Below are 72,089 nucleotides of genomic sequence, written 5' to 3' on the forward strand. Positions count from 1 at the left end.
GCTATTTTCGACAAAAATGGGGGTTGTGTGCCATTGATCATCGACCAGAGGCTCATACACCTCACCCCACATATGTTTCCTTGCCATATATCACATTCTTGGATTTCTGGTGGAGACCATTTCTTGGTCAAAAATCCGTAGGTCTTAGCCTTCGGTATTATTGAAAATGGTCATTCATGGCTATTTTCGGCAAAATGGGGGTTGTGTGGCCATTGATCGTCGACCAGAGGCTCATACACCTCACCCCACATATGTTTCCTTGCCATAGATCACATTCTTGGATTTCTGGTGGAGACCATTTCTTGGTTAAAAATCCGTACGTGTTAGCCTTTGGTATTTTTGAAAATGGTCATTCATGGCTATTTTCGACAAAAATGGGGGTTGTGTGGCCATTGATCATCGACTAGAGGCTCATACACCTCACCCCACATATGTTTCCTTGCCATAGATCACATTCTTGGATTTCTGGTGGAGACCATTTCTTGGTCAAAAATCCGTAGGTGTTAGCCCTCGGTATTATTGAAAATGGTCGTTCATGGCTATTTTCGACAAAAATGGGGGTTGTGTGGCCATTGATCATCGACCAGACGCTCATACACCTCACCCCACATATGTTTCCTTGCCATAGATCACATTCTTGGATTTCTGGTGGAGACCATTTCTTGGTCTAAAATTCGTAGGTGTTAGCCTCTAGTATTATTGAAAATGGTCGTCGACCAGAGGCTCATACACCTCACCCCACATATGTTTCCTTGCCATAGATCACATTCTTGGATTTCTGGTGGAGACCATTTCTTGGTCAAAAATCCATAGGTGTTAGCCTTCAGTGTCATTGAAAATAGTCATTCATGGCTATTTTCGACAAAAATGGGGGTTGTGTGGCCATTGATCATCGACCAGAGGCTCATACACCTCACCCCACATATGTTTCCTTGCCATAGATCACATTCTTGGATTTCTGGTGGAGACCATTTCTTGGTCAAAAATCCGTACGTGTTAGCCTCTAGTATTATTGAAAATGGTCGCTCATGGCTATTTTCAAGGTCGCTCATGGCTATTTTCATAAAAAATAGGGGTTGTGTGGCCATTGATCATCGACCAGAGGCTCATACACCTCACCCCACATATGTTTCCTTGCCATAGATCACATTCTTGGATTTCTGGTGGAGACCATTTCTTGGTCAAAAATCCGGTAGGTGTTAGCCTTCGTTATTATTGTAAATGGTCATTCATGGCTATTTTCGACAAAAATGGGGGTTGTGTGGCCATTGATCATCGACCAGACGCTCATACACCTCACCCCACATATGTTTCCTTGTCGTAGATCACATTCTTGGATTTCTGGTGGAGACCATTTCTTGGTCAAAAATCCGTAGGTGTTAGCCTTCGGTATTATTGAAAATGGTCGTTCATGGCTATTTTCGACAAAAATGGGGGTTGTGTGGCCATTGATCATCGACCAGAGGCTCGTACACCTCACCCCACATATGTTTCCTTGCCATAGATCACATTCTTGGATTTCTGGTGGAGACCATTTCTTGGTCGAAAACTCGTACGTGTTAGCCTTCGGTATTATTGAAAATGGTCGTTCATGGCTATTTTCGACAAAAATGGGGGTTGTGTTGCCATTGATCATCGACCAGAGGCTCGTACACTTCACCCCACATATGTTTTCTTGCCATAGATCATAATCTTGGATTTCTCGTGGAGACCATTTGTTGGTCAAAAATTCATAGGTGTTAGCCTTCAGTGTCATTGAAAATGGTCATTCGTGGCTATTTTTGACAAAAAATGGGGGTTGTGTCGCCATTGATCATCGACCAGAGGATCGTACACCTCACCCCACATAAGTTTCCTTGCCATATATCACATTCTTGGATTTCTGGTGGAGACCATTTCTTGGTCAAAAATCCGTAGGTGTTAGCCTTCGGTATTATTGAAAATGGTCGTTCATGCCTACTTTCGACAAAAATGAGGGTTGTGTGGCAATTGATAATCGACCAAAGGCTCATACACCTCACCCACATGTGTTTCCTTGCCATAGACCACATTCTTGGATTTCTGGTGGTGACCATTTCTTGGTCAAAAATCCGTAGGTGTTAGCCTTCGGTATTAATGAAAATAGTCGTTCATGGCTATTTTCGACAAAAAAGGGGGTTGTGTGGCCATTTAACATCGACCAGAGGCTCGTACACCTCACCCCACATATGTTTAATTGCCATAGATCACAATCTTGGATTTCTCGTGGAGACCATTTCTTGGTCAAAAATCCGTACGTGTTAGCCTTCGGTATTATTGAAAATGGTCGTTCATGGCTGTTTTCGACAAAAATGGGGGTTGTGTGGCCATTGATCATCGACCAGAGGCTCATACACCTCACCCCACATACGTTTCCTTGCCATAGAGCACACTCTTGGATTTCTGGTGGAGACCATTTCTTGGGCAAAATCCATACGTGTTAGCCTTCAGTATTATTGAAAATGGTCGTTGATCACTATTTTCGACAAAAAATGGGGGTTGTGTGGCCACTGATCATCGACCAGAGGCTCGTACACCTCACCCCAATATGTTTCCTTGCCATAGATCATATTCTTGGATTTCTGGTGGAGACGATTTCTTGGTAAAAAATCCGTAGGTGTTAGCCTTCGGAAGTATTGAAAATGGTCGTTCATGGCTATTTTCGACAAAAATGGGGGTTGTGTGGCCATTGATCATCGATCTGAGGCTCGTACACCTCACCCCACATATGTTTCCTTGCCATAGATCACATTCTTGGATTTCTGGTGGAGATCTTCTCTTGGTCAAAAATCCGTAGTTGTTAGCCTTCGGTATTATTGTAAATGGTCGTTCATGGCTATTTTCGACACAAATGGGGTTGTGTGGCCATTGATCTTCGACCAGAGGCTCATACACCTCACCCCACGTATGTTTTCTTGCCATAGATCACATTCTTGGATCTTTGGTGGAGACCATTTCTTGGTCAAAAATCCATACGTGTTAGCCTTCAGTATTATTGAAAATGGTCGTTGATCACTATTTTCGACAAAAATGGGGGTTGTGTGGCCATTTATCATTGACTAGAGGCTCGTACACTTCACCCCACATACGTTTTCTTGCTATAGATCACATTCTTGGATTTCTGGTGGAGACCATTTCTTGGTCAAAAATCCGTAGGTGTTAGCCTTCGGTATTATTGAAAATGGTCGTTCATAGCTATTTTCGACAAAAATGGGGGTTGTGTGGCCATTGATCATCGACCAAAGGCTCATACACCTCACCCCACATATGTTTCCTTGCCATAGACCACATTCTTGGATTTCTGGTGGAGACCATTTCTGGTCAAAAATCCATAGGTGTTAGCCATTAGTGTCATTGAAAATTGCTGCTCCTGGCTATTTTCGACAAAAATGGGGTTGTGTGACCATTGATCATCGACCAGAGGCTCATACACCTCACCCCACATATGTTTCCTTGCCATAGATCACATTCTTGGATTTCTGGTGGAGACCATTTCTTGGTCAAAAATCTGTAGGTGTTAGCCTTCGGTATTATTGAAAATGGTCGTTCATGGCTATTTTCATAAAAAATGGGGGTTGTGTGGCCATTTATCATCGACCAGAGGCTCATACACCTCACCCCACATATGTTTCCTTGCCATAGATTACATTCTTGGATTTCTGGTGGAAACCAATTCTTGGTTAAAAACTCGTACGTGTTAGCCTTCGATATTATTGAAAATGGTCGTTCATGGCTATTTTCGACAAAAATGGGGGTTGTGTGGCCATTGATCATCGACCAAAGGCTCATACACCTCACCCCACATATGTTTCCTTGCCATAGATCACATTCTTGGATTTATGGTGGAGACCATTTCTTGGTCAAAAATCCGTAGGTGTTAGCCTTCGATATTATTGAAAATGGTCGTTCATGGCTATTTTCGACAAAAATGGGGGTTGTGTGGCCATTGATCATCGACCAGAGGCTCGTACACCTCACCCCACATATGTTTCCTTGCCATAGATCACATTCTTGGATTTCTGGTGGAGACCATTTCTTGGTCTAAAATCCGTAGGTGTTAGCCTCTAGTATTATTGAAAATGGTCGCTCATGGCTATTTTCATAAAAAATGGGGGTTGTGTGGCCATTTATCATCGACTAGAGGCTCATAAACCTCACCCCACATATGTTTCCTTGCCATAGATCACATTCTTGGATTTCTGGTGGAGACCATTTCTTGGTCAAAAATCCGTAGGTGTTAGCCTTCGATATTATTGAAAATGGTCGTTCATGGCTATTTTCGACAAAAATGGGGGTTGTGTGGCCATTGATCATCGATCTGAGGCTCGTACACCTCACCCCACATATGTTTCCTTGCCATAGATCACATTCTTGGATTTCTGGTGGAGATCTTCTCTTGGTCAAAAATCCGTAGTTGTTAGCCTTCGGTATTATTGTAAATGGTCGTTCATGGCTATTTTCGACACAAATGGGGTTGTGTGGCCATTGATCTTCGACCAGAGGCTCATACACCTCACCCCACGTATGTTTTCTTGCCATAGATCACATTCTTGGATTTTTGGTGGAGACCATTTCTTGGTCAAAAATCCATACGTGTTAGCCTTCAGTATTATTGAAAATGGTCGTTGATCACTATTTTCGACAAAAATGGGGGTTGTGTGGCCATTTATCATTGACTAGAGGCTCGTACACTTCACCCCACATACGTTTTCTTGCTATAGATCACATTCTTGGATTTCTGGTGGAGACCATTTCTTGGTCAAAAATCCGTAGGTGTTAGCCTTCGGTATTATTGAAAATGGTCGTTCATAGCTATTTTCGACAAAAATGGGGGTTGTGTGGCCATTGATCATCGACCAAAGGCTCATACACCTCACCCCACATATGTTTCCTTGCCATAGACCACATTCTTGGATTTCTGGTGGAGACCATTTCTGGTCAAAAATCCATAGGTGTTAGCCATCAGTGTCATTGAAAATTGCTGCTCCTGGCTATTTTCGACAAAAATGGGGTTGTGTGACCATTGATCATCGACCAGAGGCTCATACACCTCACCCCACATATGTTTCCTTGCTATAGATCACATTCTTGGATTTCTGGTGGAGACCATTTCTTGGTCAAAAATCTGTAGGTGTTAGCCTTCGGTATTATTGAAAATGGTCGTTCATGGCTATTTTCATAAAAAATGGGGGTTGTGTGGCCATTTATCATCGACCAGAGGCTCATACACCTCACCCCACATATGTTTCCTTGCCATAGATTACATTCTTGGATTTCTGGTGGAAACCAATTCTTGGTTAAAAACTCGTACGTGTTAGCCTTCGATATTATTGAAAATGGTCGTTCATGGCTATTTTCGACAAAAATGGGGGTTGTGTGGCCATTGATCATCGACCAAAGGCTCATACACCTCACCCCACATATGTTTCCTTGCCATAGATCACATTCTTGGATTTATGGTGGAGACCATTTCTTGGTCAAAAATCCGTAGGTGTTAGCCTTCGATATTATTGAAAATGGTCGTTCATGGCTATTTTCGACAAAAATGGGGGTTGTGTGGCCATTGATCATCGACCAGAGGCTCGTACACCTCACCCCACATATGTTTCCTTGCCTTAGATCACATTCTTGGATTTCTGGTGGAGACCATTTCTTGGTCTAAAATCCGTAGGTGTTAGCCTCTAGTATTATTGAAAATGGTCGCTCATGGCTATTTTCATAAAAAATGGGGGTTGTGTGGCCATTTATCATCGACTAGAGGCTCATAAACCTCACCCCACATATGTTTCCTTGCCATAGATCACATTCTTGGATTTCTGGTGGAGACCATTTCTTGGTCAAAAATCCGTAGGTGTTAGCCTTCGATATTATTGAAAATGGTCGTTCATGGCTATTTTCGACAAAAATGGGGGTTGTGTGGCCATTGATCATCGACCAGAGGCTCATACACCTCACCCCACATATGTTTCCTTGCCATAGATCACATTCTTGGATTTCTGGTGGAGACCATTTCTTGGTCAAAAATCCGTACGTGTTAGCCTTCGGTATTATTGAAAATGGTTATTCATGGCTATTTTCGGCAAAAATGGGGGTTGTGTGGCCATTGATCATCGACCAGAGGCTCAAACACCTCACCCCACATATGTTTCCTTGTCGTAGATCACACTCTTGGATTTCTGGTGGAGACCATTTCTTGGTCAAAAATCCGTAGGTGTTAGCCTTCGATATTATTGAAAATGGTCGTTCATGGCTATTTTCGACAAAAATGGGGGTTGTGTGGCCATAGATCATCGACCAGAGGCTCATACACCTCACCCCACATATGTTTCCTTGCCATAGATCACATTCTTGGATTTCTGGTGGAGACCATTTCTTGGTCAAAAATCCGTAGGTCTTAGCCTCTAGTATTATTGAAAATGGTCGCTCATGGCTATTTTCAAGGTCGCTCATGGCTATTTTCATAAAAAATGGGGGTTGTGTGGCCATTTATCATCGACTAGAGGCTCATAAACCTCACCCCACATATGTTTCCTTGCCATAGATTACATTCTTGGATTTCTGGTGGAAACCATTTCTTGGTTAAAAACTCGTACGTGTTAGCCTTTGGTATTATTGAAAATGGTCATTCATGGCTATTTTCGGCAAAATGGGGGTTGTGTGGCCATTGATCGTCGACCAGAGGCTCATACACCTCACCCCACATATGTTTCCTTGTCATAGATCACATTCTTGGATTTCTGGTGGAGACCATTTCTTGGTCAAAAATCCGTAGGTCTTAGCCTCTAATATTATTGAAAATGGTCGCTCATGGCTATTTTCGGCAAAATGGGGGTTGTGTGGCCATTGATCATCGACCAGAGGCTCGTACACCTCACCCCACATATGTTTCCTTGCCATAGATCACATTCTTGGATTTCTGGTGGAGACCATTTCTTGGTCAAAAATCCGTAGGTGTTAGCCTTCGGTATTATTGAAAATGGTCGTTCATGGCTATTTTCGACAAAAATGGGGGTTGTGTGGCCATTGATCATCGACCAGACGCTCATACACCTCACCCCACATATGTTTCCTTGTCGTAGATCACATTCTTGGATTTCTGGTGGAGACCATTTCTTGGTAAAAAAATCCGTAGGTGTTAGCCTTCGATATTATTGAAAATGGTCGTTCATGGCTATTTTCGACAAAAATGGGGGTTGTGTGGCCATTGATCATCGACCAGACGCTCATACACCTCACCCCACATATGTTTCCTTGCCATAGATCACATTCTTGGATTTCTGGTGGAGACCATTTCTTGGTCTAAAATCCGTAGGTGTTAGCCTCTAGTATTATTGAAAATGGTCGCTCATGGCTATTTTCAAGGTCGCTCATGGCTATTTTCATAAAAAATGGGGGTTGTGTGGCCATTTATCATCGACTAGAGGCTCATAAACCTCACCCCACATATGTTTCCTTGCCATAGATTACATTCTTGGATTTCTGGTGGAAACCATTTCTTGGTTAAAAACTCGTACGTGTTAGCCTTCGGTATTATTGAAAATGGTCATTCATGGCTATTTTCGGCAAAATGGGGGTTGTGTGGCCATTGATCATCGACCAGAGGCTCGTACACCTCACCCCACATATGTTTCCTTGCCATAGATCACATTCTTGGATTTCTGGTGGAGACCATTTCTTGGGCAAAAATCCGAATGTGTTAGCCTTTGGTATTTTTGAAAATGGTCATTCATGGCTATTTTCAACAAAAATGGGGGTTGTGTGGCCATTGATCTTCGACCAGAGGCTCATACACCTCACCCCACATATGTTTCCTTGTCATAGATCACATTCTTGGATTTCTGGTGGAGACCATTTCTTGGTCAAAAATCCGTAGGTCTTAGCCTCTAATATTATTGAAAATGGTCGCTCATGGCTATTTTCGACAAAAATGGGGGTTGTGTGGCCATTGATCATCGACCAGAGGCTCATACACCTCACCCCACATATGTTTCCTTGCCATAGATCACATTCTTGGATTTCTGGTGGAGACCATTTCTTGGTTAAAAACTCGTACGTGTTAGCCTTCGGTATTATTGAAAATGGTCATTCATGGCTATTTTCGGCAAAATGGGGGTTGTGTGGCCATTGATCATCGACCAGAGGCTCATACACCTCACTACACATATGTTTCCTTGCCATATATCACATTCTTGGATTTATGGTGGAGACCATTTCTTGGTCAAAATTCCGTAGGTGTTAGCCGTCAGTGTCATTGAAAATGGTCGTTCATGGCTATTTTCGACAAAAATTAGGGTTGTGTGGCCATTGATCATCGACCAGGGGCTCGTACACCTCACCCCACACCCATTTTTTATGAAAATATCCATGAGCGACCTTGAAAATAGCCATGAGCGACCATTTTCAATAATATTAGAGGCTAAGACCTACGGATTTTTGACCAAGAAATGGTCTCCACCAGAAATCCAAGAATGTGATCTATGGCAAGGAAACATATGTGGGGTGAGGTGTATGAGCCTCTGGTCGATGATCAATGGCCACACAACCTCCATTTTGCCGAAAATAGCCATGAATGACCATTTTCAAAAATACCAAAGGCTAACACGTACGGATTTTTGACCAAGAAATGGTCTCCACCAGAAATCCAAGAATGTGATCTATGGCAAGGAAACATATGTGGGGTGAGGTGTACAAGCCTCTGGTTGGTGATCAATGGCCACACAACCCCCATTTGTGTCGAAAATAGCCATGAATGACCATTTTCAATAATACCGAAGGCTAACACCTACGGATTTTTGACCAAGAAATGGTCTCTACCATAAATCCAAGAATGTGATATATGGCAAGGAAACATATGTGTAGTGAGTCCAGACGCTCATACACCTCACCCCACATATGTTTCCTTGCCATAGATCACATTCTTGGATTTCTGGTGGAGACCATTTCTTGTTCAAAAATCCGTAGGTGTTAGCCTTCGGTATTATTGAAAATGGTCGTTCATGGCTATTTTCGACAAAAATGGGGGTTGTGTGGCCATTGATCATCGACCAGAGGCTCATACACCTCACCCCACATATGTTTCCTTGCCATAGATCACATTCTTGGATTTCTGGTGGAGACCATTTCTTGGTCAAAAATCCGTAGGTGTTAGCCTTCGGTATTATTGAAAATGGTCGTTCATGGCTATTTTCATAAAAAATGGGGGTTGTGTGGCCATTGATCATCGACCAGAGGCTCATACACCTCACCCCACATATGTTTCCTTGCCATAGATCACATTCTTGGATTTCTGGTGGGGACCATTTCTTGGTCAAAAATCCGTAGGTGTTAGCCTTCGGTATTATTGTAAATGGTCATTCATGGCTATTTTCGACAAAAATGGGGGTTGTGTGGCCATTGATCATCGACCAGAGGCTCATACACCTCACCCCACATATGTTTCCTTGCCATAGATCACATTCTTGGATTTCTGGTGGAGACCATTTCTTGGTCAAAAATCCGTAGGTCTTAGCCTCTAATATTATTGAAAATGGTCGCTCATGGCTATTTTCATAAAAAAATGGGGGTTGTGTGGCCATTGATCATCGACCAGACGCTCATACACCTCACCCCACATATGTTTCCTTGCCATAGATCACATTCTTGGATTTCTGGTGGAGACCATTTCTTGGTCTAAAATCCGTAGGTGTTAGCCTCTAGTATTATTGAAAATGGTCTCTCATGGCTATTTTCATAAAAAATGGGGGTTGTGTGGCCATTTATCATCGACTAGAGGCTCATAAACCTCACCCCACATATGTTTCCTTGCCATAGATTACATTCTTGGATTTCTGGTGGAAACCATTTCTTGGTTAAAAACTCGTACGTGTTAGCCTTCGGTATTATTGAAAATGGTCATTCATGGCTATTTTCGGCAAAATGGGGGTTGTGTGGCCATTGATCGTCGACCAGAGGCTCATACACCTCACCCCACATATGTTTCCTTGTCGTAGATCACATTCTTGGATTTCTGGTGGAGACCATTTCTTGGTCAAAAATCCGTAGGTGTTAGCCTTCGATATTATTGAAAATGGTCGTTCATGGCTATTTTCGACAAAAATGGGGGTTGTGTGGCCATTGATCATCGACCAGAGGCTCATACACCTCACCCCACATATGTTTCCTTGCCATAGATCACATTCTTGGATTTCTGGTGGAGACCATTTCTTGGTCAAAAATCCGTAGGTCTTAGCCTCTAATATTATTGAAAATGGTCGTTCATGGCTATTTTCGACAAAAATGGGGGTTGTGTGGCCATTGATCATCGACCAGAGGCTGATACACCTCACCCCACATATGTTTCCTTGCCATAGATCACATTCTTGGATTTCTGGTGGAGACCATTTCTTGGTCAAAAATCCGTAGGTGTTAGCCTTCGGTATTATTGAAAATGGTCGTTCATGCTATTTTCTACAAAAATAGGCGGGTTGTGTGGCCATTGATCATCGACCAGACGCTCATACACCTCACCCCACATATGTTTCCTTGCCATAGATCACATTCTTGGATTTCTGGTGGAGACCATTCCTTGGTCTAAAATCCGTAGGTGTTAGCCTCTAGTATTATTGAAAATGGTCGCTCATGGCTATTTTCAAGGTCGCTCATGGCTATTTTCATAAAAAATGGGGGTTGTGTGGCCATTTATCATCGACTAGAGGCTCATAAACCTCACCCCACATATGTTTCCTTGCCATAGATTACATTCTTGGATTTTCTGGTGGAAACCATTTCTTGGTTAAAAACTCGTACGTGTTAGCCTTTGGTATTATTGAAAATGGTCATTCATGGCTATTTTCGGCAAAATGGGGGTTGTGTGGCCATTGATCATCGACCAGAGGCTCGTACACCTCACCCCACATATGTTTCCTTGCCATAGATCACATTCTTGGATTTCTGGTGGAGACCATTTCTTGGTCAAAAATCCGTACGTGTTAGCCTTTGGTATTTTTGAAAATGGTCATTCATGGCTATTTTCGACAAAAATGGGGGTTGTCTGGCCATTGATCATCGACTAGAGGCTCATACACCTCACCCCACATATGTTTCCTTGCCATAGATCACATTCTTGGATTTCTGGTGGAGACCATTTCTTGGTCAAAAATCCGTAGGTGTTAGCCTTCGGTATTATTGAAAATGGTCGTTCATGGCTATTTTCGACAAAAATGGGGGTTGTGTGGCCATTGATCATCGACCAGACGCTCATACACCTCACCCCACATATGTTTCCTTGTCATAGATCACATTCTTGGATTTCTGGTGGAGACCATTTCTTGGTCTAAAATCCGTAGGTGTTGGCCTCTAGTATTATTGAAAATGGTCGCTCATGGCTATTTTCATGGTCGTTCATGGCTATTTTCGACAAAAATGGGGGTTGTGTGGCCATTGATCATCGACCAGACGCTCATACACCTCACCCCACATATGTTTCCTTGCCATAGATCACATTCTTGGATTTCTGGTGGAAACCATTTCTTGGTTAAAAACTCGTACGTGTTAGCCTTCGGTATTTTTGAAAATGGTCATTCATGGCTATTTTCGACAAAAATGGGGGTTGTGTGGCCATTGATCATCGACCAGAGGCTCATACACCACACCCCACATATGTTTCCTTGCCATAGATCACATTCTTGGATTTCTGGTGGAGACCATTTCTTGGTCAAAAATCCGTAGGTGTTAGCCTTCGGTATTATTGTAAATGGTCATTCTATGGCAAGGAAACATATGTGGGGTGAGGTGTATGAGCGTCTGGTCGATGATCAATGGCCACACAACCCCCATTTTTGCCGAAAATAGCCATGAGCGACCATTTTCAATAATACTAGAGGCTAAGACCTACGGATTTTTGACCAAGAAATGGTCTCCACCAAAAATCCAAGAATGTGATCTATGGCAAGGAAACATATGTGGGGTGAGGTGTATGAGCCTCTGGTCGATGATCAATGGCCACACAACCCCCATTTTTGTCGAAAATAGCCATGAATGACCATTTTCAATAATACCGAAGGCTAACAGTGACCATTTTCAATAATACTAGAGGCTAAGACCTACGGATTTTTGACCAAGAAATGGTCTCCACCAGAAATCCAAGAATGTGATCTATGGCAAGGAAACATATGTGGGGTGAGGTGTATGAGCCTCTGGTCGATGATCAATGGCCACACAACCCCCATTTTTTATGAAAATAGCCATGAGAGACCTTGAAAATAGCCATGAGCGACCATTTTCAATAATACTAGAGGCTAACACGTACGGATTTTTGACCAAGAAATGGTCTTAGCCTCTAATATTCTTGGATTTCTGGTGGAGACCATTTCTTGGTCAAAAATCCGTAGGTGTTAGCCTTCGATATTATTGAAAATGGTCGTTCATGGCTATTTTCGACAAAAATGGGGGTTGTGTGGCCATTGATCATTGACCAGAGGCTCGTACACCTCACTACACATATGTTTCCTTGCCATAGATCACATTCTTGGATTTCTGGTGGAGACGATTTCTTGGTCAAAAATCCGTAGGTGTTAGCCTTCTGTATTATTGAAAATGGTCGTTCATGGCTATTTTCGACAAAAATGGGGGTTGTGTGGCCATTGATCATCGACCAGACGCTCATACACCTCACCCCACATATGTTTCCTTGTCGTAAATCACATTCTTGGATTTCTAGTGGAGACCATTTCTTGGTCAAAAATCCGTAGGTCTTAGCCTCTAATATTATTGAAAATGGTCGCTCATGGCTATTTTCATAAAAAATGGGGGTTGTGTGGCCATTTATCATCGACTAGAGGCTCATAAATCTCACCCCACATATGTTTCCTTGCCATAGATCACATTCTTGGATTTCTGGTGGAGATCATTTCTTGGTCAAAAATCCGTAGGTGTTAGCCTTCGGTATTATTGTAAATGGTCATTCATGGCTATTTTCGGCAAAATGGACCATTTCTTTGTCAAAAATCCGTAGGTGTTAGCCTTCGGTATTATTGAAAGTGGTCGTTCATGGCTATTTTTGACAAAAATGGGGGTTGTGTGGCCATTGATCATCGACTAGAGGCTCATACACCTCACCCCACATATGTTTCCTTGCCATAGATCACATTCTTGGATTTCTGGTGGAGACCATTTCTTGGTCAAAAATCCGTAGGTGTTAGCCTTCGGTATTATTGTAAATGGTCATTCATGGCTATTTTCGGCAAAATGGGGGTTCTGTGGCCATTGATCATCGACCAGAGGCTCGTACACCTCACCCCACATATGTTTCCTTGCCATAGATCACATTCTTGGATTTCTGGTGGAGACCATTTCTTGGTCAAAAATCCATTGGTGTTAGCCTTTGGTATTTTTGAAAATGGTCGTTCATGGCTATTTTCGGCAAAATGGGGGTTGTGCGGCCATTGATCGTCGACTAGAGGCTCATACACCTCACCCCACATATGTTTCCTTGCCATAGATCACATTCTTGGATTTATGGTGGAGACCATTTCTTGGTCAAAAATTTGTAGGTGTTAGCCTTCAGTGTCATTGAAAATGGTCGTTCATGGCTATTTTCGACAAAAATTAGGGTTGTGTGGCCATTGATCGTCGACCAGAGGCTCATACACCTCACCCCACATATGTTTCCTTGCCATAGATCGCATTCTTGGATTTCTGGTGGAGACCATTTCTTGGTCAAAAATCCGTAGGTGTTAGCCTTCGGTATTATTGAAAATGGTCGTTCATGGCTATTTTCGACAAAAATGGGGGTTGTGTGGCCATTGATCATCGACCAGAGGCTCATACACCTCACCCCACATATGTTTCCTTGCCATAGATCACATTCTTGGATTTCTGGTGGAGACCATTTCTTGGTCAAAAATTCGTAGGTCTTAGCCTTCGGTATTATTGAAAATGGTCATTCATGGCTATTTTCGGCAAAATGGGGGTTGTGTGGCCATTGATCATCGACCATAGGCTCATACACCTCACCCCACATATGTTTCCTTGCCATAGATCACATTCTTGGATTTCTGGTGGAGACCATTTCTTGGTCAAAAATCCGTAGGTGTTAGCCTTCGGTATTATTGTAAATGGTCATTCATGGCTATTTTCGACAAAAATGGGGGTTGTGTGGCCATTAATCATCGACCAGAGGCTCATAAAAAATGGGGGTTGTGTGGCCATTTATCATCGACTAGAGGCTCATAAACCTCACCCCACATATGTTTCCTTGCCATAGATCACATTCTTGGATTTCTGGTGGAGACCATTTCTTGGACAAAAATCCGTAGGTCTTAGCCTCTAGTATTATTGAAAATGGTCGCTGTTAGCCTTCGGTATTATTGAAAATGGTCATTCATGGCTATTTTCGACAAAAATGGGGGTTGTGTGGCCATTGATCATCGACTAGAGGCTCATACACCTCACTACACATATGTTTCCTTGCCATAGATCACATTCTTGGATTTCTGGTGGAGACCATTTCTTGGTCTAAAATCCGTAGGTGTTAGCCTCTAGTATTATTGAAAATGGTCGCTCATGGCTATTTTCAAGGTCGCTCATGGCTATTTTCATAAAAAATGGGGGTTGTGTGGCCATTTATCATCGACTAGAGGCTCATAAACCTCACCCCACATATGTTTCCTTGCCATAGATTACATTCTTGGATTTCTGGTGGAAACCATTTCTTGGTTAAAAACTCGTACGTGTTAGCCTTCGGTATTATTGAAAATGGTCGTTCATGGCTATTTTCAAGGTCGCTCATGGCTATTTTCAAGGTCGCTCATGGCTATTTTCATAAAAAATGGGGGTTGTGTGGCCATTGATCGTCGACTAGAGGCTCACACACCTCACCCCACATATGTTTCCTTGCCATAGATCACATTCTTGGATTTCTGGTGGAGACCATTTCTTGGTCAAAAATCCGAATGTGTTAGCCTCCGGTATTTTTGAAAATGGTCATTCATGGCTATTTTCGACAAAAATGGGGGTTGTGTGGCCATTGATCATCGACAAGACGCTCATACACCTCACCCCACATATGTTTCCTTGCCATAGATCACATTCTTGGATTTATGGTGGAGACCATTTCTTGGTCAAAAATCCGTAGGTGTTAGCCTTCAGTGTCATTGAAAATGGTCGTTCATGGCTATTTTCGACAAAAATTAGGGTTGTGTGGCCATTGATCGTCGACCAGAGGCTCATACACCTCACCCCACCTATGTTTCCTTGCCATAGATCACACCATAGATTACATTCTTGGATTTCTGGTGGAAACCATTTCTTGGTTAAAAACTCGTACGTGCTAGCCTTCGGTATTATTGAAAATGGTCATTCATGGCTATTTTCGACAAAAATGGGGGTTGTGTGGCCATTGATCATCGACTAGAGGCTCATACACCTCACCCCACATATCTTTCCTTGCCATAGATCACATTCTTGGATTTCTGGTGGAGACCATTTCTTGGTCAAAAATCCGTAGGTGTTAGCCTTCGGTATTATTGTAAATGGTCATTCTATGGCAAGGAAACATATGTGGGGTGAGGTGTATGAGCGTTTGGTCGATGATCAATGGCCACACAACCCCCATTTTTGCCGAAAATAGCCATGAGCGACCATTTTCAATAATACTAGAGGCTAAGACCTACGGATTTTTGACCAAGAAATGGTCCCCACCAGAAATCCAAGAATGTGATCTATGGCAAGAAAACATATGTGGGGTGAGGTGTATGAGCCTCTGGTCGATGATCAATGGCCACACAACCCCCATTTTTGTCGAAAATAGCCATGAATGACCATTTACAATAATACCGAAGGCTAACACCTACGGATTTTTGACCAAGAAATGGTCTCCACCAGAAATCCAAGAATGTGATCTATGGCAAGGTAACATATGTGGGGTGAGGTGTATGAGCGTCTGGTCGATGATCAATGGCCACACAACCCCCATTTCTTGGTTAAAAATCCGTAGGTGTTAGCCTTCGGTATTATTGAAAATGGTCGTTCATGGCTATTTTCGACAAAAATGGGGGTTGTGTGGCCATTGATCATCGACCAGAGGCTCATACACCTCACCCCACATATGTTTCCTTGCCATAGATCACATTCTTGGATTTCTGGTGGAGACCATTTCTTGGTCAAAAATCCGTAGGTCTTAGCCTTCGGTATTATTGAAAATGGTCATTCATGGCTATTTTCGGCAAAATGGGGGTTGTGTGGCCATTGATCATCGACCATAGGCTCATACACCTCACCCCACATATGTTTCCTTGCCATAGATCACATTCTTGGATTTCTGGTGGAGACCATTTCTTGGTCAAAAATCCGTAGGTGTTAGCCTTCGGTATTATTGTAAATGGTCATTCATGGCTATTTTCGACAAAAATGGGGGTTGTGTGGCCATTGATCATCGACCAGAGGCTCATAAAAAATGGGGGTTGTGTGGCCATTTATCATCGACTAGAGGCTCATAAACCTCACCCCACATATGTTTCCTTGCCATAGATCACATTCTTGGATTTCTGGTGGAGACCATTTCTTGGTCAAAAATCCGTAGGTCTTAGCCTCTAGTATTATTGAAAATGGTCGCTCTTAGCCTTCGGTATTATTGAAAATGGTCATTCATGGCTATTTTCGACAAAAATGGGGGTTGTGTGGCCATTGATCATCGACTAGAGGCTCATACACCTCACTACACATATGTTTCCTTGCCATAGATCACATTCTTGGATTTCTGGTGGAGACCATTTTTTGGTCTAAAATCCGTAGGTGTTAGCCTCTAGTATTATTGAAAATGGTCGCTCATGGCTATTTTCAAGGCCGCTCATGGCTATTTTCATAAAAAAATGGGGGTTGTGTGGCCATTTATCATCGACCAGAGGCTCATACACCTCACCCCACATATGTTTCCTTGCCATAGATCACATTCTTGGATTTCTGGTGGAGACCATTTCTTGGTCAAAAATCCGTAGGTGTTAGCCTTTGATATTATTGAAAACGGTCATTCATGGCTATTTTCGGCAAAATGGGAGTTGTGTGGCCATTGATCATCGACTAGAGGCTCATACACCTCACCCCACATATGTTTCCTTGTCGTAGATCACATTCTTGGATTTCTGGTGGAGACCATTTCTTGGTCTAAAATCCGTAGGTGTTAGCCTCTAGTATTATTGAAAATGGTCGCTCATGGCTATTTTCGACAAAAATGGGGGTTGTGTTGCCATTGATCATCGACCAGAGGCTCGTACACTTCACCCCACATATGTTTTCTTGCCATAGATCATAATCTTGGATTTCTCGTGGAGACCATTTCTTGGTTAAAAACTCGTACGTGTTAGCCTTCGGTATTATTGTAAATGGTCATTCATGGCTATTTTCGGCAAAATGGGGGTTGTGTGGCCATTGATCATCGACCAAAGGCTCATACACCTCACCCCACATATGTTTCCTTGCCATAGATCACATTCTTGGATTTCTGGTGGAGACCATTTCTTGCTCAAAAATCCGTAGGTGTTAGCCTTCGGTATTATTGAAAATGGTCATTCATGACTATTTTCGACAAAAATGGGGGTTGTGTGGCCATTGATCATCGACCAGACGCTCATACACCTCACCCCACATATGTTTCCTTGCCATAGATCACATTCTTGGATTTCTGGTGGAGACCATTGAAAGGGAATTAGGCTTACACCTAGTTCCTATATAATTTTGGTGGTTGAATTGCCCAACACAAATCTTTGTACTAACTAGTTTGTTCTAGTGTATAAGTTATACAGGTGCAAAAGGTTCACACTTAGCCAATTAAAAGACCAAGTGTTGGGTTCAACAAAAGAGCAAAGGAGCAACCGAAGGCTCCTCTGGTCTGGCGCACCGGACTGTCCGGTGCACCACCAGACAGTGTCCGGTGCACCAGAGGACTTCAACGCGAACTCGTCGCCTTCGGGAATTCTCCAGAGCCGGCACGCTATAATTCACCGGACTATCCGGTGTACACCGGACGGTGTCCGGTGCTCCAACGGGACGCAGCTCAGGAACTCGCCAGCCTCGGGAAATCAGAGCGGCTGCTCCGCTATAATTCACCGGACATGTCCGGTGTGCACCGGACTGTCCGGTGCATCCACGGAGCAAAGGCTACTTCGGCGCCAACGGCTACCTGCGATGCATTTAATGCGCGCGCAGCGCGCGCAGAAGTCAGAGTCGCCCATGCCGGCGCACCGGACAGTGAACAGTGCATGTCCGGTGCGCCACCGGACATCGAGGCGGGCCCAGAAGTCAGAACTCCAACGGTCAGATTCCAACGGCACTGGTGACGTGGCAGGGGCACCGGACATGTCCGGTGTGCACCGGACTGTCCGGTGCGCCATCGAACAGACAGCCTCCACCAACGGTTATTTTGGTGGTTGGGGCTATAAATACCCCAACCACCCAACCATTCATTGCATCCAAGTTTTCCACTTCCCAACTACTTACAAGAGCTCTAGCATTCAATTCTAGACACACCAAAGAGATCAAATCCTCTCCAAATTCCACACAACGCCCTAGTGACTAGAGAGAGAGATTTGCTTGTGTTCTTTCGAGCTCTTGCGCTTGGATTGCTTTCTTCTTTCTTGATTCCTTCATTGCGATCAAACTCACTTGTAATTGAGGCAAGAGACACAAAACTTGTAGTGGTCCTTGTGGGAACTTTGTGTTCCAAGTGATTGAGAAGAGAAAGCTCACTCGATCCGTGGGATCGTTTGAGAGAGGGAAGGGTTGAAAGAGACCCGACCTTTGTGGCCTCCTCAACGGGGAGTAGGTTTGAGAGTACCGAACCTCGGTAAAACAAATCCACGTGTCACACTCTTCATTTGCTTGCGATTTGTTTTCCACCCTCTCTCGCGGACTCGGTTTCATATTTCTAACGCTAACCCGGCTTGTAGTTGTGTTTATATTTGTAAATTTCAGTTTCGCCCTATTCACCCCCCCTCTAGGCGACTATCAATTGGTATCAAAGCCAGGTTCTTCATTAGAGCCTAACCGCTCGAAGTAATGTCGGGAGATCACGCCAAGAAGGAGATGGAGACCGGCGAAAAGCCCACTACAAGCCACGGGAGCACTTCATCGGAAGAGTCCCGCACTAAGAGGAAGGAGAAGAAGAAGAGCTCCTCCAACAAAGGGAAGGAGAAGAAATCTTCTTCTCACCACAAAGAGAAGAAGGAGAAATCTTCCTCTCACAAGCCGCATCGGAGTGGGGACAAGCACAAGAGGATGAGGAAAGTCGTCTACTACGAGACCGACACTTCATCAACATCCACCTCCGGCTCCGACGCGGCGTCCGTCACTTCTAAACGCCAAGAGCGTAAGAAGTATAGTAAGATTCCCCTAAGCTACCCTCGCATTTCTAAACATACACCTTTACTTTCCGTCCCATTAGGCAAACCACCAACTTTTGATGGTGAATATTACGCTAGGTGGAGCGATTTAATGCGATTTCATCTAACCTCGCTCCACAAAAGTATATGGGATGTTGTTGAGTTTGGTGCACAGGTACCGTCCGTAGGGGATGAAGACTATGATGAGGATGAGGTGGCCCAAATCGAGCACTTCAACTCTCAAGAAACAACAATACTCCTCGCCTCTTTAAGTAGAGAGGAGTATAACAAAGTTCAAGGGTTGAAGAGCGCCAAGGAGGTTTGGGATGTGCTCAAAACCGCGCACGAGGGAGATGAGCTCACAAAGATCACCAAGCGGGAAACGATCGAGGGGGAGCTCGGTCGGTTCCGGCTTCGCAAAGGGGAAGAGCCACAACACATGTACAACCGGCTCAAGACCTTGGTGAACCAAGTGCGCAACCTCGGGAGCAAGAAGTGGGACGACCACGAAGTGGTTAAGGTTATTCTAAGATCTCTCATTTTCCTTAACCCCACTCAAGTTCAATTAATTCGTGGTAATCCTAGATATACTAAAATGACCCCAGAGGAAGTTATCGGGAATTTTGTAAGTTTTGAGTGCATGATCGAAGGCTCGAGGGAGATCAACGAGCTTGATGATCCCTCCACATCCGAAGCTCAACCCGTCGCATTCAAGGCGACAGAGGAAAAGAAGGAGGAGTCTACACCAAGTAGACAACCAATCGACGCCTCCAAGCTCGACAATGAGGAAATGGCGCTCGTCATCAAGAGCTTCCGCCAAATCCTCAAGCAAAGGAGGGGGAAAGACTACAAGTCCCGCTCCAAGAAAGTTTGCTACAAGTGTGGTAAGCCCGGTCACTTTATTGCAAAATGTCCATTATCAAGTGACAGTGACAGGGATAACGACAAGAAGGGCAAGAGGAGAGAAAAGAAGAGGTACTACAAGAAGAAGGGCGGCGATGCCCATGTTTGTCGGGAGTGGGACTCCGACGAGAGCTCAAGCGACTCCTCAGACGACGAGGACGCCGCCAACATCTCCGTCACCAAGGGACTCCTCTTCCCCAACGTCGGCCACAAGTGCCTCATGGCAAAGGACGGCAAACGGAAGAAGGTTAAATCTAACTCCTTCACTAAATATGAGTCTTCTAGTGATGATAATGCTAGTGATGAGGAGGATAACTTGCGATCTCTTTTTGCCAACCTCAACATGCAACAAAAGGAAAAACTTAATGAATTGATTAGTGCCATTCATGAAAAGGATGATCTCTTGGACACTCAAGAGGACTTCCTTATTAAAGAAAATAAGAAGCATGTTAAGGTTAAAAATGCTTATGCTCTAGAAGTAGAAAAATGTCAAAAACTATCTAGTGAGCTAAGCACTTGCCATGAGATGATTGACAACCTTAGAAATGAAAATGCTAGTTTAAATGCTAAGGTTGATTCTCATGTTTGTGATATTTCAATTCCCAATCTTAGAAACAATAATGATGATTTACTTGCTAAGATTGAAGAATTGAATGTATCTCTTGCTAGCCTTAGATTAGAAAATGAAAACTTGATTGCTAAGGCTAAAGATTTTGATGTTTGCAAAGTTACAATTTCCGATCTTAGAGATAAGAATGATATATTACGTGCTAAGATTGTTGAACTTAATTCTTGAAAACCATCTACATCTACCATTGAGCATGTCACTATTTGTACTAGATGTAGAGATATTGATGTTGATGCTATTCATGATCACATGATTTTGATTAAACAACAAAATGATCATATAGCAAAATTAGATGCTAAAATTGTCGAGCATAACTTAGAAAATGAAAAGTTTAAATTTGCTAGAAGTATGCTCTATAATGGGAGACGCCCGGGCATCAAGGATGGCATTGGCTTTCAAAGGGGAGACAATGTCAAACTTAATGCCCCTCCTAAAAGATTGTCCAACTTTGTTAAGGGCAAGGCTCCCATGCCTCAGGATAACGAGGGTTACATTTTATACCCTGCCGGTTATCCCGAGGACAAAATTAGGAGAATTCACTCTAGGAAGTCTCACTCTGGCCCTAATCATGCTTTTATGTATAAGGGTGAGACATCTAGCTCTAGGCAACCAACCCGTGCTAAGTTGCCTAAGAAGAAAACTCCTATTGCATCAAATGATCATGATATTTCTTTTAAAACTTTTGATGCATCTTATGTTTTGACTAACAAATCCGGCAAGGTAGTTGCCAAGTTTGTTGGGGGCAAACACAAGGGGTCAAAGACTTGTGATTGGATACCCAAAGTTCTTGTTTCTAATGCCAAAGGACCCAAAACCGTTTGGGTACCTAAAGTCAAGAACTAAAATTGTTTTGTAGGTTTATGCATCCGGGGGCTCAAGTTGGATACTCGACAGCGGGTGCACAAACCATATGACAGTGGAGAAAAGGATGTTCTCCTCCTATGAGAAAAACCAAGATCCCCAACGAGCTATCACATTCGGGGATGGAAATCAAGGTTTGGTCAAAGGTCTTGGTAAAATTGCTATATCTCCTGACCATTCAATTTCCAATGTTTTTCTTGTAGATTCTTTAGATTACAATTTGCTTTCCGTTTCACAATTATGTCAAATGGGCTACAACTGTCTATTTACTGATGTAGGTGTCACTGTCTTTAGAAGAAGTGATGATTCAATAGCATTTAAGGGTGTGTTAGAGGGTCGGCTATACTTAGTAGATTTTGATAGAGCTGAACTCGACACATGCTTAATTGCTAAGACTAACATGGGTTGGCTCTGGCACCGCCGACTAGCCCATGTTGGGATGAAGAATCTTCATAAGCTTCTAAAGGGAGAACACATTTTAGGACTAACAAATGTTCATTTTGAGAAAGACAGGATTTGTAGTGCATGTCAGGTAGGAAAGCAAGTTGGAGCCCATCATCCACACAAGAACATCATGACGACCGAAAGACCACTGGAGCTCCTACACATGGACCTATTCGGCCTGATTGCTTACATAAGCATCGGCGGGAGTAAGTATTGTCTTGTAATAGTGGATGATTATTCTCGCTTCACTTGGGTATTCTTTTTACAGGAAAAATCTCAAACCCAAGAGACCTTAAAGGGATTCTTGAGATGGGCTCAAAATGAGTTTGGCTTAAGGATCAAGAAAATAAGAAGCGACAACGGGACGGAGTTCAAGAACTCTCAAATCGCAGGCTTTCTTGAGGAAGAGGGCATCAAGCATGAGTTCTCTTCTCCCTACACCCCACAACAAAATGGTGTAGTGGAGAGGAAGAATCGAACTCTATTAGACATGGCAAGGACCATGCTTGATGAGTACAAGACTTCGGATCCGTTTTGGGCCGAGGCGGTCAACACCGCTTGCTACGCCATCAACCGGTTGTATCTACACCGAATCCTCAAGAAGACATCATATGAACTCCTAACCGGTAAAAAGCCCAACATTTCATATTTTAGAGTCTTTGGTAGCAAATGCTTTATTCTTATTAAAAGAGGTAGAAAATCTAAATTTGCTCCTAAGACTGTGGAAGGCTTTTTACTTGGTTATGACTCAAACACAAGGGCATATAGGGTCTTTAACAAGTCCACTGGACTAGTTGAAGTCTCATGTGACGTTGTGTTTGATGAAACTAACGGCTCTCAAGTAGAGCAAGTTGATCTTGATGAGATAGGTGATGAAGAGGCTCCGTGCATCGCGCTAAGGAACATGTCCATTGGGGATGTGTGTCCTAAGGAATCCGAAGAGCTTCCAAAAGCACAAGATCAACCATCCTCCTCCACGCGAGCATCTCCACCAACTCAAAATGAGGATGAGGCTCAAGTTGATGAAGTAGAAGATCAAGCAATTGAGCCACCTCAAGATGATGGCAATGATCAAGGGGGAGATGCAAATGAGGAAGACAAGGAGGAAGAGGAACAAAGGCCGCCACACCCAAGAGTCCACCAAGCAATCCAACGAGATCACCCCGTCGACACCATCCTCGGCGACATTCATAAGGGGGTAACTACTAGATCTCGTGTTGCACATTTTTGTGAACATTACTCGTTTGTTTCCTCTATTGAGCCACACAGGGTAGAGGAAGCACTACAAGATTCGGATTGGGTGGTGGCGATGCAAGAAGAGCTCAACAACTTCACTAGGAATGAGGTATGGCATTTAGTTCCACGTCCTAACCAAAATGTTGTAGGAACCAAATGGGTCTTCCGCAACAAGCAAGACGAGCATGGTGTGGTGATAAGGAACAAAGCTCGACTTGTGGCCAAGGGATACTCCCAAGTCGAAGGTTTGGATTTCGGTGAAACCTATGCACCCGTAGCTAGGCTTGAGTCAATTCGTATATTATTAGCCTATGCTACTTACCATGGCTTTAAGCTTTATCAAATGGACGTGAAAAGTGCCTTCCTCAATGGACCAATCAAGGAAGAGGTCTATGTTGAGCAACCTCCCGGCTTTGAAGACAGTGAGTATCCTAACCATGTCTATAAGCTCTCTAAGGCGCTTTACGGGCTCAAGCAAGCCCCAAGAGCATGGTATGAATGCCTTAGGGATTTCCTTATTGCTAATGGCTTCAAAGTCGGAAAAGCCGATCCTACTCTATTCACTAAAACTCTTGACAATGATTTGTTTGTATGCCAAATTTATGTTGATGATATCATATTTGGGTCTACTAACGAATCTACTTGTAAAGAATTTAGTAGGATCATGACACAAAAGTTCGAGATGTTGATGATGGGGGAGTTGAAGTATTTTCTAGGATTCCAAGTCAAACAACTCCAAGAGGGCACCTTCATCAGCCAAACAAAGTACACTCAAGACATTCTAACCAAGTTTGGGATGAAGGATGCCAAACCCATCAAGACACCCATGGGAACTAATGGGCATCTCGACCTCGACACGGGAGGTAAGTCCGTGGATCAAAAGGTATACCGGTCGATGATAGGTTCATTACTCTATTTATGTGCATCTCGACCGGACATTATGCTTTCCCTTTGCATGTGTGCAAGATTCCAATCCGACCCTAAGGAATCCCACCTTACGACCGTAAAACGAATCTTGAGATATTTGGCTTATACTCCTAAGTTTGGGCTTTGGTACCCTCGGGGATCCACTTTTGATTTAATTGGTTATTCGGATGCCGATTGGGCGGGGTGTAAGATTAATAGAAAGAGCACATCAGGGACTTGCCAGTTCTTGGGAAGATCCTTGGTGTCTTGGGCCTCAAAGAAGCAAAATTCGGTCGCTCTTTCAACCGCCGAAGCCGAGTACATTGCCGCAGGTTATTGTTGCGCGCAATTGCTTTGGATGAGGCAAACCCTGCGGGACTACGGTTACAAATTAACCAAAGTCCCTTTGCTATGTGATAATGAGAGTGCAATCAAAATGGCCGACAATCCCGTCGAGCATAGCCGCACTAAGCACATAGCCATTCGGTATCATTTTCTTAGGGATCACCAACAAAAGGGAGATATTGAGATTGCATACATTAATACTAAAGATCAATTAGCCGATATCTTTACCAAACCACTTGATGAACAAACTTTTACCAAACTTAGGCATGAGCTCAATATTCTTGATTCTAGAAATTTCTATTGCTAACTTGCACACATAGCTCATGAATATACCTTTGATCATGTCTCTTTCATATGCTATGACTAATGTGTTTTCAAGTCTACTTCAAATCAAGTCATAGGTGCATTGAAAGGGCATTGGAGTCTTCGGCGAAGACAAAGGCTTCCACTCCGTCAACTCATCCTTCGCCGTCACTCCGAGCCGCTCTCTATCCTTGGGGGAGAGAGCAAAACAAAAGGACTCCTACTTTGGTATAATCTTCACTCTTCTATTTATGACCAAGGGAGGAGAAAGTTATTTGAAGGGCTCTAATGACTCCGTTTTTGGCGATTCATGCCAAAGGGGGAGGAAGTATTAGCCCAAAGCAAAAGGACAGCACCACCACCTAATTTTAAAATGTAATTTCCAATTGTCAATTTGGTATCTTAATGTGTTCAAAAAGGGGAGAAAGTAGTATTTCAAAATTGTTTCATCAAAACCCTCTTGAACACTAAGAGGAGATTTTATTTAGGGGGAGTTTTGTTTAGTCAAAGGAAAAGCATTTGGAACAGGGGGAGAAAATTTCAAATCTTGAAAATGCTTTGCAAACTCTTATTCATTTACCCTTGACTATTTGCAAAAGAACTTTGAAAAGATTTTGAAAAGATTTTGCAAAAACAAAACATGTGGTGCAAGCGTGGTCCAAAATGTTAAAAATGAAGAAACAATCCATGCATATCTTGTAAGTATTTATATTGGCTCAATTCCAAGCAACCTTTGCACTTATATTATGCAAACTAGTTCAATTATGCACTTCTATATTTGCTTTGGTTTGTGTTGGCATCAATCACCAAAAAGGGGGAGATTGAAAGGGAATTAGGCTTACACCTAGTTCCTATATAATTTTGGGGGTTGAATTGCCCAACACAAATCTTTGGACTAACTAGTTTGTTCTAGTGTATAAGTTATACAGGTGCAAAAGGTTCACACTTAGCCAATAAAAAGACCAAGTGTTGGGTTCAACAAAAGAGCAAAGGAGCAACCGAAGGCTCCTCTGGTCTGGCGCACCGGACTGTCCGGTGCACCACTGGACAGTGTCCGGTGCACCAAAGGACTTCAACGCGAACTCGTCGCCTTCGGGAATTCTCCAGAGCCGGCGCGCTATAATTCACCGGACTGTCCGGTGTACACCGGACAGTGTCCGGTGCTCCAACGGGACGCGGCTCAGGAACTCGCCAGCCTCGGGAAATCAGAGCGGCTGCTCCGCTATAATTCACCGGACATGTCCGGTGTGCACCGGACTGTCCGGTGCATCCACGGAGCAACGACTACTTCAGCGCCAACGGCTACCTACGATGCATTTAATGCGCGCGCAGCGCGCGCAGAAGTCAGAGTCGCCCATGCCGGCGCACCGGACAGTGAACAGTGCATGTCCGGTGCGCCACCGGACATCGAGGCGGGCCCAGAAGTCAGAACTCCAACGGTCAGATTCCAACGGCACTGGTGACGTGGCAGGGGCACCGGACATGTCCGGTGCGCCATCGAACAGACAGCCTCCACCAACGGTTATTTTGGTGGTTGGGGCTATAAATACCCCAACCACCCAACCATTCATTGCATCCAAGTTTTCCACTTCCCAACTACTTACAAGAGCTCTAGCATTCAATTCTAGACACACCAAAGAGATCAAATCCTCTCCAAATTCCACACAACGCCCTAGTGACTAGAGAGAGAGATTTGCTTGTGTTCTTTCGAGCTCTTGCGCTTGGATTGCTTTCTTCTTTCTTGATTCCTTCATTGCGATCAAACTCACTTGTAATTGAGGCAAGAGACACCAAACTTGTGGTGGTCCTTGTGGGTACTTTGTGTTCCAAGTGATTGAGAAGAGAAAGCTCACTCGATCCGTGGTATCGTTTGAGAGAGGGAAGGGTTGAAAGAGACCCGGCCTTTGTGGCCTCCTCAAAGGGGAGTAGGTTTGAGAGAACCGAACCTTGGTAAAACAAATCCGCGTGTCACACTCTTCATTTGCTTGCGATTTGTTTTCCACCCTCTCTCGCGGACTCGGTTTCATATTTCTAACGCTAACCCGGCTTGTAGTTGTGTTTATATTTGTAAATTTCAGTTTCGCCCTATTCACCCCCCCCCCTCTAGGCGACTATCAACCATTTCTTGGTCTAAAATCCGTAGGTGTTAGCCTCTAGTATTATTTAAAATGGTCGCTCATGGCTATTTTCATAAAAAATGGGGGTTGTGTGGCCATTGATCATCGACCAGAGGCTCGTACACTTCACCCCACATATGTTTCCTTGCCATATATTACATTCTTGGATTTCTGGTGGAAACCATTTCTTGGTTAAAAACTCGTACGTGTTAGCCTTCGGTATTATTGAAAATGGTCATTCATGGCTATTTTCGACAAAATGGGGGTTGTGTGGCCATTGATCATCGACTAGAGGCTCATACACCTCACCCCACATATGTTTCCTTGCCATAGATCACATTCTTGGATTTCTGGTGGAGACCATTGATCTTCGACCAGAGGCTCATACACCTCACTACACATATGTTTCCTTGCCATAGATCACATTCTTGGATTTATGGTGGAGAACATTTGATCTATGGCAAGGAAACATATGTGGGGTGAGGTGTACGAGCCTCTGGTCGATGATCAATGGCCACACAACCCCCATTTTGCCGAAAATAGCCATGAATGACCATTTTCAAAAATACCGAAGGCTAACACCTACGGATTTTTGACCAAGAAATGGTCTCCACCAGAAATCCAAGAATGTGATCTATGGCAAGGAAACATATGTGGGGTGAGGTGTATGAGCCTCTGGCCGATGATCAATGGCCACACAACCCCCATTTTTGTCGAAAATAGCCATGAACGACCATTTTCAATAATACCGAAGGCTAACACCTACGGATTTTTGACCAAGAAATGGTCTCCACCAGAAATCCAAGAATGTGATCTATGGCAAGGAAACATATGTGGGGTGAGGTGTATGAGCCTATGGTGGAAGATCAATGTCCACACAACCCCCATTTTGCCGAAAATAGCCATGAACGACCATTTTCAATAATACCGAAGGCTAACACGTACGAGTTTTTAACCAAGAAATGGTCACCACCAAAAATCCAAGAATGTGATCTATGGCAAGGAAACATATGTGGGGTGAGGTGTATGTGCGTCTGGTCGATGATCAATGGCCACACAACCCTCATTTTTGTCGAAAATAGCCATGAATGACCATTTTCAAAAATACTAAAGGCTAACACCTACGGATTTTTGACCAAGAAATGGTCTCTACCAGAAATCCAAGAATGTGATCTATGGCAAGGAAACATATGTGGGGTGAGGTATACGAGCCTCTGGTCGATGATCAATGGCCACACAACCCCCATTTTGCCGAAAATAGCCATGAGTGACCATTTTCAATAATACCGAAGGCTAACACGTACGAGTTTTTAACCAAGAAATGGTTTCCACCAGAAATCCAAGAATGTAATCTATGGTGTGATCTATGGCAAGGAAACATATGTGGGGTGAGGTGTATGAGCCTCTGGTCGACGATCAATGGCCACACAACCCTAATTTTTGTCGAAAATAGCCATGAACGACCATTTTCAATGACACTGAAGGCTAACACCTACGGATTTTTGACCAAGAAATGGTCTCCACCATAAATCCAAGAATGTGATCTATGGCAAGGAAACATATGTGGGGTGAGGTGTATGAGCGTCTGGTCGATGATCAATGGCCACACAACCCCCATTTTTGTCGAAAATAGCCATGAATGACCATTTTCAAAAATACCAAAGGCTAACACGTACGAGTTTTTAACCAAGAAATGGTCTCCACCAGAAATCCAAGAATGTAATCTATGGCAAGGAAACATATGTGGGGTGAGGTGTATGAGCCTCTGGTCGATGATAAATGGCCACACAACCCCCATTTTGCCGAAAATAGCCATGAATGACCATTTTCAATAATACCAAAGGCTAACACCTACGAGTTTTTAACCAAGAAATGGTCTCCACCAAAAATCCAAGAATGTGATCTATGGCAAGGAAACATATGTGGGGTGAGGTGTATGAGCCTCTGGTCGATGATCAATGGCCACACAACCCCCATTTTTGTCGAAAATAGCCATGAACGACCATTTTCAATAATACCGAAGGCTAACACCTACGGATTTTTGACCAAGAAATGGTCTCCACCAGAAATCCAAGAATGTGATCTATGGCAAGGAAACATATGTGGGGTGAGGTGTATGAGCCTCTGGTCGATGATCAATGGCCACACAACCCCCATTTTTGTCGAAAATAGCCATGAACGACCATTTTCAATAATACCGAAGGCTAACACCTACGGATTTTTGACCAAGAAATGGTCTCCACCAGAAATCCAAGAATGTGATCTATGGCAAGGAAACATATGTGTAGTGAGGTGTATGAGCCTCTGGTCGAATATCAATGGCCACACAACCCCCATTTTTGTCGAAAATAGCCATGAACGACCATTTTCAATAATATCGAAGGCTAACAACTACGGATTTTTGCCCAAGAAATGGTCTCCACCAGAAATCCAAGAATGTGATCTACGACAAGGAAACATATGTGGGGTGAGTGTATGAGCCTCTGGTCGATGATCAATGGCCACACAACCCCCATTTTGTCGAAAATTGCCATGAACGACCATTTTCAATAATACCGAAGGCTAACACCTACGGATTTTTGACCAAGAAATGGTCTCCACCAGAAATCCAAGAATGTGATCTATGGCAAGGAAACATATGTGGGGTGAGGTGTATGAGCCTATGGTGGAAGATCAATGGCCACACAACGCCCATTTTGCCGAAAATAGCCATGAACGACCATTTTCAATAATACCGAAGGCTAACACGTACGAGTTTTTAACCAAGAAATGGTCTCCACCAGAAATCCAAGAATGTGATCTATGGCAAGGAAACATATGTGGGGTGCGGTGTATGAGCGTCTGGTCGATGATCAATGGCCACACAACCCCCATTTTTGTCGAAAATAGCCATGAATGACCATTTTCAAAAATACCAAAGGCTAACACCTACGAATTTTTGACCAAGAAATGGACTCCACCAGAAATCCAAGAATGTGATCTATGGCAAGGAAACATATGTGGGGTGAGGTGTACGAGCCTCTGGTCAATGATCAATGGCCACACAACCCCCATTTTGCCGAAAATAGCCATGAATGACCATTTTCAATAATACCGAAGGCTAACACGTACGAGTTTTTAACCAAGAAATGGTTTCCACCAGAAATCCAAGAATGTAATCTATGGTGTGATCTATGGCAAGGAAACATATGTGGGTTGAGGTGTATGAGCCTCTGGTCGACGATCAATGGCCACACAACCCTAATTTTTGTCGAAAATAGCCATGAACGACCATTTTCAATGACACTGAAGGCTAACACCTACAGATTTTTGACCAAGAAATGGTCTCCACCATAAATCCAAGAATGTGATCTATGGCAAGGAAACATATGTGGGGTGAGGTGTATGAGCGTCTGGTCGATGATCAATGGCCACACAACCCCCATTTTTGTCGAAAATAGCCATGAATGACCATTTTCAAAAATACCAAAGGCTAACACGTACGAGTTTTTAACCAAGAAATGGTCTCCACCAGAAATCCAAGAATGTAATCTATGGCAAGGAAACATATGTGGGGTGAGGTGTATGAGCCTCTGGTCGATGATAAATGGCCACAAAACCCCCATTTTGCCGAAAATAGCCATGAATGACCATTTTCAATAATACCGAAGGCTAACACCTACGAGTTTTTAACCAAGAAATGGTCTCCACCAGAAATCCAAGAATGTGATCTATGGCAAGGAAACATATGTGGGGTGAGGTGTATGAGCCTCTGGTCGATGATCAATGGCCACACAACCCCCATTTTTTATGAAAATAGCCATGAGCGACCTTGAAAATAGCCATGAGCGACCATTTTCAATAATACTAGAGGCTAACACGTACGGATTTTTGACCAAGAAAAGGTCTCCACCAGAAATCCAAGAATGTGATCTATGGCAAGGAAACATATGTGGGGTGAGGTGTATGAGCCTCTGGTCGATGATCAATGGCCACACAACCCCCATTTTTGTCGAAAATAGCCATCAATGACCATTTTCAATAATACCGAAGGCTAACACCTACGGATTTTTGACCAAGAAATGGTCTCCACCAAAAATCCAAGAATGTGATCTATGGCAAGGAAACATATGTGGGGTGAGGTGTATGAGCCTCTGGTCGATGATCAATTGTCACACAACCCCCATTTTTGTCGAAAATAGCCATGAACGACCATTTTCAATAATATCGAAGGCTAACACCTACGGAATTTTGACCAAGAAATGGTCTCCACCAGAAATCCAAGAATGTGATCTACGACAAGGAAACATATGTGGGGTGAGGTGTATGAGCCTCTGGTCGCGATCAATGGCCACACAACCCCCATTTTTGTCGAAAATAGCCATGAATGACCATTTTCAATAATATCGAAGGCTAACACCTACGGATTTTTGACCAAGAAATGGTCTCCACCAGAAATCCAAGAATGTGATCTATGGCAAGGAAACATATGTGGGGTGAGGTGTATGAGCCTCTGGTCGACGATCAATGGCCACACAACCCCCATTTTGCCGAAAATAGCCATGAATGACCATTTTCAATAATACCGAAGGCTAACACGTACGAGTTTTTAACCAAGAAATGGTCTCCACCAGAAATCCAAGAATGTAATCTATGACAAGGAAACATATGTGGGGTGAGGTTTATGAGCCTCTAGTCGATGATAAATGGCCACACAACCCCCATTTTTTATGAAAATAGCCATGAGCGACCTTGAAAATAGCCATGAGCGACCATTTCAATAATACTAGAGGCTAACACCTACGGATTTTAGACCAAGAAATGGTCTCCACCAGAAATCCAAGAATGTGATCTATGGCAAGGAAACATATGTGGGGTGAGGTGTATGAGCCTCTAGTCGATGATCAAATGCCACACAACCCCCATTTTTGTCGAAAATAGCCATGAATGACCATTTTCAATAATACCGAAGGCTAACACCTACGGATTTTTGACCAAGAAATGGTCTCCACCAGAAATCTAAGAATGTGATCTATGGCAAGGAAACATATGTGGGGTGAGGTGTACGAGCCTCTGGTCGATGACCAATGGCCACACAACCCCCATTTTGCCGAAAATAGCCATGAATGACCATTTTCAATAATACCGAAGGCTAACACGTACGAGTTTTTAACCAAGAAATGGTTTCCACCAGAAATCCAAGAATGTAATCTATGGCAAGGAAACATATGTGGGGTGAGGTTTATGAGCCTCTAGTCGATGATAAATGGCCACACAACCCCCATTTTTTATGAAAATAGCCATGAGCGACCTTGAAAATAGCCATGAGCGACCATTTTCAATAATACTAGAGGCTAACACCTACGGATTTTAGACCAAGAAATGGTCTCCACCAGAAATCCAAGAATGTGATCTATGGCAAGGAAACATATGTGGGGTGAGGTGTATGAGCATCTGGTCGATGATCAATGGCCACACAACCCCCATTTTTGTCGAAAATAGCCATGAGCGACCATTTTCAATAATACCTAAGGCTAACACCTACGGATTTTAGACCAAGAAATGGTCTCCACCAGAAATCCAAGAATGTGATCTATGGCAAGGAAACATATGTGGGGTGAGGTGTATGAGCGTCTGGTCGATGATCAATGGCCACACAACCCCCATTTTTGTCGAAAATAGCCATGAACGACCATTTTCAATAATACCGAAGGCTAACACCTACGGATTTTTGCCCAAGAAATGGTCTCCACCAGAAATCCAAGAATGTGATCTATGGCAAGGAAACATATGTGGGGTGAGGTGTATGAGCGTCTGGTCGATGATCAATGGCCACACAACCCCCATTTTTGTCGAAAATAGCCATGAACGACCATTTTCAATAATACCGAAGGCTAACACCTACGGATTTTTGACCAAGAAATGGTCTCCACCAGAAATCCAAGAATGTGATCTACGACAAGGAAACATATGTGGGGTGAGGTGTATGAGCCTCTGGTCGACGATCAATGGCCACACAACCCCCATTTTGCCGAAAATAGCCATGACTGACCATTTTCAATAATACCGAAGGCTAACACGTACGAGTTTTTAACCAAGAAAAGGTTTCCACCCGAAATCCAAGAATGTAATCTATGGCAAGGAAACATATGTGGGGTGAGGTGTATGAGCCTCTAGTCGATGATAAATGGCCACACAACCCCCATTTTTGTCGAAAATAGCCATGAACGACCATTTTCAATAATATCGAAGGCTAACACCTACGGATTTTTGACCAAGAAATGGTCTCCACCAGAAATCCAAGAATGTGATCTATGGCAAGGAAACATATGTGGGGTGAGGTGTACGAGCCTTTAGTCGATGATCAATGGCCACACAACCCCCATTTTGCCGAAAATAGCCATGAGCGACCATTTTCAATAATATTAGAGGCTAACACCTACGGATTTTAGACCAAGAAATGGTCTCCACCAGAAATCCAAGAATGTGATCTATGGCAAGGAAACATATGTGGGGTGAGGTGTACGAGCCTCTGGTCGATGATCAATGGCCACACAACCCCCATTTTTGTCGAAAATAGCCATGAACGACCATTTTCAATAATACCGAAGGCTAACACGTACGAGTTTTTAACCAAGAAATGGTTTCCACCAGAAATCCAAGAATGTAATCTATGGCAAGGAAACATATGTGGGGTGAGGTCTATGAGCCTCTAGTCGATGATAAATGGCCACACAACCCCCATTTTTTATGAAAATAGCCATGAGCGACCTTGAAAATAGCCATCAGCGACCATTTTCAATAATATTAGAGGCTAACACCTACGGATTTTAGACCAAGAAATGGTCTCCACCAGAAATCCAAGAATGTGATCTATGGCAAGGAAACATATGTGGGGTGAGGTGTACGAGCCTCTGGTCGATGATCAATGGCCACACAACCCCCATTTTTGTCGAAAATAGCCATGAACGACCATTTTCAATAATACCGAAGGCTAACACGTACGAGTTTTTAACCAAGAAATGGTCTCCACCAGAAATCCAAGAATGTGATCTATGGCAAGGAAACATATGTGAGGTGAGGTGTATGAGCGTCTGGTCGATGATCAATGGCCACACAACCCCCATTTTTGTCGAAAATAGCCATCACTACACCAAAATAGTAAACTTCCTAGAGCCTAAACCCTAGGAAGTTAGGCCTAAACTCTAGGAAGTTAGCTAAACTCTCGGAAGTTAAGCCATCCCGTCGGAAGTTTGGCTCTCGGAAATTTTTTGTCGGAAGTTAGCTTAACTTCCTAGAGCCCTCTAGGAAGTTAGCTAACTTCCTACAGCCAAAGAAGCCTCTCGGGAGTTAGTAGATTCTCGGAAGTTAATAGCTTCACGCCGTCAGCGCCGTCAGCTGACTAACTTCCTACGACTAACTTCCTACGGCTGACTGTAGACCCTAGGAAGTTAGCCAGCTAACTTCCTACGGCTTACTGTAGCCTCTAGGAAGTTAATTTGACTAGCATTACAAATGTTGTTTATTTTTATTTTACACCACATTACACAACATAACAAATATATCAACAGATATATAGCACAACATATTTTCACATAAAACATCTCACACACAATCACATAACAATATTTAAATCCTTAGTCTCATCAATTACATCACGAAAGTCTCATCCATAGTCATAATAATACACATCTCATCGTCCAGTACTAATAAGAGACAATATCTCATACAGTCATAATAAAAGTCTCAATTATCATAACACAATAACATGGAAGCTCACGGTCGCCGATCACCATCGGGTTACAGTGACGAGTGATGGTCGATACCTCCACTAGCGAAGAGGGTTTCGACAAAGTCTAACTCGTCTTCTCGTTCATGCGTCGGCAAGGTAGTTGGAGGGGTCTAATATACATGTACAAATGACATTTACTGAGTTACATCATAATATAGTTAACAACAAGTAAATGATGATGAATTTGCATACCTGATGAATTTGCTGAGTTACATCATTAGAAGCTACACATGGTCGTGCTCCTCTGATTACTATTAAGCTAGTTCTACCTAACAACAAATTCAGCAAGAATTTAAGCAGGTGCATGGTTATAGATCAAGAAAATGAAAGTGTGTAAACTATGTCGTGCAGACGACATACATGGATCCAGAGCTGCCGCAGGAGCGCATGCATAGCTGCAAGAAATGGTCTTAAGCCTTATTAAGAACATAGTTCGTTCACATAAGAACTTTTAGTTAGTCCCCGCTTTTTTGTGGGAAAATTATAGCTAGGCACTCTTTTTTCTTGCATGCACACACTTAGCTTCTAAAAAAACCCAATATATACTACTATTTATCTTCGTCGCATGCGTAGCTGCAATAAATGTTCATGTTGTTACTGCTAAGGGCTAAGTTACAATGAGTGTGCATAGCCTAGCTAGCTAGATAACACACCACAATATAATGCATGCAAGGACTTAATACTACACAGCGCCAAATAAATGTTTTCTGTGATTGGAAAATAATCATGTGTACTAGGATACCTGCACGTACTGCCACAGTCGGTATAGTACTACGGGCTAAGGCTACTCCCAACAGAGACAAAAAACAATTCAAGACGATTATTAACTCAGTTTAGTTAAACATAATCACCTAATAACGAGAATGCATCGATCTGGGCCTCCATGCTCCTGAAGAATTCGTCGGCTTCCTCGATTGGCCTTGTGAGCTCCTGTCTGTAACTCACCAACATGTGACAGTAGATCTACTGCACGCGCGCACAGAAACACACGACATGTAGATCCATTGTCTCAGCTAGATATATGCACGATCAGAAAACCTAGAAATGAATCAGTTACTCATCACGTACTGATATATATAGATATTGTTGGGGACTTGTTCTCAAATGCTAAGAGTTAAGAACAAGGCAACATAAAAAGTGTTAAGTGTTAAAGTCCTTCGTCCTTCGAAGCATTATGTCCCTTCGGGAAATAATGAGTTTCGGACGAAAGTCATAAGAGACATACCTTCGTAAACATAACAAGTAATGACGAAGGATTCATATAAAGCATGAAATATAATATAAGCATCATCATAGAATCATTTCTATTTTATTAACATGGAAAAATAGAAATGATTTCAAATTACAAATGTACCTTCGGTCCTGAGAGAAGATAAAAAGTACAAGCGTGACGCAAAAGCAAATGCCAAGTTCGTGTGAACAGTACGGGGGTACTGTTCATCTATTTATAGACACAGGACGCAGCCTGTTACGAATTACAATTATGCCCTTTACAAAAGTTTACAACATTATCTTAGACCTCTATGGATAAAAAGGTCATTCTATCTTTATGTCGGTTTGCAACGCCGAAGCTCTATAAAAAGGAACCTTCGGCCATTTCCTGGGGACGATTTCAGCCGAAGCTGCTTCTTCACGCAAGACCTTCGGCGCAACGAAGCATGGGCCCAACAGTAGCCCCTTTCGCGGCGCTAGATCGTTTTTCGTAACGAGCTTGAACCGTGAAAAAATCCTCTCAAGCTTCGGGAAGCCGAAGGTCCAAAAAACACCTTCCCTGAGCTCGTTGCCGAGAAACGATCCATTTCCCGAGATCGTGTCGGTCCCACCTTGCAGAGTCACTGTTTGGTCTTTGCGGTCCACTGCGCAGCGAGTACAAGTTACTGCCCGCCTGGTGTAAAAACCCTGCCGCTTCGCCTTCTTACCTGCAGCACTATATAAACAGACGAGTAGGTGTGAAGTTACCACAGCATTTACTGCTATTTGCACTGTTTTGCTGCCAAAATTTTTAACCATCACCGAAGCTTGTTTGTCAGGTTTGAACGAAGCTCCATCTTGAAGCCTGCTTCGGAGAAAAAAGTATTAAAGTTTCACAAGTTCATAATTAAATGGCCAGAGTTCGCTCTACAGCTAGGGTTGAGCGTGAGGGGGACGAAACTGAAGCTTCGGAGACTGTGCCCATCTCCGAAGCGATGCAGCGCTCCGGACTGGTGACTACGGAAGAAATGGCTGCTGCCGGAGCAAACCCGACAGCTGCCGAAGGAGAAGGGAACATTGAAGAAACCGACTCCGAAGATGACTACCGTATTGCCATGCCCAGCAAACCCAGCCACCTAGACTTCGGAAAATCGACTGTTTCAAAGGTTGATCTCGCCAAGATGGTGAAAGCAGGTTTTTTCAGTGAAGATCAGAAGAAGCTACTTCGCTTCGGGGGAGAAGAGACCACCCCGAAGCCAGAGAAGGACGAGGTTGTCATCTTCAAAAGCTTTTTAAAGGCTGGGCTAAGATTCCCTGTTCACGAGATTGTTGCGGAGATATTGAAGAGGTTTGGCATCTACCTTCATCAGTTAACTCCTAACGCTATCGTTAGGCTTAGCGTTTATATTTGGGCCCTCCGAAGCCAAGCAGTGGAGCCTTTTGCTGACAGTTTCTGTCGAGTTCATGAATTGCATTATCAAACAAAGGCCAGAAAAGATGGGCTTCATGAAAACTTCGGTTGCTACAATTTTGCCTACCGGAAAACCGCAAAGTTTCCTGTAATTAGCTACCGAAGCAAATGGCCGGTAGGCTGGAAATCAGAATGGTTCTATGTCAAGGTTGATGAGGACAAGGAGAAGCTTGTGCAAAGTCCACTCGAGCTAACTTTCGGAGAAACCCGACCCCACTGCAACATGACACCAGAGGGTCAAACTCAACGGGCAATGGATGAATTCAGAATCATTGCAGAGCATATTGGTACCAGGGATCTGGTTCAAGAATTCTTAGCATTCAAAGTTTTCCCTACTCTGAAAAAATGGGAAATGCCAAAGTTAAAGGGGGAGAAGAAGGAAGGGGATCTTGTCCGGCTTCCTTACCACTTCAAATTCAAGAAATATTTTAAGAAGCCCTGCCAAGAGTGGCTGGACACAGTTGAGGTGATGTGTAATGAAATTCTTGGAAATTATTCGAAAAAAGAAGATCAACTGATGACAGCAGCCTTCGGTACCCGTCCGAAGCGAAGGCTGAACCGAGTGCTTGATGCACTGGGCTTCGAATATCCTGACTATGCGCAGCTGAACAAGGATGCTGAGGGCCAGAGAAGAAAAAGAGAGGCCGAAGCTTTAAACAAGGATGAAGAACAACCACCAAAAAAGAAGAAAATTGTCAAGAGAAAAATATCAACTCCAAAGCGAAAACTATCCGAAGGAGAGGGGACCCCCACACCACCTTCTACCAGCGACGTGGAGGAAATTCTAAAGGTAATGACTGAACCCATGCCCACGAAGCTAAGTCCATTAGGGCCTCGACTGACGAAGCTTTTTCAAAAGGTGGCGGAGCCGGAAAAAACGAAGATAACCAAAGCAAAAAGGCAAAGAATTATTGCCGTAACAGAAGTTATTGACAAGACGCCACCGAGAGCATCAATTCAGAAAACAGCAGCTGCTGAAGACACAACAAACGTCGAAGTCGCACCTTCGGAGGTCGCGGCTACCGAAGCCGCTACAGCCGAAGATGTGAACTTAGAGACTACCATTGAGAATATCGACAAAATTTTAGAAGACATGGCTGCAGAAGAAGCTGCCGCTGCTGCTAAAAAAGTCATGGCCGCAGTGCCTGAGAAGGGGAAAGAAATAGCCGAAGTCGCTTCGGACGACGAAGCCTACACATTTCAAAATTTAATTGGGCAAAAACTTTCGGAGGACGAAATAGAAGAGCTAAAAGACTATGCCAAATCTTGCGGATACAGGCCAGGAGCTCTTCTATTCGGAGGTGTGGACGATGAAAAATTAGGCTGCATTCGAGACCAAACCGGAGCTAAGGTCATCGGTACTCTGTCAAAGAGTATCGGTTTTCCGAAGCTAGAGATAGATATCAGCCGCTACCGACGACAGCATATCGTCGGCAGCTTATTTTATTCCAATTTCAAGGTAAACAATCTTTTCTCTGTTCCTTATTGCTTTGGATAATGAAAATGTTACTAACGAAAACTGTTTTTGTGCAGAGCATGCTACTGAGCAAAGCTCTGAAGATGCAGCAGGATTTAGAGGACAAAAAACACGAAGCTATAATTGGAAATTTGGAGAGCAAAATAAAAGAACAATCAGTCATCATTGAAAAGAAAGACTTCGAACTTCAATCAACCGAAGGCTTGCTGGCAGAGACCGAAGCTAAAATATCAGAATTGAATTCGAAGCTTATCGGTCAATCAAAACAGTTTGAACAAGAAAAGCTAGAGCTTAATTCTAAACTTGAAGCCGAAGTCCAAGCCAACTCAAATTTGAAGAAATCATTAACAAGCCTTCAGGATAAATGTTTGAATTTTAGCAACAATTGTATCCAACAACTAAAGAAGATCTTTTACTCAGTTGGAGCCAGCAGCGGGAAATTTACCCCTTCGGATGAAGATTTACCAAAAGCCTTCAATCATATCGAAGCTGAAATTGAAGAACTTGACGAAGTTATAGCTGGGCACGGTGACTTCTGTGCCTGGGTAGCTTCTCGGGGTACTGCTGCAGCATTCCTGAAGGCTGGCTGCGAGCATGGAAAGATCGTCAACAGGCCCAACTTCACCCTGTCTCCATCAATCCTGGACGATATACCTGACCTCGCCCGAAGTATCTCAAATAGATTTATAAAAATGATATGGACAAAAGGCGGGCGGGAGAAGGCTGGAGACGAAGCTCGAAGTCATCTTGAACCAGTAAGAAATCCTACTTTGTACTTACCTTCTCCTTCATACTTGATTTTTACTCTGGATACCTGGATTCATGTAGGATGACGAAGCTGAAGGTGATTAAAGAATATGCCGCTGAAGCGGGAGTCTGAAGAAGATTAGTAGTAGTAGGCTAGAAAATTTGTAACAACTTGTTGTAAATACAATTAAACCGTTCTCAAGGAACTTTGTACATACCTTGTAATATATCCTTACCCTTTTATTAAGACGCTTTGATGTGGACGAAATCAATATTTTGAGCCGAAGGCGAAAAACACCTTCCCTTCTTTTCGTACACAACGAAGCATTAAAGACTGCTTCTTCTTTCTGCGGAAGCTTTGCTTTTTTGTACAAAACATAAAAGACTACTTCTTCTTTCTGCCGAAGCTTTTCTTTTTTTGTACACTCCAAAACATAAAAGAATACTTCTCCTTTTTGCCGAAGCAACCACTTAGTAACACAGATGCCATGAATGAATGCTTATGAATGCAAATGCTATGATGTAATGTGATGTGCGAATGAATGTCCAAAACATATAACCGAAGCCACACTCAACCATTATTTCCTTGGAATCAACCACACATCAGCTCTGCATTCCCTTAGGAACGACTTTGGAGCTTCCTCGTCTTTTACTTAGACGGTATAAACTCTGCATTCCCTTAGGAACGTCTTTGGAGTTTCTTCGCCTTTTACTTAGGCGGTATAAGCTCTGCATTCCCTTAGGAACGTCTTTGGAGCTTCTTCGTCTTTTACTTAGACGGTATAAACTCTGCATTCCCTTAGGAACGTCTTTGGAGTTTCTTCGCCTTTTACTTAGGCGGTATAAGCTCTGCATTCCCTTAGGAACGTCTTTGGAGCTTCTTCGTCTTTTACTTAGACGGTATAAACTCTGCATTCCCTTAGGAACGTCTTTGGAGTTTCTTCGCCTTTTACTTAGGCGGTATAAGCTCTGCATTCCCTTAGGAACGTCTTTGGAGCTTCTTCTCTTTTTTCTTTTTCAGTTCCTGCACTCGATGGTGCGTTCTGAGCTGTTACATTTACATTTTTTGGGGGATTTTGCTCTTATAAGACTAAAAAAGGAAATTACACATGATGGCCCCATTAAAAACCTTTCTCCCCCTTCGGAAAGGAAAAGGGTGCCATGAAAAAGAAAAGAAAAAACATAAAAAATTACATCATGTTATACATAGTATCGCCGAAGCTCATCCGCATTCCAAGACCTTGGAATTTCGTTGCCATCCATGTCCTTTAATCTGTACGATCCAGGCCTTGACGAAGATACTACTAAGAATGGTCCTTCCCATTTCAACTGTAGCTTACCCACTGTATCTGGGTTAGCCACTCTCCGAAGCACCAAGTGTCCCGGCTCAATATTTTTTAACCGGACTTTTCTATCTCGCCATTTAACTGTTTCAGCCTGATATTTATTGATATTCTCCACGGCCTGAAGCCTGATCCCTTCTAAAGCATCCTTTTCCACAAGGCAAGCATCTTCGGGACCTGATTCTGCCGAAGCTACTACTCTTATTGATCCAGCTTTGGCTTCTTCCGGGGTTATTGCTTCGTCTCCGAATAATAACTTGAATGGGGTAAAGCCTATAGATCTTGATGCTGTTGTATTGTGGCTCCACACCACTTTGGTTAACTGGTCTGGCCACTTTAAGCTTCAGGGACTTAAGCCTGTGAAGAAAATGAGTTTTCCTCGTGGGAAACAACGAAATTATTACATGAAAACTAACAATGTTCTTTGTTTCACAGAAAATAAAACTGAATAGAAAAGACTGCTATCAAAGGTAGGATATGTGTCAATAAATGTGCTTCGACTCTGGCACAGTGCTGTTGACTGTGCGAGCTTCGGATTGTTCTCTGAAGTCCCTTTGGTGTGGGGCATATTGACTCCCTTCTGGCTGTTGACCCTGTTGCAGTGGAGGTGGAGGCGGAGGCTGCTGCCAGGAAGCTTGAGGTTGACTTGCCGAAGCTACAGAAGCTGCAGGGTGGTTGTCTATGTATTGTGGGATGTAAGGTGGATGATACGAAGCAGTATGCATGACCTGCTTCGGCTGAGCTTGTTGAGATGCAGCTTCGGCTATTTCCTTTTGCTTCTGGATTGTAATATGGCACGTCCTGGTGGTATGGCCCTTGCTTTCTCCACAGAACAAGCAAAACAGCTTCCTTGGTTGATCTCCGAATCTTCCGCCGAAGCCCCTGGCGCCTCTGCCTCTTGGAGCTGGTGGCCGGAAGAAAGTTTGTTGTTGCCCCGAAGCCTGTGAGGAGCACTGCGGTCTGTTCTGCTGACTCCCCTTATCATCATTCTGAGTAGAGTTGTGGATGGACCTGACATGCCTCGGATAGGATCTTCCTCCGAAGCCCCTGGTCATTTCAGAAAATCTGAAGGCCTCCTCCCTTCTTTGGCGAAAGTCATTGTCAGCACGAATGTACTCGTCCATCTTTTGGAGCAGCTTCTCCAGGGTCTGAGGAGGCTTCCTAGCAAAGTATTGAGCAGCAGGTCCAGGACGAAGCCCCTTGATCATGGCTTCGATGACAATTTCATTGGGCACCGTTGGTGCCTGCGCCCTCAAACGCAAGAACCTTCTGACATACGCCTGAAGGTATTCTTCATGATCCTGAGTGCACTGGAACAAGGCTTGAGCAGTGACCGGCTTCGTCTGAAATCCTTGAAAGCTGGTCAATAACATATCCTTCAGCTTCTGCCATGAAGTGATCGTTCCTGGCCGAAGGGAGGAATACCAGGTCTGAGCAACACTCCTGACGGCCATAACGAAAGACTTTGCCATTACTGCAGCATTGCCACCATACGAAGACACTGTTGCTTCGTAACTCATCAAGAACTGCTTCGGGTCCGAATGGCCATCGAACATGGGAAGCTGGGGTGGCTTATAGGACGGAGGCCAAGGTGTAGCCTGCAGATCAGCGGACAGAGGAGAAGCATCGTCGAAAACAAAATTTCCATGATGGAAATTGTCATACCAGTCATCTTCATTGAAGAAGCCCTCCTGATGAAGGTCTTTTTGTTGAGGCCTTCGGTTCTGCTCATCGTGGGTAAGATGACGGACTTCTTCAGAAGCTTCGTCTATCTGCCTCTGCAGCTCAGCTAGCCTGGCCATCTTCTCCTTCTTCCTCTGCACCTGTTGATGTAGCATCTCCATGTCCCTGATCTCTTGGTCTAGTTCATCCTCCTGAATCGTCGGGCTGACAGCCTTCCTCTTCTGGTTTCGGGCCTCCCGAAGAGAGACGGTCTCCTGGTTGGGGTCCAGCGGTTGCAGTGCTGCAGCCCCAGTCGCTGAAGCTTTCTTCGGCGCCATAGCGAGGGTCTATAGCTTCCGAAGGTGTTCAAAAAACTCGAAGTGGAAGTGAGTTCACCGGAGGTGGGCGCCAATGTTGGGGACTTGTTCTCAAATGCTAAGAGTTAAGAACAAGGCAACATAAAAAGTGTTAAGTGTTAAAGTCCTTCGTCCTTCGAAGCATTATGTCCCTTCGGGAAATAATGAGTTTCGGACGAAAGTCATAAGAGACATACCTTCGTAAACATAACAAGTAATGACGAAGGATTCATATAAAGCATGAAATATAATATAAGCATCATCATAGAATCATTTCTATTTTATTAACATGGAAAAATAGAAATGATTTCAAATTACAAATGTACCTTCGTTCCTGAGAGAAGATAAAAAGTACAAGCGTGACGCAAAAGCAAATGCCAAGTTCGTGTGAACAGTACGGGGGTACTGTTCATCTATTTATAGACACAGGACGCAGCCTGTTACGAATTACAATTATGCCCTTTACAAAAGTTTACAACATTATCTTAGACCTCTATGGATAAAAAGGTCATTCTATCTTTATGTCGGTTTGCAACGCCGAAGCTCTATAAAAAGGAACCTTCGGCCATTTCCTGGGGACGATTTCAGCCGAAGCTGCTTCTTCACGCAAGACCTTCGGCGCAACGAAGCATGGGCCCAACAGATATATACGTTGTTATACCATGAACTGGTCGAGCTCTGGGTCTGCTGCTCGTCGTTGTTCTTGTCTGTCGTCTGAATTCATTTCGACGTCATCAGCGAGGGCAGAAAGCCGGCCGACAATCTCTGGCGGCACTCTGACCTCAAGTAACAAAAAACACACAAAAGAGAAATTCCTCATGAAAAATTGGAGAATAATATATAAGGACGGAGCTAGCACATTAAAAAAAATCAAGAAGCCATGTTTTCGCTCTCTGGCAAAATTAGCTATAGAATTGTATGTCTCTGGGAAATCTGCTGCACGCATACCTTCCGGCAGTCTATGAAGGCTCTCAAGACAGCCGGATAGAGTGGGTGGGACATGATCTTTGCCTTCATTATTTCGGATCCCCTCTCGCTGTTGGCAGCACACGGCAGTGGTGGCGCCTCCGCCGGCGGTGGAGACGACGTGGCGGAAGCGTTGTGATCTAAGGCGAGGTAGAAGGGCGTCGTGGTTGCTGCCTGCTTTGAGCCACCGGTAAGATCAGCATCGGGCGCATCGGATGTAGGCTTGGGCGACCAGTGGGATGCCGCGGCGAGCAGGGGCGAGGGCAGGGGCGGCAGGCGGGGCCAGGGTGGAGCCGGGGGCGGCGAGCGGGGCCGGAGGAAGCCGCGCCGGCGGGAGCGGCGGCCGAGGGCGAGACCGAGGGAGAGAGAAACGCGAGAGAGAGAAGTGAGTGAGAAAGGTGAGAGAAGAGATAAGGTTGAGGAGAGGTTTAAAATAAAAAATATAACTTCCTAGAGTACAGCCGTAGGAAGTTACATAACTTCCTAGAGTTTGTACATTTACTCTAGGAAGTTAAGTAACTTCCTAGAGCTGGTCGTAGGAAGTTAGCTTTTCGTTTGACTGGTCAAAAGCTGAAATCTAACTTCCTAGAGGAGGCCATAGGAAGTTAGCTTTTCGTTTGACTGGTCAAAAGATGAAATCCAACTTCCTAGAGGAGGCCGTAGGAAGTTAGCTAGGCTGCTAACTTCTTAGAGCCGACCGTAGGAAGTTAACTTTTCGTTTGACTGGTCAAAAGCTGAAATCTAACTTCCTAGAGGAGGCTGTAGGAAGTTAGCTGCCCATGCTAACTTCCTACGGCTGCCTCTAGGAAGTTAGTGGCTCGTTTGGTCGAACGCATTGGTCAGCCTGTGAAAGCTAACTTCCTACAGCTTTTATAAAATACCGTAGGAAGTTATGTTTATTTCCTAGAGCTACCAGTTGCCTCTCGGAAGTTATTTATTTCCTACGGTTTGTTATAAAAGCTGTAGGAAGTTAAAAAACCGTAGGAAGTGTATGATTTTGGTGTAGTGCATGAATGACCATTTTCAAAAAATACCAAAGGCTAACACGTACGGATTTTTGACCAAGAAATGGTCTCCACCAGAAATCCAAGAATGTGATCTATGGCAAGGAAACATATGTGGGGTGAGGTGTATGAGCCTCTGGTCGATGATCAATGGCCACACAACCCCCATTTTGCCGAAAATAGCCATGAATGACCATTTTCAATAATACCGAAGGCTAACACGTACGAGTTTTTAACCAAGAAATGGTCTCCACCAGAAATCCAAGAATGTGATCTATGGCAAGGAAATATATGTGGGGTGAGGTTTATGAGCCTCTAGTCGATGATAAATGGCCACACAACCCCCATTTTTTATGAAAATAGCAATGAGCGACCATTTTCAATAATACTGGAGGCTAAGACCTACGGATTTTTGACCAAGAAATGGTCTCCACCAGAAATCCAAGAATGTGATCTATGGCAAGGAAACATATGTGGGGTGAGGTGTATGAGCCTCTGGTCGATGATCAATTGCCACACAACCCCCATTTTGTCGAAAATAGCCATGAACGACCATTTTCAATAATACCGAAGGCTAACACCTACGGATTTTTGACCAAGAAATGGTCTCCACCAGAAATCCAAGAATGTGATCTATGGCAAGGAAACATATGTGGGGTGAGGTGTATGAGCCTCTAGTCGATGATCAATGGCCACACAACCCCCATTTTTGTCGAAAATAGCCATGAATGACCATTTTCAATAATACCGAAGGCTAACACCTACGAGTTTTTATCCAAGAAACGGTCTCCACCAGAAATCCAAGAATGTGATCTATGGCAAGGAAACATATGTGGGGTGAGGTGTATGAGCCTCTGGTCGATGATCAATGGCACACAACCCCCATTTTTTATGAAAATAGCCATGAGCGACCTTGAAAATAGCCATGAGCGACCATTTTCAATAATACTAGAGGCTAAGACCTGTGGATTTTTGACTAAGAAATGGTCTCCACCAGAAATCCAAGAATGTGATCTATGGCAAGGAAACATATGTGGGGTGAGGTGTATGAGCCTCTGGTCGATGATCAATGGCCACACAACCCCCATTTTTTATGAAAATAGCCATGAACGACCATTTTCAAAAATACCAAAGGCTAACACCTACGGATTTTTGACCAAGAAATGGTCTCCACCAGAAATCCAAGAATGTGATCTATGGCAAGGAAACATATGTGGGGTGAGGTGTACGAGCCTCTGGTCGATGATCAATGGCCACAGAACCCCCATTTTGCTGAAAATAGCCATGAACGACCATTTTCAATAATACCGAAGGCTAACACGTACGAGTTTTTAACCAAGAAATGGTCTCCACCAGAAATCCAAGAATGTGATCTATGGCAAGGAAACATTTGTGGGGTGAGGTGTACGAGCCTTTAGTCGATGATCAATGGCCACACAACCCCCATTTTGCCGAAAATCGCCATGAGCGACCATTTTCAATAATATTAGAGGCTAACACCTACGGATTTTAGACCAAGAAATGGTCTCCACCAGAAATCCAAGAATGTGATCTATGGCAAGGAAACATATGTGGGGTGAGGTGTACGAGCCTCTGGTCGATGATCAATGGCCACACAACCCCCATTTTTGTCGAAAATAGCCATGAACGACCATTTTCAATAATACCGAAGGCTAACACGTACGAGTTTTTAACCAAGAAATGGTCTCCACCAGAAATCCAAGAATGTGATCTATGGCAAGGAAACATATGTGGGGTGAGGTGTATGAGTGTCTGGTCGATGATCAATGGCCACACAACCCCCATTTTTGTCGAAAATAGCAATGAACGACCTTGAAAATAGCCATGAGCGACCATTTTCAATAATACTAGAGGCTAACACCTACGGATTTTAGACCAAGAAATGGTCTCCACCAGAAATCCAAGAATGTGATCTATGACAAGGAAACATATGTGGGGTGAGGTGTATGAGCGTCTGGTCGATGATCAATGGCCACACAACCCCCATTTTTGTCAAAAATAGTCATGAACGACCATTTTCAATAATACCGAAGGCTAACACCTACGGATTTTTGCCCAAGAAATGGTCTCCACCAGAAATCCAAGAATGTGATCTATGGCAAGGAAACATATGTGGGGTGAGGTGTATGAGCCTCTGGTCGACGATCAATGGCCACACAACCCCCATTTTGCCGAAAATAGCCATGAACGACCATTTTCAATAATACCGAAGGCTAACACGTACGAGTTTTTGACCAAGAAATGGTCTCCACCAAAAATCCAAGAATGTGATCTATGGCAAGGAAACATATGTGGGGTGAGGTGTATGAGCCTCTGGTCGACGATCAATGGCCACACAACCCCCATTTTGCCGAAAATAGCCATGAATGACCATTTTCAATAATACTAGAGGCTAAGACCTACGGATTTTAGACCAAGAAATGGTCTCCACCAGAAATCCAAGAATGTGATCTATGGCAAGGAAACATATGTGGGGTGAGGTGTATGAGTGTCTGGTCGATGATCAATGGCCACACAACCCCCATTTTTGTCGAAAATAGCCATGAACGACCATTTTCAAAAATACCGAAGGCTAACACCTACGGATTTTTCACCAAGAAATGGTTTCCACCAGAAATCCAAGAATGTGATCTATGGCAAGGAAACATATGTGGGGTGAGGTTTATGAGCCTCTGGTCGATGATCAATGGCCACACAACCCCCATTTTTGTCGAAAATAGCCATGAATGACCATTTTCAATAATACCGAAGGCTAACACGTACGAGTTTTTAACCAAGAAATGGTTTCCACCAGAAATCCAAGAATATAATCTATGGCAAGGAAACATATGTGGGGTGAGGTTTATGAGCCTCTAGTCGATGATAAATGGCCACACAACCCCCATTTTTTATGAAAATAGCCACGAGCGACCTTGAAAATAGCCATGAGCGACCATTTCTTGGTCTAAAATCCGTAGGTGTTAGCCTCTAATATTTTTGAAAATGGTCGCTCATGGCTATTTTCGGCAAGGAAACATATGTGGGGTGAGGTGTACGAGCCTCTGGTCGATGATCAATGGCCACACAACCCCCATTTTTGTCGAAAATAGCCATGAACGACCATTTTCAATAATACCGAAGGCTAACACGTACGAGTTTTTAACCAAGAAATGGTCTCCACCAGAAATCCAAGAATGTGATCTATGGCAAGGAAACATATGTGGGGTGAGGTGTATGAGCGTCTGGTCGATGATCAATGGCCACACAACCCCCATTTTTGTCGAAAATAGCCATGAATGACCATTTTCAAAAATACAAAAGGCTAACACGTACGGATTTTTGACCAAGAAATGGTCTCCATCAGAAATCCAAGAATGTGATCTATGGCAAGGAAACATATGTGGGGTGAGGTGTATGAGCCTCTGGTCGATGATCAATGAACACACAACCCACATTTTGCCGAAAATAGCCATGAATGACCATTTTCAAAAATACCGAAGGCTAACACGTACGAGTTTTTAACCAAGAAATGGTCTCCACCAGAAATCTAAGAATGTGATCTATGGCAAGGAAACATATGTGGGGTGAGGTTTATGAGCCTCTAGTCGATGATAAATGGCCACACAACCCCCATTTTTTATGAAAATAGCCATGAGCGACCATTTTCAATAATACTGGAGGCTAAGACCTACGGATTTTTGACCAAGAAACGGTCTCCACCAGAAATCCAAGAATGTGATCTATGGCAAGGAAACATATGTGGGGTGAGGTGTATGAGCCTCTGGTCGATGATCAATTGCCACATAACCCCCATTTTGTTGAAAATAGCCATGAACGACCATTTTCAATAATACCGAAGGCTAACACCTACAGATTTTTGACCAAGAAATGGTCTCCACCAGAAATCCAAGAATGTGATCTATGGCAAGGAAACATATGTGGGGTGAGGTGTATGAGCCTCTAGTCGATGATCAATGGCCACACAACCCCCATTTTTGTCGAAAATAGCCATGAATGACCATTTTCAATAATACCGAAGGCTAACACCTACGAGTTTTTATCCAAGAAACGGTCTCCACCAGAAATCCAAGAATGTGATCTATGGCAAGGAAACATATGTGGGGTGAGGTGTATGAGCCTCTGGTCGATGATCAATGGCCACACAACCCCCATTTTTTATGAAAATAGCCATGAGCGACCTTGAAAATAGCCATGAGCGACCATTTTCAATAATACTAGAGGCTAAGACCTGCGGATTTTTGACCAAGAAATGGTCTCCACCAGAAATCGAAGAATGTGATCTATGGCAAGGAAACATATGTGGGGTGAGGTGTATGAGCCTCTGGTCGATGATCAATGGCCACACAACCCCCATTTTTTTATGAAAATAGCCATGAACGACCATTTTCAAAAATACCAAAGGCTAACACCTACGGATTTTTGACCAAGAAATGGTCTCCACCAGAAATCCAAGAATGTGATCTATGGCAAGGAAACATATGTGGGGTGAGGTGTATGAGCCTCTAGTCGATGATCAATGGCCACAGAACCCCCATTTTGCCGAAAATAGCCATGAACGACCATTTTCAATAATACCGAAGGCTAACACGTACGAGTTTTTAACCAAGAAATGGTCTCCTCCAGAAATCCAAGAATGTGATCTATGGCAAGGAAACATATGTGGGGTGAGGTGTACGAGCCTTTAGTCGATGATCAATGGCCACACAACCCGCATTTTGCCGAAAATAGCCATGAGCGACCATTTTCAATAATATTAGAGGCTAACACCTACGGATTTTAGACCAAGAAATGGTCTCCACCAGAAATCCAAGAATGTGATCTATGGCAAGGAAACATATGTGGGGTGAGGTGTACGAGCCTCTGGTCGATGATCAATGGCCACACAACCCCCATTTTTGTCGAAAATAGCCATGAACGACCATTTTCAATAATACCGAAGGCTAACACGTACGAGTTTTTAACCAAGAAATGGTCTCCACCAGAAATCCAAGAATGTGATCTATGGCAAGGAAACATATGTGGGGTGAGGTGTATGAGCGTCTGGTCGATGATCAATGGCCACACAACCCACATTTTTGTCGAAAATAGCCATGAACGACCTTGAAAATAGCCATGAGCGACCATTTTCAATAATACTAGAGGCTAACACCTATGGATTTTAGACCAAGAAATGGTCTCCACCAGAAATCCAAGAATGTGATCTATGACAAGGAAACATATGTGGGGTTAGGTGTATGTGCGTCTGGTCGATGATCAATGGCCACACAACCCCCATTTTTGTCAAAAATAGCCATGAACGACCATTTTCAATAATACCGAAGGCTAACACCTACGGATTTTTGCCCAAGAAATGGTCTCCACCAGAAATCCAAGAATGTGATCTATGGCAAGGAAACATATGTGGGGTGAGGTGTATGAGCCTCTGGTCGACGATCAATGGCCACACAACCCCCATTTTGCCGAAAATAGCCATGAACGACCATTTTCAATAATACCGAAGGCTAACACGTACGAGTTTTTGACCAAGAAATGGTCTCCACCAAAAATCCAAGAATGTGATCTATGGCAAGGAAACATATGTGGGGTGAGGTGTATGAGCCTCTGGTCGACGATCAATGGCCACACAACCCCCATTTTGCCGAAAATAGCCATGAATGACCATTTTCAATAATACTAGAGGCTAAGACCTACGGATTTTAGACCAAGAAATGGTCTCCACCAGAAATCCAAGAATGTGATCTATGGCAAGGAAACATATGTGGGGTGAGGTGTATGAGCGTCTAGTCGATGATCAATGGCCACATAACCCCCATTTTTGTCGAAAATAGCCATGAACGACCATTTTCAAAAATACCGAAGGCTAACACCTACGGATTTTTGACCAAGAAATGGTTTCCACCAGAAATCCAAGAATGTGATCTATGGCAAGGAAACATATGTGGGGTGAGGTTTATGAGCCTCTGGTCGATGATCAATGGCCACACAACCCCCATTTTTGTCGAAAATAGCCATGAATGACCATTTTCAATAATACCGAAGGCTAACACGTACGAGTTTTTAACCAAGAAATGGTTTCCACCAGAAATCCAAGAATGTAATCTATGGCAAGGAAACATATGTGGGGAGAGGTTTATGAGCCTCTAGTCGATGATAAATGGCCACACAACCCCCATTTTTTATGAAAATAGCCATGAGCGACCATTTTCAATAATACTGGAGGCTAAGACCTACGGATTTTTGACCAAGAAACGGTCTCCACCAGAAATCCAAGAATGTGATCTATGGCAAGGAAACATATGTGGGGTGAGGTGTATGAGCCTCTGGTCGATGATCAATTGCCACACAACCCCCATTTTGTCGAAAATAGCCATGAACGACCATTTTCAATAATACCGAAGGCTAACACCTACGGATTTTTGACCAAGAAATGGTCTCCACCAGAAATCCAAGAATGTGATCTATGGCAAGGAAACATATGTGGGGTGAGGTGTATGAGCCTCTAGTCGATGATCAATGGCCACACAACCCCCATTTTTGTCGAAAATAGCCATGAATGACCATTTTCAATAATACCGAAGGCTAACACCTACGAGTTTTTATCCAAGAAACGGTCTCCACCAGAAATCCAAGAATGTGATCTATGGCAAGGAAACATATGTGGGGTGAGGTGTATGAGCCTCTGGTCGATGATCAATGGCCACACAACCCTCATTTTTTATGAAAATAGCCATGAGCGACCTTGAAAATAGCCATGAGCGACCATTTTCAATAATACTAGAGGCTAAGACCTGCGGATTTTTGACCAAGAAATGGTCTCCACCAGAAATCCAAGAATGTGATCTATGGCAAGGAAACATATGTGGGGTGAGGTGTATGAGCCGCTGGTCGATGATCAATGGCCACACAACCCCCATTTTTTTATGAAAATAGCCATGAACGACCATTTTCAAAAATACCAAAGGCTAACACCTACGGATTTTTGACCAAGAAATGGTCTCCACCAGAAATCCAAGAATGTGATCTATGGCAAGGAAACATATGTGGGGTGAGGTGTACGAGCCTCTAGTCGATGATCAATGGCCACAGAACCCCCATTTTGCCGAAAATAGCCATGAACGACCATTTTCAATAATACCGAAGGCTAACACGTACGAGTTTTTAACCAAGAAATGGTCTCCACCAGAAATCCAATAATGTGATCTATGGCAAGGAAACATATGTGGGGTGAGGTGTACGAGCCTTTAGTCGATGATCAATGGCCACACCACCCCCATTTTGCCGAAAATAGCCATGAGCGACCATTTTCAATAATATTAGAGGCTAACACCTACGGATTTTAGACCAAGAAATGGTCTCCACCAGAAATCCAAGAATGTGATCTAAGGCAAGGAAACATATGTGGGGTGAGGTGTACGAGCCTCTGGTCGATGATCAATGGCCACACAACCCCCATTTTTGTCGAAAATAGCCATGAACGACCATTTTCAATAATACCGAAGGCTAACACGTACGAGTTTTTAACCAAGAAATGGTCTCCACCAGAAATCCAAGAATGTGATCTATGGCAAGGAAACATATGTGGGGTGAGGTGTATGAGCGTCTGGTCGATGATCAATGGCCACACAACCCACATTTTTGTCGAAAATAGCCATGAACGACCTTGAAAATAGCCATGAGCGACCATTTTCAATAATACTAGAGGCTAACACCTATGGATTTTAGACCAAGAAATGGTCTCCACCAGAAATCCAAGAATGTGATCTATGACAAGGAAACATATGTGGGGTTAGGTGTATGTGCGTCTGGTCGATGATCAATGGCCACACAACCCCCATTTTTGTAAAAAATAGCCATGAACGACCATTTTCAATAATACCGAAGGCTAACACCTACGGATTTTTGCCCAAGAAATGGTCTCCACCAGAAATCCAAGAATGTGATCTATGGCAAGGAAACATATGTGGGGTGAGGTGTATGAGCCTCTGGTCGACGATCAATGGCCACACAACCCCCATTTTGCCGAAAATAGCCATGAACGACCATTTTCAATAATACCGAAGGCTAACACGTACGAGTTTTTGACCAAGAAATGGTCTCCACCAAAAATCCAAGAATGTGATCTATGGCAAGGAAACATATGTGGGGTGAGGTGTATGAGCCTCTGGTCGACGATCAATGGCCACACAACCCCCATTTTGCCGAAAATAGCCATGAATGACCATTTTCAATAATACTAGAGGCTAAGACCTACGGATTTTAGACCAAGAAATGGTCTCCACCAGAAATCCAAGAATGTGATCTATGGCAAGGAAACATATGTGGGGTGAGGTGTATGAGCGTCTAGTCGATGATCAATGGCCACATAACCCCCATTTTTGTCGAAAATAGCCATGAACGACCATTTTCAAAAATACCGAAGGCTAACACCTACGGATTTTTGACCAAGAAATGGTTTCCACCAGAAATCCAAGAATGTGATCTATGGCAAGGAAACATATGTGGGGTGAGGTTTATGAGCCTCTGGTCGATGATCAATGGCCACACAACCCCCATTTTTGTCGAAAATAGCCATGAATGACCATTTTCAATAATACCGAAGGCTAACACGTACGAGTTTTTAACCAAGAAATGGTTTCCACCAGAAATCCAAGAATGTAATCTATGGCAAGGAAACATATGTGGGGAGAGGTTTATGAGCCTCTAGTCGATGATAAATGGCCACACAACCCCCATTTTTTATGAAAATAGCCATGAGCGACCATTTTCAATAATACTGGAGGCTAAGACCTACGGATTTTTGACCAAGAAACGGTCTCCACCAGAAATCCAAGAATGTGATCTATGGCAAGGAAACATATGTGGGGTGAGGTGTATGAGCCTCTGGTCGATGATCAATTGCCACACAACCCCCATTTTGTCGAAAATAGCCATGAACGACCATTTTCAATAGTACCGAAGGCTAACACCTACGGATTTTTGACCAAGAAATGGTCTCCACCAGAAATCCAAGAATGTGATCTATGGCAAGGAAACATATGTGGGGTGAGGTGTATGAGCCTCTAGTCGATGATCAATGGCCACACAACCCCCATTTTTGTCGAAAATAGCCATGAATGACCATTTTCAATAATACCGAAGGCTAACACCTACGAGTTTTTATCCAAGAAACGGTCTCCACCAGAAATCCAAGAATGTGATCTATGGCAAGGAAACATATGTGGGGTGAGGTGTATGAGCCTCTGGTCGATGATCAATGGCCACACAACCCCCATTTTTTATGAAAATAGCCATGAGCGACCTTGAAAATAGCCATGAGCGACCATTTTCAATAATACTAGAGGCTAAGACCTGCGGATTTTTGACCAAGAAATGGTCTCCACCAGAAATCCAAGAATGTGATCTATGGCAAGGAAACATATGTGGGGTGAGGTGTATGAGCCTCTGGTCGATGATCAATGGCCACACAACCCCCATTTTTTTATGAAAATAGCCATGAACGACCATTTTCAAAAATACCAAAGGCTAACACCTACGGATTTTTGACCAAGAAATGGTCTCCACCAGAAATCCAAGAATGTGATCTATGGCAAGGAAACATATGTGGGGTGAGGTGTACGAGCCTCTAGTCGATGATCAATGGCCACAGAACCCCCATTTTGCCGAAAATAGCCATGAACGACCATTTTCAATAATACCGAAGGCTAACACGTACGAGTTTTTAACCAAGAAATGGTCTCCACCAGAAATCCAAGAATGTGATCTATGGCAAGGAAACATATGTGGGGTGAGGTGTACGAGCCTTTAGTCGATGATCAATGGCCACACAACCCCCATTTTGCCGAAAATAGCCATGAGCGACCATTTTCAATAATATTAGAGGCTAACACCTACTTATTTTAGACCAAAAAATGGTCTCCACCAGAAATCCAAGAATGTGATCTATGGCAAGGAAACATATGTGGGGTGAGGTGTACGAGCCTCTAGTCGATGATCAATGGCCACACAACCCCCATTTTTGTCGAAAATAGCCATGAACGACCATTTTCAATAATACCGAAGGCTAACACGTACGAGTTTTTAACCAAGAAATGGTCTCCACCAGAAATCCAAGAATGTGATCTATGGCAAGGAAACATATGTGGGGTGAGGTGTATGAGCGTCTGGTCGATGATCAATGGCCACACAACCCACATTTTTGTCGAAAATAGCCATGAACGACCTTGAAAATAGCCATGAGCGACCATATTCAATAATACTAGAGGCTAACACCTATGGATTTTAGACCAAGAAATGGTCTCCACCAGAAATCCAAGAATGTGATCTATGACAAGGAAACATATGTGGGGTTAGGTGTATGTGCGTTTGGTCGATGATCAATGGCCACACAACCCCCATTTTTGTCAAAAATAGCCATGAACGACCATTTTCAATAATACCGAAGGCTAACACCTACGGATTTTTGCCCAAGAAATGGTCTCCACCAGAAATCCAAGAATGTGATCTATGGCAAGGAAACATATGTGGGGTGAGGTGTATGAGCCTCTGGTCGACGATCAATGGCCACACAACCCCCATTTTGCCGAAAATAGCCATGAACGACCATTTTCAATAATACCGAAGGCTAACACGTACGAGTTTTTGACCAAGAAATGGTGTCCACCAAAAATCCAAGAATGTGATCTATGGCAAGGAAACATATGTGGGGTGAGGTGTATGAGCCTCTGGTCGACGATCAATGGCCACACAACCCCCATTTTGCCGAAAATAGCCATGAATGACCATTTTCAATAATACTAGAGGCTAAGACCTACGGATTTTAGACCAAGAAATGGTCTCCACCAGAAATCCAAGAATGTGATCTATGGCAAGGAAACATATGTGGGGTGAGGTGTATGAGCGTCTAGTCGATGATCAATGGCCACATAACCCCCATTTTTGTCGAAAATAGCCATGAACGACCATTTTCAAAAATACCGAAGGCTAACACCTACGGATTTTTGACCAAGAAATGGTTTCCACCAGAAATCCAAGAATGTGATCTATGGCAAGGAAACATATGTGGGGTGAGGTTTATGAGCCTCTGGTCGATGATCAATGGCCACACAACCCCCATTTTTGTCGAAAATAGCCATGAATGACCATTTTCAATAATACCGAAGGCTAACACGTACGAGTTTTTAACCAAGAAATGGTTTCCACCAGAAATCCAAGAATGTAATCTATGGCAAGGAAACATATGTGGGGTGAGGTTTATGAGCCTCTAGTCGATGATAAATGGCCACACAACCCCCATTTTTTATGAAAATAGCCATGAGCGACCTTGAAAATAGCCATGAGCGACCATTTTCACTAATACTAGAGGCTAACACCTACGGATTTTAGACCAAGAAATGGTCTCCACCAGAAATCCAAGAATGTGATCTATGGCAAGGAAACATATGTGTAGTGAGGTGTATGAGCCTCTAGTCGATGATCAATGGCCACACAACCCCCATTTTTGTCAAAAATAGCCATGAATGACCATTTTCAATAATACCGAAGGCTAACAGCGACCATTTTTAATAATACTAGAGGCTAAGACCTACGGATTTTTGACCAAGAAATGGTCTCCACCAGAAATCCAAGAATGTGATCTATGGCAAGGAAACATATGTGGGGTGAGGTGTATGAGCCTCTGGTCGATGATCAATGGCCACACAACCCCCATTTTGCCGAAAATAGCCATGAATGACCATTTTCAATAATACCAACGGCTAACACCTACGGATTTGTGACCAAGAAATGGTCTCCACCAGAAATCCAAGAATGTGATCTATGGCAAGGAAACATATGTGGGGTGAGGTGTACGAGCCTCTGGTCGATGATCAATGGCCACACAACCCCCATTTTGCCGAAAATAGCCATGAGCGACGATTTTCAAAAATATTAGAGGCTAAGACCTACGGATTTTTGACCAAGAAATGGTCTCCACCAGAAATCCAAGAATGTGATCTATGGCAAGGAAACATATGTGGGGTGAGGTGTATGAGCCTCTGGTCGACGATCAATGGCCACACAACCCCCATTTTTGCTGAAAATAGCCATGAGCGACCATTTTCAATAATACTAGAGGCTAAGACCTACGGATTTTTGACCAAGAAATGGTCTCCACCAGAAATCCAAGAATGTGATATACGACAAGGAAACATATGTGGGGTGAGGTGTATGAGCCTCTGGTCGACGATCAATGGCCACACAACCCCCATTTTGCCGAAAATAGCCATGAATGACCATTTTCAATAATACCGAAGGCTAACACGTACGAGTTTTTAACCAAGAAATGGTCTCCACCAGAAATCCAAGAATGTGATCTACGACAAGGAAACATATGTGGGGTGAGGTGTATGAGCCTCTGGTCGACGATCAATGGCCACACAACCCCCATTTTGCCGAAAATAGCCATGAACGACCATTTTCAATAATACCGAAGGCTAACACCTACGGATTTTTGACCAAGAAATGGTCTCCACCAGAAATCCAAGAACGTGATCTATGGCAAGGAAACATATGTGGGGTGAGGTGTATGAGCCTCTGGTCGATGATCAATGGCCACACAACCCCCATTTTTGTCGAAAATAGCCATGAACGACCATTTTCAATAATACCGAAGGCTAACACCTACGGATTTTTGACCAAGAAATGGTCTCCACCAGAAATCCAAGAATGTGATCTATGGCAAGGAAACATATGTGGGGTGAGGTTTATGAGCCTCTAGTCGATGATAAATGGACACACAACCCCCATTTTTTATGAAAATAGCCATGAGCGACCTTGAAAATAGCCATGAGCGACCATTTTCAATAATAGTAGAGGCTAACACCTACGGATTTTAGACCAAGAAATGGTCTCCACCAGAAATCCAAGAATGTGATCTATGGCAAGGAAACATATGAGGGGTGAGGTTTATGAGCCTCTAGTCGATGATAAATGGCCACACAACCCCCATTTTTGTCGAAAATAGCCATGAATGACCATTTTCAAAAATACCAAAGGCTAACACGTACGGATTTTTGACCAAGAAATGGTCTCCACCATAAATCCAAGAATGTGATCTATGGCAAGGAAACATATGTGGGGTGAGGTGTACGAGCCTCTGGTCAATGATCAATGGCCACACAACCCCCATTTTGCCGAAAATAGCCATGAACGACCATTTTCAATAATACCGAAGGCTAACACGTACGAGTTTTTAACCAAGAAATGGTCTCCACCAGAAATCCAAGAATGTGATCTATGGCAAGGAAACATATGTGGGGTGAGGTATATGAGCCTCTAGTCGATGATAAATGGCCACACAACACCCATTTTTATGAAAATAGCCATGAGCGACCATTTTCAATAATACTAGAGGCTAAGACCTACAGATTTTTGACCAAGAAATGGTCTCCACCAGAAATCCAAGAATGTGATCTATGGCAAGGAAACATATGTGGGGTGAGGTGTATGAGCCTCTGGTCGACGATCAATGGCCACACAACCCTAATTTTTGTCGAAAATAGCCATGAACGACCATTTTCAATGACACTGAAGGCTAACACCTACGGATTTTTGACCAAGAAATGGTCTCCACCATAAATCCAAGAATGTGATCTATGGCAAGGAAACATATGTGTAGTGAGGTGTATGAGCCTTTAGTCGAAGATCAATGGCCACACAACCCCCATTTTTGTCGAAAATAGCCATGAATGACCATTTTCAAAAATACCAAAGGCTAACACGTACGGATTTTTGACCAAGAAATGGTCTCCACCAGAAATCCAGGAATGTGATCTATGGCAAGGAAACATATGTGGGGTGAGGTGTACGAGCCTCTGGTCGATGATCAATGGCCACACAACCCCCATTTTGCCGAAAATAGCCATGAACGACCATTTTCAATAATACCGAAGGCTAACACGTACGAGTTTTTAACCAAGAAATGGTCTCCACCAGAAATCCAAGAATGTGATCTATGGCAAGGAAACATATGTGGGGTGAGGTTTATGAGCCTCTAGTCGATGATAAATGGCCACACAACCCCCATTTTTGTCGAAAATAGCCATGAGCGACCTTGAAAATAGCCATGAGCGACCATTTTCAATAATACTAGAGGCTAACACCTACGGATTTTAGACCAAGAAATGGTCTCCACCAGAAATCCAAGAATGTGATCTATGGCAAGGAAACATATGTGGGGTGAGGTGTATGAGCGTCAGGTCGATGATCAATGGCCACACAACCCCCATTTTTGTCGAAAATAGCCATGAACGACCATTTTCAATAATACCGAAGGCTAACTCCTACGGATTTTTGACCAAGAAATGGTCTCCACCAGAAATCCAAGAATGTGATCTATGGCAAGGAAACATATGTGGGGTGAGGTGTATGAGCCTCTGGTCGACGATCAATGGCCACACAACCCTAATTTTTGTCGAAAATAGCCATGAACGACCATTTTCAATGACACTGAAGGCTAACACCTACGGATTTTTGACCAAGAAATGGTCTCCACCATAAATCCAAGAATGTGATCTATGGCAAGGAAACATATGTGTAGTGAGGTGTATGAGCCTCTGGTCGAAGATCAATGGCCACACAACCCCCATTTTTGTCGAAAATAGCCATGAATGACCATTTTCAAAAATACCAAAGGCTAACACCTACGGATTTTTGCCCAAGAAATGGTCTCCACCAGAAATCCAAGAATGTGATCTATGGCAAGGAAACATATGTGGGGTGAGGTGTATGAGCCTCTGGTCGACGATCAATGGCCACACAACCCTAATTTTTGTCGAAAATAGCCATGAACGACCATTTTCAATGACATTGAAGGCTAACACCTACGGATTTTTTACCAAGAAATGGTCTCAACCAGAAATCCAAGAATGTGATCTATGGCAAGGAAACATGCGTGGGGTGAGGTGTATGAGCCTCTGGTCGACGATCAATGGCCACACAACCCCCATTTTGCCGAAAATAGCCATGAATGACCATTTTCAATAATACCAAAGGCTAACACGTACGAGTTTTTATCCAAGAAATGGTCTCCACCAGAAATCCAAGAATGTGATCTATGGCAAGGAAACATATGTGGGGTGGGGTGTATGAGCCTCTGGTCGATGATCAATGGCCACACAACCCCCATTTTTGTCGAAAATAGCCATGAACGACCATTTTCAATAATATCGAAGGCTAACACCTACGGATTTTTGACCAAGAAATGGTCTCCACCAGAAATCCAAGAATGTGATCTATGACAAGGAAACATATGTGGGGTGAGGTGTATGAGCCTCTGGTCGATGATCAATGGCCACACAACCCCCATTTTGCCAAAAATAGCCATGAATGACCATTTTCAATAATACCGAAGGCTAACACGTACGAGTTTTTAACCAAGAAATGGTTTCCACCAGAAATCCAAGAATGTAATCTATGCCAAGGAAACATATGTGAGGTGAGGTTTATGAGCCTCTAGTCGATGATAAATGGCCACACAACCCCCATTTTTTATGAAAATAGCCATGAGCGACCTTGAAAATAGCCATGAGCGACCATTTTCAATAATACTAGAGGCTAACACCTACGGATTTTAGACCAAGAAATGGTCTCCACCAGAAATCCAAGAATGTGATCTATGGCAAGGAAACATATGTGAGGTGAGGTGTATGACCGTCTGGTCGATGATCAATGGCCACACAACCCCCATTTTTGTCGAAAATAGCCATGAACGACCATTTTCAATAATACCGAAGGCTAACACCTACGGACTTTTGACCAAGAAATGGTCTCCACCAGAAATCCAAGAATGTGATCTATGGCAAGGAAACATATGTGGGGTGAGGTGTATGAGCCTCTAGTCGATGATCAATGGCCACACAACCCCCATTTTTGTCGAAAATAGCCATGAACGACCATTTTCAATAATACCGAAGGCTAACACCTACTGATTTTTGACCAAGAAATGGTCTCCACCAGAAATCCAAGAATGTGATCTATGGCAAGGAAACATATGTGGGGTGAGGTGTACGAGCCTCTGGTCGATGATCAATGGCCACACAACCCCCATTTTGCCGAAAATAGCCATGAATGACCATTTTCAATAATACCGAAGGCTAACACATACGAGTTTTTAACCAAGAAATGGTTTCCACCAGAAATCCAAGAATGTAATCTATGGCAAGGAAACATATGTGGGGTGAGGTTTATGAGCCTCTAGTCGATGATAAATGGCCACACAACCCCCATTTTTTATGAAAATAGCCATGAGCGACCTTGAAAATAGCCATGAGCGACCATTTTCAATAATACTAGAGGCTAACACCTATGGATTTTAGACCAAGTAATGGTCACCACCAGAAATCCAAGAATGTGATCTATGGCAAGGAAACATATGTGGGGTGAGGTGTATGAGCGTCTGGTCGATGATCAATGGCCACACAACCCCCATTTTTGTCGAAAATAGCCATGAACGACCATTTTCAATAATACCGAAGGCTAACACCTACGGATTTTTGACCAAGAAATGGTCTCCACCAGAAATCCAAGAATGTGATCTATGGCAAGGAAACATATGTGGGGTGAGGTGTATGAGCCTCTGGTCGACGATCAATGGCCACACAACCCTAATTTTTGTCGAAAATAGCCATGAACGACCATTTTCAATGACACTGAAGGCTAACACCTACGGATTTTTGACCAAGAAATGATCTCCACCATAAATCCAAGAATTTGATCTATGGCAAGGAAACATATGTGTAGTGAGGTGTATGAGCCTCTGGTCGAAGATCAATGACCACACAACCCCCATTTTTGTCGAAAATAGCCTTGAATGACCATTTTCAAAAATACCAAAGGCTAACACGTACGAGTTTTTAACCAAGAAATGGTCTCCACCAGAAATCCAAGAATGTGATCTATGGCAAGGAAACATATGTGGGGTGAGGTGTATGAGCGTCTGGTCGATGATCAATGGCCACACAACCCCCATTTTTGTCGAAAATAGCCATGAACGACCATTTTCAATAATACCGAAGGCTAACACCTACGGATTTTTGACCAAGAAATGGTCTCCACCAGAAATCCAAGAATGTGATCTATGGCAAGGAAACATATGTGGGGTGAGGTGTATGAGCCTCTGGTCGATGATCAATGGCCACACAACCCCCATTTTTGTCGAAAATAGCCATGAATGACCATTTACAATAATACCGAAGGCTAACACCTACGGATTTTTGACCAAGAAATGGTCTCCACCAGAAATCCAAGAATGTGATCTATGGCAAGGAAACATATGTGGGGTGAGGTGTATGAGCGTCTGGTCGATGATCAATGGCCACACAACCCCCATTTTGCCGAAAATAGCCATGAATGACCATTTTCAATAATACCAAAGGCTAACACGTACGAGTTTTTAACCAAGAAATGGTCTCCACCAGAAATCCAAGAATGTGATCTATGACAAGGAAACATATGTGGGGTGAGGTGTATGAGCCTCTAGTCGATGATAAATGGCCACACAACCCCCATTTTTTATGAAAATAGCCATGAGCGACCTTGAAAATAGCCATGAGCGACCATTTTCAATAATACTAGAGGCTAACACCTACGAATTTTAGACCAAGAAATGGTCTCCACCAGAAATCCAAGAATGTGACCTATGGCAAGGAAACATATGTGGGGTGAGGTGTATGAGCGTCTGGTCGATGATCAATGGCCACACAACCCCCATTTTTGTCGAAAATAGCCATGAACGACCATTTTCAATAATACCGAAGGCTAACACCTACGGATTTTTGACCAAGAAATGGTCTCCACCAGAAATCCAAGAATGTGATCTATGGCAAGGAAACATATGTGGGGTGAGGTATATGAGCCTCTAGTCGATGATCAATGGCCACACAACCCCCATTTTTGTCGAAAATAGCCATGAATGACCATTTTCAAAAATACCAAAGGCTAACACGTACGGATTTTTAACCAAGAAATGGTCTCCACCAGAAATCCAAGAATGTGATCTATGGCAAGGAAACATATGTGGGGTGAGGTGTACGAGCCTCTGGTCGATGATCAATGGCCACACAACCCCCATTTTGCCGAAAATAGCCATGAATGACCATTTTCAATAATACCGAAGGCTAACACGTACGAGTTTTTAACCAAGAAATGGTCTCCACCAGAAATCCAAGAATGTGATCTATGGCAAGGAAACATATGTGGGGTGAGGTGTATGAGCGTCTGGTCGATGATCAATGGCCACACAACCCCCATTTTTGTCGAAAATAGCCATGAACGACCATTTTCAATAATACTGAAGGCTAACACCTACGGATTTTTGACCAAGAAATGGTCTCCACCAGAAATCCAAGAATGTGATCTATGGCAAGGAAACATATGTGGGGTGAGGTGTATGAGCCTCTGGTCGACGATCAATGGCCACACAACCCTAATTTTTGTCGAAAATAGCCATGAACGACCAATTTCAATGACACTGAAGGCTAACACCTACGGATTTTTGACCAAGAAATGGTCTCCACCATAAATCCAAGAATGTGATCTATGGCAAGGAAACATATGTGTAGTGAGGTGTATGAGCCTCTGGTCGAAGATCAATGGCCACACAACCCCCATTTTTGTCGAAAATAGCCATGAGCGACCATTTTCAATAATACTAGAGGCTAAGACCTACGGATTTTTGACCAAGAAATGGTCTCCACCAGAAATCCAAGAATGTGATCTATGGCAAGGAAACATATGTGGGGTGAGGTGTATGAGCCTCTGGTCGATGATCAATGGCCACACAACCCCCATTTTTGTCGAAAATAGCCATGAATGACCATTTACAATAATACCGAAGGCTAACACCTACGGATTTTTGACCAAGAAATGGTCTCCACCAGAAATCCAAGAATGTGATCTATGGCAAGGAAACATATGTGGGGTGAGGTGTATGAGCGTCTGGTCGATGATCAATGGCCACACAACCCCCATTTTGCCGAAAATAGCCATGAATGACCATTTTCAATAATACCAAAGGCTAACACGTACGAGTTTTTAACCAAGAAATGGTCTCCACCAGAAATCCAAGAATGTGATCTATGGCAAGGAAACATATGTGGGGTGAGGTGTACGAGCCTCTGGTCGACGATCAATGGCCACAGAACCCCCATTTTTTATGAAAATAGCCATGAGCGACCTTGAAAATAGCCATGAGCGACCATTTTCAATAATACTAGAGGCTAACACCTACGGATTTTAGACCAAGAAATGGTCTCCACCAGAAATCCAAGAATGTGATCTATGGCAAGGAAACATATGTGGGGTGAGGTGTATGAGCCTCTGGTCGATGAGCAATGGCCACACAACCCCCATTTTTGTCGAAAATAGCCATGAACGACCATTTTCAATAATACCGAAGGCTAACACCTACGGATTTTTGACCAAGAAATGGTCTCCACCAGAAATCCAAGAGTGTGATCTATGGCAAGGAAACATATGTGGGGTGAGGTGTATGAGCGTCTGGTCGATGATCAATGGCCACACAACCCCCATTTTTGTCGAAAATAGCCATGAACGACCTTGAAAATAGCCATGAGCGACCATTTTCAATAATACTAGAGGCTAACACCTACGGATTTTAGACCAAGAAATGGTCTCCACCAGAAATCCAAGAATGTGATCTATGGCAAGGAAACATATGTGGGGTGAGGTGTATCAGCCTCTGGTCGATGATAAATGGCCACACAACCCCCATTTTGCCGAAAATAGCCATGAACGACCATTTTCAATAATACCGAAGGCTAACACGTTCGAGTTTTTAACCAAGAAATGGTCTCCACCAGAAATCCAAGAATGTGATCTATGGCAAGGAAACATATGTGGGGTGAGGTGTATGAGCCTCTGGTCGATGATCAATGGCCACACAACCCCCATTTTTGTCGAAAATAGCCATGAACGACCATTTTCAATAATATCGAAGGCTAACACCTACGGATTTTTGACCAAGAAATGGTCTCCACCAGAAATCCAAGAATGTGATCTACGACAAGGAAACATATGTGGGGTGAGGTGTATGAGCCTCTGGTCGACGATCAATGGCCACACAACCCCCATTTTGCCGAAAATAGCCATGAATGACCATTTTCAATAATACCGAAGGCTAACACGTACGAGTTTTTAACCAAGAAATGGTTTCCACCAGAAATCCAAGAATGTAATCTATGGCAAGGAAACATATGTGGGGTGAGGTTTATGAGCCTCTAGTCGATGATAAATGGCCACACAACCCCCATTTTTTATGAAAATAGCCATGAGCGACCTTGAAAATAGCCATGAGCGACCATTTTCAATAATACTAGAGGCTAACACCTACGGATTTTAGACCAAGAAATGGTCTCCACCAGAAATCCAAGAATGTGATCTATGGCAAGGAAACATATGTGGGGTGAGGTGTATGAGCGTCTGGTCGATGATCAATGGCCACACAACCCCCATTTTTGTCGAAAATAGCCATGAACGACCATTTTCAATAATACCGAAGGCTAACACCTACGGATTTTTGACCAAGAAATGGTCTCCACCAGAAATCGAAGAATGTGATCTATGGCAAGGAAACATATGTGGGGTGAGGTGTATGAGCCTCTAGTCGATGATCAATGGCCACACAACCCCCATTTTTGTCGAAAATAGCCATGAATGACCATTTTCAAAAATACCAAAGGCTAACACGTACGGATTTTTAACCAAGAAATGGTCTCCACCAGAAATCCAAGAATGTGATCTATGGCAAGGAAACATATGTGGGGTGAGGTGTACGAGCCTCTGGTCGATGATCAATGGCCACACAACCCCCATTTTGCCGAAAATAGCCATGAGCGACCATTTTCAATAATATTAGGGGCTAAGACCTACGGATTTTTGACCAAGAAATGGTCTCCACCAGAAATCCAAGAATGTGATCTATGGCAAGGAAACATATGTGGGGTGAGGTGTATGAGCCTCTGGTCGATGATCAATGGCCACACAACCCCCATTTTTGTCGAAAATAGCCATGAACGACCATTTTCAATGACACTGAAGGCTAACACCTACGGATTTTTGACCAAGAAATGGTCTCCACCATAAATCCAAGAATGTGATCTATGGCAAGGAAACATATGTGTAGTGAGGTGTATGAGCCTCTGGTCGAAGATCAATGGCCACACAACCCCCATTTTTGTCGAAAATAGCCATGAATGACCATTTTCAAAAATACCAAAGGCTAACACATTCGGATTTTTGCCCAAGAAATGGTCTCCACCAGAAATCCAAGAATGTGATCTATGGCAAGGAAACATATGTGGGGTGAGGTGTATGAGGCTCTGGTCGACGATCAATGGCCACACAACCCCCATTTTTGTCGAAAATAGCCATGAACGACCATTTTCAATAATACCGAAGGCTAACACCTACGGATTTTTGACCAAGAAATGGTCTCCACCAGAAATCCAAGAATGTGATCTATGGCAAGGAAACATATGTGGGGTGAGGTGTATCAGCCTCTGGTCGATGATAAATGGCCACACAACCCCCATTTTGCCGAAAATAGCCATGAACGACCATTTTCAATAATACCGAAGGCTAACACGTTCGAGTTTTTAACCAAGAAATGGTCTCCACCAGAAATCCAAGAATGTGATCTATGGCAAGGAAACATATGTGGGGTGAGGTGTATGAGCCTCTGGTCGATGATCAATGGCCACACAACCCCCATTTTTGTCGAAAATAGCCATGAACGACCATTTTCAATAATATCGAAGGCTAACACCTACGGATTTTTGACCAAGAAATGGTCTCCACCAGAAATCCAAGAATGTGATCTACGACAAGGAAACATATGTGGGGTGAGGTGTATGAGCCTCTGGTCGACGATCAATGGCCACACAACCCCCATTTTGCCGAAAATAGCCATGAATGACCATTTTCAATAATACCGAAGGCTAACACGTACGAGTTTTTAACCAAGAAATGGTTTCCACCAGAAATCCAAGAATGTAATCTATGGCAAGGAAACATATGTGGGGTGAGGTTTATGAGCCTCTAGTCGATGATAAATGGCCACACAACCCCCATTTTTTATGAAAATAGCCATGAGCGACCTTGAAAATAGCCATGAGCGACCATTTTCAATAATACTAGAGGCTAACACCTACGGATTTTAGACCAAGAAATGGTCTCCACCAGAAATCCAAGAATGTGATCTATGGCAAGGAAACATATGTGGGGTGAGGTGTATGAGCGTCTGGTCGATGATCAATGGCCACACAACCCCCATTTTTGTCGAAAATAGCCATGAACGACCATTTTCAATAATACCGAAGGCTAACACCTACGGATTTTTGACCAAGAAATGGTCTCCACCAGAAATCGAAGAATGTGATCTATGGCAAGGAAACATATGTGGGGTGAGGTGTATGAGCCTCTAGTCGATGATCAATGGCCACACAACCCCCATTTTTGTCGAAAATAGCCATGAATGACCATTTTCAAAAATACCAAAGGCTAACACGTACGGATTTTTAACCAAGAAATGGTCTCCACCAGAAATCCAAGAATGTGATCTATGGCAAGGAAACATATGTGGGGTGAGGTGTACGAGCCTCTGGTCGATGATCAATGGCCACACAACCCCCATTTTGCCGAAAATAGCCATGAGCGACCATTTTCAATAATATTAGAGGCTAAGACCTACGGATTTTTGACCAAGAAATGGTCTCCACCAGAAATCCAAGAATGTGATCTATGGCAAGGAAACATATGTGGGGTGAGGTGTATGAGCCTCTGGTCGATGATCAATGGCCACACAACCCCCATTTTTGTCGAAAATAGCCATGAACGACCATTTTCAATGACACTGAAGGCTAACACCTACGGATTTTTGACCAAGAAATGGTCTCCACCATAAATCCAAGAATGTGATCTATGGCAAGGAAACATATGTGTAGTGAGGTGTATGAGCCTCTGGTCGAAGATCAATGGCCACACAACCCCCATTTTTGTCGAAAATAGCCATGAATGACCATTTTCAAAAATACCAAAGGCTAACACATTCGGATTTTTGCCCAAGAAATGGTCTCCACCAGAAATCCAAGAATGTGATCTATGGCAAGGAAACATATGTGGGGTGAGGTGTATGAGGCTCTGGTCGACGATCAATGGCCACACAACCCCCATTTTTGTCGAAAATAGCCATGAACGACCATTTTCAATAATACCGAAGGCTAACACCTACGGATTTTTGACCAAGAAATGGTCTCCACCAGAAATCCAAGAATGTGATCTATGGCAAGGAAACATATGTGGGGTGAGGTGTATGAGCCTCTAGTCAATGATAAATGGCCACACAACCCCCATTTTTGTCGAAAATAGCCATGAACGACCATTTTCAATAATATCGAAGGCTAACACCTACGAATTTTTGACCAAGAAATGGTCTCCACCAGAAATCCAAGAATGTGATCTACGACAAGAAAACATATGTGGGGTGAGGTGTATGAGCCTCTGGTCGACGATCAATGGCCACACAACCCCCATTTTGCCGAAAATAGCCATGAATGACCATTTTCAATAATACCGAAGGCTAACACGTACGAGTTTTTAACCAAGAAATGGTTTCCACCAGAAATCCAAGAATGTAATCTATGGCAAGGAAACATATGTGGGGTGAGGTTTATGAGCCTCTAGTCGATGATAAATGGGCACACAACCCCCATTTTTTATGAAAATAGCCATGAGCGACCTTGAAAATAGCCATGAGCGACCATTTTCAATAATACTAGAGGCTAACACCTACGGATTTTAGACCAAGAAATGGTCTCCACCAGAAATCCAAGAATGTGATCTATGGCAAGGAAACATATGTGGGGTGAGGTGTATGAGCGTCTGGTCGATGATCAATGGCCACACAACCCCCATTTTTGTCGAAAATAGCCATGAACGACCATTTTCAATAATACCGAAGGCTAACACCTACGGATTTTTGACCAAGAAATGGTCTCCACCAGAAATCCAAGAATGTGATCTATGGCAAGGAAACATATGTGGGGTGAGGTGTATGAGCCTCTAGTCGATGATCAATGGCCACACAACCCCCATTTTTGTCGAAAATAGCCATGAATGACCATTTTCAAAAATACCAAAGGCTAACACGTACGGATTTTTAACCAAGAAATGGTCTCCACCAGAAATCCAAGAATGTGATCTATGGCAAGGAAACATATGTGGGGTGAGGTGTACGAGCCTCTGGTCGATGATCAATGGCCACACAACCCCCATTTTGCCGAAAATAGCCATGAGCGACCATTTTCAATAATATTAGAGGCTAAGACCTACGGATTTTTGACCAAGAAATGGTCTCCACCAGAAATCCAAAAATGTGATCTATGGCAAGGAAACATATGTGGGGTGAGGTGTATGAGCCTCTGGTCGATGATCAATGGCCACACAACCCCCATTTTTGTCGAAAATAGCCATGAACGACCATTTTCAATGACACTGAAGGCTAACACCTACGGATTTTTGACCAAGAAATGGTCTCCACCATAAATCCAAGAATGTGATCTATGGCAAGGAAACATATGTGTAGTGAGGTGTATGAGCCTCTGGTCGAAGATCAATGGCCACACAACCCCCATTTTTGTCGAAAATAGCCATGAATGACCATTTTCAAAAATACCAAAGGCTAACACATTCGGATTTTTGCCCAAGAAATGGTCTCCACCAGAAATCCAAGAATGTGATATATGGCAAGGAAACATATGTGGGGTGAGGTGTATGAGCCTCTGGTCGACGATCAATGGCCACACAACCCCCATTTTTGTCGAAAATAGCCATGAACGAAAATTTTCAATAATACCGAAGGCTAACACCTACGGATTTTTGACCAAGAAATGGTCTCCACCAGAAATCCAAGAATCTGATCTATGGCAAGGAAACATATGTGGGGTGAGGTGTATGAGCCTCTAGTCAATGATCAATGGCCACACAACCCCCATTTTTGTCGAAAATAGCCATGAACGACCATTTTCAATAATATCGAAGGCTAACACCTACGAATTTTTGACCAAGAAATGGTCTCCACCAGAAATCCAAGAATGTGATCTACGACAAGGAAACATATGTGGGGTGAGGTGTATGAGCCTGTGGTCGACGATCAATGGCCACACAACCCCCATTTTGCCGAAAATAGCCATGAATGACCATTTTCAATAATACCGAAGGCTAACACGTACGAGTTTTTAACCATGAAATGGTTTCCACCAGAAATCCAAGAATGTAATATATGGCAAGGAAACATATGTGGGGTGAGGTTTATGAGCCTCTAGTCGATGATAAATGGCCACACAACCCCCATTTTTTATGAAAATAGCCATGAGCGACCTTGAAAATAGCCATGAGCGACCATTTTCAATAATACTAGAGGCTAACACCTACGGATTTTAGACCAAGAAATGGTCTCCACCAGAAATCCAAGAATGTGATCTATGGCAAGGACACATATGTGGGGTGAGGTGTATGAGCGTCTGGTCGATGATCAATGGCCACACAACCCCCATTTTTGTCGAAAATAGCCACGAACGACCATTTTCAATAATACCGAAGGCTAACACCTACGGATTTTTGACCAAGAAATGGTCTCCACCAGAAATCCAAGAATGTGATCTATGGCAAGGAAACATATGTGGGGTGAGGTGTATGAGCCTCTAGTCGATGATCAATGGCCACACAACCCCCATTTTTGTCGAAAATAGCCATGAATGACCATTTTCAAAAATACCAAAGGCTAACACGTACGGATTTTTAACCAAGAAATGGTCTCCACCAGAAATCCAAGAATGTGATCTATGGCAAGGAAACAAATGTGGGGTGAGGTGTACGAGCCTCTGGTCGATGATCAATGGCCACACAACCCCCATTTTGCCGAAAATAGCCATGAGCGACCATATTCAATAATATTAGAGGCTAAGACCTACAGATTTTTGACCAAGAAATGGTCTCCACCAAAAATCCAAGAATGTGATCTATGGCAAGGAAACATATGTGGGGTGAGGTGTATGAGCCTCTGGTCGATGATCAATGGCCACACAACCCCCATTTTTGTCGAAAATAGCCATGAACGACCATTTTCAATGACACTGAAGGCTAACACCTACGGATTTTTGACCAAGAAATGGTCTCCACCATAAATCCAAGAATGTGATCTATGGCAAGGAAACATATGTGTAGTGAGGTGTATGAGCCTCTGGTCGAAGATCAATGGCCAGACAACCCCCATTTTTGTCGAAAATAGCCATGAATGACCATTTTCAAAAATACCAAAGGCTAACACATTCGAATTTTTGCCCAAGAAATGGTCTCCACCAGAAATCCAAGAATGTGATCTATGGCAAGGAAACATATGTGGGGTGAGGTGTATGAGCCTCTGGTCGACGATCAATGGCCACACAACCCCCATTTTTGTCGAAAATAGCCATGAACGACCATTTTCAATAATACCGAAGGCTAACACCTACGGATTTTTGACCAAGAAATGGTCTCCACCAGAAATCCAAGAATGTGATCTATGGCAAGGAAACATATGTGGGGTGAGGTGTATGAGCCTCTAGTCGATGATCAATGGCCACACAACCCCCATTTTTGTCGAAAATAGCCATGAATGACCATTTTCAAAAATACCAAAGGCTAACACGTACGGATTTTTAACCAAGAAATGGTCTCCACCAGAAATCCAAGAATGTGATCTATGGCAAGGAAACATATGTGGGGTGAGGTGTACGAGCCTCTGGTCGATGATCAATGGCCACACAACCCCCATTTTGCCGAAAATAGCCATGAATGACCATTTTCAATAATACCGAAGGCTAACACGTACGAGTTTTTAACCAAGAAATGGTTTGCACCAGAAATCCAAGAATG

At 43.4% G+C, this 72,089-nt stretch overlaps 1 pseudogene; it reads right to left on the minus strand.

Moving 5' to 3' along the window:
• Positions 1-35,721: 35,721 nt before the first annotated feature.
• Positions 35,722-44,543, minus strand: LOC118474032 (homeobox protein knotted-1-like 4; annotated as a pseudogene).
• Between the last annotated feature and the right edge of the window lie 27,546 nt (positions 44,544-72,089).

Source organism: Zea mays, unplaced genomic scaffold (assembly GCF_902167145.1).
Source record: "Zea mays cultivar B73 unplaced genomic scaffold, Zm-B73-REFERENCE-NAM-5.0 scaffold_195, whole genome shotgun sequence".
In the NCBI taxonomy this organism is placed as follows: domain Eukaryota; kingdom Viridiplantae; phylum Streptophyta; class Magnoliopsida; order Poales; family Poaceae; genus Zea; species Zea mays.